The sequence below is a fragment of the Mauremys mutica genome, unplaced genomic scaffold, assembly GCF_020497125.1.
Source record: "Mauremys mutica isolate MM-2020 ecotype Southern unplaced genomic scaffold, ASM2049712v1 Super-Scaffold_100101, whole genome shotgun sequence".
Lineage (NCBI taxonomy): Eukaryota > Metazoa > Chordata > Testudines > Geoemydidae > Mauremys > Mauremys mutica.
In genome coordinates, this window is record NW_025423268.1 from 1,641,463 (window position 1) to 1,712,238 (window position 70,776).

Consider the following 70,776-nt stretch of genomic DNA (forward strand, 5'->3'; position numbering starts at 1 on the left):
AGGTAACAGGCTGCTCTGTGTGTGGGGTTATGGAGTGAGGTAGCAAAGGTTGGTTGTGGAGGTGGTGCATGTGCCACAAAAGTCGTGACACCCCCCCCCCCATTTTCCCCAACCCAGCTCGTATCTCACAGTGCAAACTGCAAAATTTCCTTGCTGTCTGAGTGGAAAAGAGCATTTTACCCAACTATGAAGTTGTTTACAACTTCCACATTGTAACAGAAATAAGAGCCCACCATCTCAAATATGTTTAAAATGTATACCTGTGTCAGTGATTTTAGGTCTGTTATATAAAACTAAATTTACAGTAGAAACATAAATAGCTATTTTTAAACTAAAGAGAGAAAAAATATAATCTGCATTTAAAGGCTTCAAAAGATACCTGTAATGCTAACTATAGTCACTTTCAATCTCTCTTAATTCACTATGCTTTGGAACCCATGTCCCTTGCCTAACGAGATTTATGTAGGTTTGGGTGAGTCCCGAAATCATGACCTGCTAAGTACTGTTCTACTGTCCTTGATTCATATCACCAGGATAACTACACTTTATTACTCCTGCCCTAATAACAAAGAGATTCGGGAGCCCACAGCAGCCGAAATGACCATTTGGACAAGCACCCCCATCATGCAATGCAGGGTGGGTGTGACCATGCACATCAGCAACAAAAGGCGTTTATAACACATCACCAACAGATGTCAGGATAGAGTTCATTCTGACCCTGCTTACATCCTCCCACCAGCCAAGAATTGGTGGTCCTGATAAATCACACTCTCTATTATACCAACTCATTGGTATTGAATGCTGAAGTTATGGCTAGCAAAAGTAGCCACCCATCTCTGCCCTGTAGCATCCAGCTTAGCCCTTGTTAACACATAAATCAGTGGATTGTTCTCTGTGCATACCTGAAACTGAGCACCAGACAAGTAGTCTCGAAATTTCTCAGTGATGGCCCATTTCAAGGCCAGGAACTGCAGCTGGTGGATGGGATAGCGAGTTTCGCTATGAGACAATCCTCAGCTGGGAAAGGCTACAGATTTACATTTACCTTCCACTTCCTGGTACGAGAGTGCTCCCAGACCCTCCAAACTGGCATCAGCATGCAGGATAAATGGTTTGTTTGGGTCAACAAGGACTAGGACTGGCACATGAATCAGGCAAATAATGATTTCCCGTAAAGCCCTGTCATATCTCTCTTCCCGCCATGTCCCAAATGGAGAGGAGAGGAGTCCCGCCCCTGTCCCAGGCCAGGCACATCAGAGTGGTGGGGGGAGATGTTTGTGGGTTAGTCCAACCCAGTCTTGTTGGAGCTGCTGAGAAGACAAGTTTCTTACTGAGCCCAAGCGCACCAGAGTTGATGTTGTAACGAGGGAGAGGTATTTCTCATCTGGTTCTTAGATACTCTGCTAACAGCAAGCAGAAGAAAGATTTTTCTTCTTCTTATAGCTCAAACTCTTCACACACCCCCAACCATTTTCTGCTCTAGCCTGATTTTTCTCTTATGCCTTATTTCTCTTGTTCCAGAGCCCTCACAGCCCAATTCTCTGCCCTAACGTTGAGCTTTCTACTGCACCCGGAACTTCTCGTTCCAACCCCACCCCAGAGCCTGCACTCCCTAGCCAGTGCTCTCATCCCCCTGCACTCCAACTCTCTGTCCCATGTAGCCTGATTTAGGATGTACTAATAATATTAATTTGGAAAATATGATGAAAATTTAATTTATTAGCTTACATTTTATTTAATTTAATTGAGTTGTGAAGTTACAGTTGCATTACTGCTATTCAAAAGATACATATGGCATTATATGCAACAAAGTTTTGGTTAATATACTCACACCCTTCCTTGATAACCTGGTGGTAAGAGACACAGGACCAGCCTTGTAGTTCAGGTTTCTCAATTCTTGAGTGAAAGATGCAGTGCTTAGAAAAATCTAATGTTACTTTGGGTTTACTTGAATAAGTTAAAATCAAAACCTAATCAACAAAGAATAAAAACATAGGGAAACCGAGCTTAGCCTAGTTCCTTTGAAACTTAAAGTTTAAGAACAAGTACAGCCTACTGATAGTAGATAGAGAGAGAGTGGAGGAAGTAAGTCAGAATGATAGAGCGATGTGCTCTAGCGAGGTGAGTTACCTCTTTTATAGGGCATAAGTGCCGGAAATCCTTCCTCCTATGCCCAAATTTCCTTCTTTACCCACAAAACGTTAGGGTATGCTTACTTTATAGGCTAGTATGTTTGTGCGTGTTGATGATATGTACATATGCAGATAAGTTCCCTTGTGGTGTACCTGTTAATTATGTGGGTACAACACTGAAAAAACCCCTATGCAATTCTCCATTGTTGATTGGTCTAGGTAAAGGCCTTAAACAGGTGTGGGTTCTTCTCTCTTTAAGTAACAAGATAAAGGTCATTTTTCCTTTCTGAGTAAAAGGTCACACTATAGAGATGCTCAATTTGCCTTAACTTAACATACAGGATATGGCCTGTAGGTGCTCGTAAGTCATGTGCCCCAGCCCCCTAATCATTTTTATTGCCCTCTGCTGGACTCTCTCCAGTTTGTCCACATCCCTTCTCATGTGGGTCCCAACCCCAAAAGTACTCACATTTCACCCCAATGGCTCCAAAATGTGCTGCCATGGTCAAGTCACTCTTGAGCCTGCTGGTGGAGAACAAGGTGAAAATTAGCCAGGACGTGACTCAGTCAATTCCCTCTGCTCCCAGCAGGTGGTGTCAGAAAGCTCCAAGATGGCTCATTTCCCTTTCTCTCATCAGCTTCAGGCCCCAGGGTTACAAATGCACAAACCAGTTGGGAGTTTCCCCTGGGCTCAGGGTGTGGGGCTGCTCTGAGGGGATACACCTACACACTTGGGATATTAGTGCAAAGATTCAGTTTCGCATAGAGAAATCTGAGGGCAATTTATATTTAATAAAAATCTTATTTAGTGAAAGGAAAGCTGCAATGACAATCTGGTTACTGGGAAGCAAAACACTTTCCACCTGGGAGAAACAAGAAGTTAGAATTAGAAATTTACATCGTTTGTTCCAATGTTGGCACAGGTTTAATTTTGCTTCTGTGTATGTTTGTTTCAGGCTGTGACTGTTTTGGTTTATTGGGTTGTTTTGATTTTTTTAGTTGGAATGGAGCTTTTAAATGACATTTGCTGGATTCGAATGGCTGACCTGCAACACCAGTTTTGACATAGTTCTGCATTTTTTTATACAGATTTGGCCAGTATTCAAGGATTCGATTCCTTTATAGGAGGTTTTAGGGGTCAGGCTTATTTATTTTATGTTATTTAATCATCCTGCTGTAGCACACCTTTTCGATAAAATGTTGAAATTATTAATTTATGGCATTTGTTAGTTTTTATTTTTAAAAACAAAGTTTTTCTTAATGTTTGGGTTTTAAATTAAGTATTGTTGTTGGTTTCAATTTTTCATTTAGGTTTTGGTTATTGATGGGATCTTTAAGAACTTTGGATTTAATACTAAAATTTGGACAGATTTAAACTATTTAAAGTAAACCCTGTCTACTATTTTATTTTAATAAAGGTTGTATTGCTCTAAACCCTGGCCGGGGGGAGAGGAGATGAGACTGGGCTTTAACTGAGAAGGAGCAGAGGCATGGGAGGCATAGCCTCATGAAGGGTGGGGCCAGGTGTGCCCCCCAATTTTTTTTGTCTAGCCCACTTCAGTCCCCTACCAAACGAGAAGAGTCTGATACCACCTGCTGGTCACTGGGTGTCACTGCTGCTCCACGGGAAACATGGTCTGTGTGTTACCCTGATTAGCCACTGGGTGTCACTGCTGCGCCAAGGAAAACACTTTCTGTGCATTACTCTGACTGCCCACTGGATGTCACTGCTGCGCCAAGGGAGACACAAGAACGGCCAGACTGGGTCAGACGCAAAGTCCATCTAGCCCCGTATCCTCCTGTCTTCTGCCAGCCGCCAGTGTCAGGTGCCCCAGAGGGAATGAACAGAGCAGGGAATCATCCAGTGATCCATCCCCTGCTGCCCATTCCCAGCTTCTGGCAAACAGAGGCTACAGGCACCATCCCGGCCCACCCTGGCTAATAGCCACTGATGGACCTGTCCTCTGTTAATTTATCTAGTTCTTTTTTGAACCCTGTTATAGTCTTGGCCTTCACAACATCCTCTGGCAAGGAGTTCCGCAGGTTGACTAGAGCAGAGGCAGCACAGCTCTGTCTGATGGACACCTCGGCAGAGTAGGTGAGTTCATGTAAATACAGTCTGGTCCCAAAGCCTCCCCCAACCCTGGCTCATCACTAGCTGTCAGAGGAGAGCTCATTCACACCTTGCTTCCAAATCATCATTTGAAATTCTGAGGTTGGCCAACATTGCCGAAGCCAATGCACCGACATTGTCAGCAAACATAACAGCTGGGTGAGGAAACCCGGCTTTGTCCAGTCTTTTCAAACCTATTTTACTTTCTCAGGTACAAGTATTTTTCATATGTTGGATCTGCTTTTAAAGTGTGTGTTAACGTTGCAATTTCAATTCAGATTTGCAACCAGTGACAACATTGGCAGCGCTGCATGTAACTACCTGACCACTGGGGGTGTTGGGGAAATTCGGGGGAGGGGGTGCACAGCCCCCTGGCTGGGGGGCGTATAGGGAATGCCCGGTCTTACTGAATTGAGTCTCCTATTGCAGCACCTCAGTAGGTTACATCAGAGAGGAGCTGCAGTGTCTAGGCAGTGGGATGCCTGTGCCTTTAAGAGCCCAGCCCTGGGAAGCCCATGCTGAGAGGTGCTGCCTGTGGGAGGGGAAATAGAAAAGCCCCTCTGCTCCCCCCACCCTGTTTTTGCAAACACTGGAGTCTCAGCCCCCCGGGGTAACTGTTACCCCTCTGACCCTGCCTGTGCCGGGGTTTAACCCTCTGGCAGCACCTCCCCCTGGGCTTAAGTCCAGCTCCTTCCCCCCTCCCTGACTTTGCCCTTCAGCCCCTCTCCTAATGCTGCCTCCAGCTGCTTGACCCCCCGACCAGTCAATTTCCACCCCCTGCTCAGACCCTGGCCACCCCCCTCCTCTGATTTGCCCCCCTTTGCCCCTCTTTAATCCCTGTAAAAAGTAGGGGGGGCTGGGTCCAATTCTGTGGGGGGGGGGGCCCTGGCCCCTGCCTGCCCAATGCTCAAAGCGCCCCCCATGATCTTGCGGATGTTTACCAAGTGCTGCAGGGTCACCTGCAGGGGGAGAGAGATGCGGTTAGGAGGTGATGCAGCCAAGGATGCCTCACCCAACACTGAGATGCAGCCACCTCTGGGGTGAGTTGCACAAGTCAGCAAATGAATTTGGAACAGGAAACGCACTGAAAGGACCGAGGCAGCTGCAGGAGGCGGAGAAAACCAGAAAAAGCAGGAGCCCTGGACCCCAGCCCTTCCCCTCCCTCACTCTACCCACTAACCCTCCTCCACTCCCAGAGTTGGGGGGAGAACCAAAGAGTCCTGGTCCCCAGCCTTGCCCACCCCCATATTCCATCCAACAGCTCCCCCCCCAATTGCAGGGCAGCTCCGTGGGGCACACCAGGGGCTGCCTGTTTGCACAGGACGGGCGACGCCAGTGCCCCAGGGTGGGGAGAGATGATGCTAAGAGACAAGCAGGCAGCAGAGACCTCCCATGACAGAGAAAGACGTGCTAGGGGGCGCCGTGCTGCAAGGAGTGAGGGGGGTTGGCAGGGAATGGGAGGATCTCCCCTCACAGCAGGTGCATCTGTCTCCCCCGCAATTCCTCCCCAGCCCTACCCTGGCCCAGGCTAATCCCAGCCCAGCTACCAGGGTTAAATTTGGCCTGGATTCCCCAGCTGCTGGGGGAGGGGCATGGGGCTGGGGACCATGAGCCTCTACTCCCCCTTCCCGCGACACAGCTGCATGGGAACTGACCAAAGGAGCCTGCAGCACTGCTGCCTAGAGGAAACTGAGGCACCAGCCAGTGACAGACACATCATGGCTCTCCTCATCCTCATCCTCTTTTCCATATGCAACACGGGGTGTGTGTGTGGGGGGGTAAACTCAGGGCAGTTGCATAGTCAACCTGTGGAACTCCTTGCCAGAGGATGTTGTGAAGGCCAAGACTGTAACAGGGTTCAAAAAAAGAACTAGATAAATGAACAGAGGACAAGTCCATCTCGGGCTATTAGCCAGGGTGGGCAGGGATGGTGCCTGTAGCCTCTGTTTGCCAGAAGCTGGGAATGGGCGGCAGGGGATGGATCACTTGATGATTCCCTGCTCTGTTCATTCCCGCTGGGGCCCCTGGCACTGGCTGCGGTCACAAGACAGGAGGATACTGGTCTAGATGGACTTTGCGTCTGAACCAGTCTGGCCGTTCTTATGTCTCCCTTGGCGCAGCAGTGACACCCAGTGGGCAGTCAGAGTAATGCACAGAGCATGTTTCCCTTGGAGCAGCAGTGACACCTCTTGGTCATACAGTGTAATGCACAGAAGGTGTTTCCCTTGATACAGCAGTGACACCCAGTGGCCAGGTGGCGTAATGCACAGCGTGTGTCTGCCTTCTAGGAGCAGTGGCACCCACGGACCAGTCACAGTAATGCACAGAGTGTTTCCCACCAATCTGGGTAATGCACAGAGGTATGAATCAAGGACAGTAGAACGGTACTTAGCAGCTCATGATTTCGGGACTCACCCGAACCTACATAAAAATCGTTAGACAAGGGACATGGGTTCCAAACAATAGCAAATTAAGAGAGATTGAAAGTCATTTTTTAGTTTACCATGGGATTTTTTTTGAAATCTGTAAATACAGATTTTATGGTTTTCCTCTCTCTTTAATTTAAAAATAGAATAATTTATTATCCTGTTACAAATAATGTGTGATACTACACCCTTAGAATCTTTGAGGCATAAGTAGAAATTTTAGTTACACTTAAACAGGTCATCTCTGATCTCACTTAAAAGTTGAAAATCGTGGGAATATACTGCTGAATGAGAACCTGGCAGAAAAGTTTTGCTGGAAGAGTTAGCAGAGCAAGATTGTTAGTCACAGATCAATGGGTGGGTTTATGCAAATTATGGACTCTAAGACCGGGGCAGGGCAGGGGGCAGTGCATGACTTTTGCAGCACATGCACCACCTCTGCAACTAATGTTTGCTATCTCAATCCATAACACCACACACAGAGCAGCCTTTTACCTCTCAGGGCTTGGCTACACTTGAAAATTGCAGCGCTGGGAGTTACAGCGCTGGTCGTGCAGCCGTGTAGGGACAGCGCTGGTGTGTGGCCACACTGACAGCTACCAGCGCTGCAGTGTGGCCACACTTGCAGCATTCGCAGCGCTGTATTGAGAGGTGCATTGTGGGCAGCTATCCCACAGAGCACCTCGTCCCATTTTGTCACTGTGGGTTGTGGGAAGGTGACGGAAGGGTGCGGGTCATTCCGCTTCCTGTCCCAAAGCCCCGTGGTGCATCGCTTCACATCCCAGCATTCACAGTTTTTCCGGCCACGTTTGGAGCCATTGTGAGTCTCTTTCTGTTTTTTACTCTCTGTCTGTGAATCGCGATTTCTGTGGGAAATGGAGCCCGAGCTGCTGAGGACTGTGCTGATGAGTGTCGCCAGCACAACACGTTTGGCAGTTGAGCTATTCCTTCAGCTCCAAAGTGACAGTGAGGAGTCCGACGATGATATCGATATCGAGTCACCTGCCGCATGTGACACTACATTGCTTGTGGCATTCACGGAAATGCTCAGCACCGTTGAACGCCGCTTTTGGGCTCGGGAAACAAGCACTGAGTGGTGGGATCACATCGTCATGGAAGTATGGGATGACGAGCAGTGGCTGCAGAACTTTCGTATGAGAAAAGCCACTTTCATGGGACTGTGTGCTGAGCTCGCCCCCACCCTGTGGCGCAAGGACACAAGACTGAGAGCTGCCCTGATGGTGGAAAAGCGGGTGGCTATTGCAATCTGGAAGCTAGCAACTCCAGACAGCTACCGGTCGGTCGGGAACCAGTTTGGAGTGGGAAAGTCGACCGTTGGAATCGTGTTAACGCAAGTTTGCAGGGCAATTAATCGCATCCTGCTAAGAAGGACCGTGACTCTGGGGAACGTGCAGGACATTGTGGATGGCTTTGCACAAATGGGTTTCCCTAACTGTGGAGGGGCGATAGATGGGACGCATATTCCTATTCTGGCACCCCCCCACCTAGCATCAGAGTATGTTAATCGGAAGGGGTATTTCTCTATGGTTCTCCAGGTGCTTGTGGATCACCGTGGGTGTTTCATTGACATTTACACAGGCTGGCCTGGAAAGGTGCATGATGCACGCATCTTTCGGAACAGTGGCCTGTTCAGGAAGATGCAGGCAGGGACTTATTTCCCAGACAGGAAGATCACAGTAGGGGACGTCGAAATGCCCATTGTGATCCTTGGAGACCCCGCTTACCCGTTACTGCCTTGGCTCATGAAACCCTATACAGGGAAGCTTGACAGGAGCAAGGACCGGTTCAACTACAGGCTGAGCCGGTGCCGAATGACTGTGGAGTGTGCTTTTGGGCGTTTAAAAGCCCGCTGGTGGTCCCTGTATGGGAAGCTAGACTTGGGGGAAAGCAGCATCCCCGCGGTTATATCCGCATGCTGTACCCTCCATAATATTTGTGAAGGGAAGGGTGAAACATTCAGTCAGGCATGGACCACCGAGGTTCAAGTCCTGGAGGCTGAATTTGCACAGCCAGAGAGCAGGGCTATTAGAGAGGCCCAGCACAGGGCTACAAGGATTAGGGATGCCTTGAGGGAAGAATTTGAGGCTGAAAGTTAACAGTAATGTTTGCTGCCTTGCATGGGAGTGAAGTGCAGTGGTTACACTGTTAGGATTCTATTATCCCTAACATGATTTCCAGTGACTGTTTCTTTACTGGGATAAGGTATCTTTCACTATCTGCAATAATAAAGACTGTTTTCAAAGCCAAGATTTATTTTATTGAAAAGAAAAATACTTCATTGACAGACACACAACATTTCAGGAAGCTAGGGCAGCGGGGTGGGTTGGTGAACTGTACAGTCACAAGTTTGCATATGTCCTGTCTGCAGTGCTGTGCAATGGCTGCTGCACTTCAGGGTGCATATACTGCATGGTGATGGGGGTTGAATGCAGAGAGTAAGGGTCTTAGTTCTCAGGGTTGGTTGGTGAACATACAGGTGTTGGAGGCAGCTGGTGGTGGTAAGAACCTGGATGCTGTGGAAGGGGGTTTGGAGCTAACATTGGGGCAGAAAAGAATAAAATTTGGGACGGGGGGGGGGCTGTGGGGCAGCACGGGACTGCTCTGCCTGCATGGCTACAAGTGCCTGGAGAGAGTCCGCTTGGCGCGCCAGGATGCCTAGCAGCTGGTCTGTGCTTTTCCTCTTTGCCACAGCGTTTCTCCGCCAATGTCTCTGGTGGATCCTGCTGTCCCTCTGGCGGATCCTGCTTTCCCTTTCTCTCCACTCCTGCAGCTATTTACTCTCTCGAGCAGAGTGATCAATAACTGTTTTCAGCATGTCTTCCCTGGTTTTTCGAGGCTTTTTCCTCAGATTCTGTAGTCTCTGTGCTGTGGTAGATCTGGGCAGTCCAGCAGTCAAGGTCACTTCTTGAAGGCAAAAATGGCAACATTTAACAGGGTAGCATTGTTAATTATCTCATCCAAACAGTAATTCCCACACACTGTAGGAGTTTTCAGTGTTCACTTTAGCATTCTTTTCCCATACCAAATAAGACCACACATAACACAACAGGAGACAGGAAATGGTGAGTAAGGGGTACTGAGATTGCTTCAGGGCTGTGCAGGGGTTTCTGTGCGTTGGGGACAGCAAACAGCTGCATGGGGGATCTGCACTAAACAGTCTCCCAACATTTTCCACAGGAGTTACTCCTGTAAGATATCTCCCTGCTGCGGGTCACTAGGGAAGAGCGGGAAGGTCTTCTACAGCAATGCGGATTCCGCCCTGGCCCCTATGCAGCTTGCCTGTGTGCAGCAATGGTCCCCCCACCCCTGGCGGCACAGTGGCATGGACGCGTTAGCCTGACTGGGACAAGGACCACAGTGGCTCTCCCTATAAACCTGCACAGGCACATTGCCCACGCTCTGGCTGAAACTTTTGAGGAGATTACTGCAGCCGATTACCACGACATGATAGACCACATCAATGGGCTATTCCACATCTAGGCATGCATGTATGCAGCCCTAACCCCCTCTCCTCTCCCGAAACATTTCCACCCTGAAAATAAAAGACGCTTACCGGTAACTCGCTCCTCTGTTTCTCCTTCAGCAACTGCTGGCTGCTGCGATTGGCTTCCTTCCTCCTGGCTTGAGAAGAGCTCCTGGCTGCATGCCTCCTGGGACTCTGGGGTGTCTTCCCCCATCCCAGTAGCTTCACTCGTGGTTTCCACCCCCCCCCCCCGCCTCCTCCTCCTCCTGCTGCTCCTGTCCCCCACCCTGCTCAGAAGTGTCCATCGTGGTCCTCGGATTGGCAGTGGGGTCACCCCCAAGTATCGCGTCCATCTCCCTGTAAAAATGGCAGGTCGTGGGGGCAGCGCCGGATCGGCGGTTCCCCTCACGGGCTTTGTAATAGGCACTCCGCAGCTCCTTTACTTTAACCCTGCATTGCAGCGCGTCCCGATCATGGCCCCTATCCAGCATGGACCTTGATACCTGCTCAAAGATATCATAATTCCTACCGTTGGAGCGCAGCTGGGACTGCACAGCTTCCTCCCCCCAAACACTAATGAGGTCCAGCAACTCGCCATTGCTCCATGCTGGGGCTCGTTTGCCGCGTGGAGGCATGGTCACCTGGAAAGATTAACTGATTGCACTCCACACCTGGCTGCAGCAAACAGGAAGTGAATTTTTAAAATTCCCAGGGCACTTAAAGGGCGGGTCACCTGAGGCCAGAGCAGTAGAGTGCAAACTGATGAGCAGAGTGGCTGAACAGGAATTCTGGGATATCTCCTTATTCCCTGGAGACCAATTAAAGCACTGGTGTGTGTCCACACATGATGAGCAGCACTGGATCACCAGCGTTGCATTCCTTATACCCCAACGGGTGCACAGCCAGCGCTGCAGCCAGGGAGTTGCAGCACTGGATGTGCCTTGCAAGTGTGGACAAAGAATAATTGCAGGTCTGGAAAACCACCACCAGCACTGCAACTTGCAAGTATAGCCAAGCCCTCAGAAACAAAATACACCATGAAAAAGATCTAAAGTCATAAGCTTAGGGTGAGCAATTACACCACTAACAACAATTTGAAGAACTTCAAAACCATCTCTTCTTCCACACCAGCAAAAATAGCAACAACACCAACTCAAAAATCAGCCAGCCAGATAAACAACCAATCCAAACTCCCCCATGTTTTGCCATTAGGAACCCATACCCCTTAATAGTGAGTACTTTCCAGGCCAGGGTGACGCTCTCAGGCCTCAAATGCCAGGTACAGTTTCTCTGTCCTTGATCCAAAATCAACAGGAAAATACACTGGATTACTCCTGGCCTAATAACAAAGAGACTGGGCATCGCACAGCAGCTGAAATGACCGTTTGGACAAGCACTCCCATCATGCAATCCGGGGTGGGTGTAACCATGCAAATGACATCAGCCCCAAAAGGCCTTGACAACTGATCACCAACATGTGGTAGGGTAGAATTCATACTGACCCTGCTTCAAATAGATTGTGGCAATTAGTGTTTGTCAATAGTACAGACACCATGGGCAGGACTCCAGACTCTGATTGGCAGGTCCCAGACACTCTCCCCTAGGTTGGGGTGCCGAGTATTAAGCCTTCCTCTGTGGCTTGGGCTGGGGAGCGTGATCCGGCGTCGGGTACATTTGGGTGGAGCTGGCGGCAGGCAAGAATTCGGGCCATCAGGTCAACCCTCTGTGGACAATGGGGGCGAGCCGGCAGGCCTGCGATTTTGGCTTCGCGGGCGGGCAGCTCAAGCCTGGCCTCCTATGAGCCTGGAAGGCAGCCGGCCGGGCTCACTCGTCTACAAGTTCCTTTCAGGGAGCAGGTGGAGCGAGGAGCCCAGGGAGGTGTCAGGAGCTTGGTTCTGCCAGGTGCCTGCGCCCAGCAGGGCTCTTGCCCGCTCCCGGCCCACCTGGTTTTGGCCTCTGCCACCCCTAGCAGTCAGCCAAAAGAGCAGAAGCCACCCTCTCCCTCTCTGAGTGGCCAGCATGGGGCTTGAACCCATGACCTTGGCATTATTAGCACCACGCTCTAGCCAACTGAGCTAGCCGGCCGAGGGCAAAGCAAGCCTTGCCTGACCCTTTTGGAAGGAGTCACTGGCTGGCGCGGGGAACGATGTGGCCTCCATTATCGAATGGATGGATCGAGACGCCACCTGCCAAGGTAGGGGAATTAGCTTACGTGGTAGAGCGCTTGCTTTGCATGCGAGAGGCAGTGGGATCAATGCCCGCATTCTCCAGCGGCAAGGCAGCCCCAGGACCTTCTCTTGCCCTTCTTTTAGAAGCCATGGACAGTCAGCCGGCTCAGCTCCTCCACTGGCCTCCATCCCTCTCTCCGCTTGGCCTCCCAAAAAGCCAGCCCTTGCGGAGCACAAAGCTCTTCCTCCCCGGCCCTTCTCCCCCTTGCGCTGACTGGGAGGCTGGAGACAGCTGGGGGAAGTTAGCTCAAATGGAAGAGCAGGGGAGAAGTAGTCAGACCCATACACACATTCTCCAGCCTGCTCTGCTCTGCTTTGCTCTGCTGTGCTGGGCTCTAGTGGGGGACCTGCACCTTTCTTTCTGAGCTCTCACTGGAGCACAATCCCTTTCGTCCTCCCTCCCTGCTAGTCCACGCCAAGCTCATTGGCCGGGAGGGAGAGCCACTCAAATACAGAATTACTCACATCCCAGGGGTCCATGAAGGGAATGAGGAGATGGGCGGGGTGGCACGCGATACCAGTTCAGCTGAGACCGTGAGACCTCGCAGCCTCCTGATCTCAGGCAGCATGGCAGCCGTGGAGCAGAGCAGAGCACGCAGACAGCTTGGAGACAGCCAAAGCGGGGAAGGGCTGCGTTCGTCTGGAAGAGGGAGTCGGTGGCTGTCTATCCTGGAGGAGGCAGGGTCGCTTTGCTGTATGCTGGGCCAGGGGCCAGGGAGTCTGCTAGAGTTGCTGAGCTGGGCCTGCTCCTGGCTTTGCTTGGGTTAGAGGAAAGTGGTGAAGATAGGAACGGCCCTCCTGGGTGAGACCGATGGTCCAGCTAGGCCACTATCCCGTCTTCTGACAGTAACCGATGCCAGGCGCTTCAGAGGCAATGGCCAGAGCAGGCAATCGTCAAGTGATCTATCCCTGCGTTGTCTTCTGAAGTTTGGTGTTTGTTTCAGGGGCTAACTCTCAGCCCAGACACATTCCAGGGAGGGAGCGTTGGTGTTTGTGCCGAGGAGCGTGGCTGGGACTCGGACCCCCTTCCCCAGCTCTGGGTAGCGTCCCCACCCCTTACCCCCATTTCAGGCTGTGTTCTGCTTAAGGCCACAGAGCCCTTGCCTTTTTTTGCCCGGTGCCTGAGATTCAGGCCAGCTGCGGGGAATTAGCTCAAGCGGCAGAGCGCTCGCTTTGCATGCGAGAGGTAGTGGGGGGCGATGCCCGCATTCTCCGAGCCTGTCAACTAAGGGCTCCTGATGAGCGTGGTGGACAGGAGAGCCGGCCATCTGACTTTTGGCCTTGCTGCCCGTAGCGGTCAGGCCGAAAAATCAAAAGCCATCCTCCCCAGGTCCACAGCCACCCAGGGGCTCCTCTGCACCATTTTGCCTGAGCTGGTGGAAGTGGAGCCTGGAACTGAGCTGATGTGCTGAGGGTTATTTGCACTGTGCACTTCACATGGAGGTTAAAACACGGGGCACAGAACTTTGAGCACAACCCTCGTCCTGAGGAATCGCGGGGGGCTGCATAAAGAGAGACCGGTTCTCCCTGGCGGGGCTGCAGCGGCTCTTCACAGGGGCAGTCCCACTGCCAATTGGTACCAGAGTTTTGAAAGCCTCCTTTCCTGGGCTGGCTCCCCTCTCCCTAGGGGAAACTGGTGGCCCCAATCTTCCTAGAAACCATCATAGCGAGGCCAACCTGAGCACAGACACCTGCTCAGCACCCCGGGGTGCAGCCCTGAACTCCGGCAATCAGCTACGCTCAGCTGCCCACCCAACAAGCGTTACACGCAGGAGCCTTCGTGCCCCGTGTGTTCAGGTCCCTCCCAGCGCCAGCTTTAAACTCCGCTGCTCAGTTCTAAGCGTTGGCCACACGGGGGCAGCCCGGAGCTCAGCCAACGCCTCCCGTGGCTGGTTGCGTTTCACGCTCCTCGTGGCAGGTTCACACCCCGCAGGCAGATCTCTGAATCGGAGCCGAACAGTTCCCCAAATCCAGCGCTTTAGCAGCAGCTTTGCTAGGAAAGCGCTGACGTCCCCAAGTAACGTAAGAGCCAGAGCGCTGTGTCCAGGATCTTCTCTTGGGCCCCTCACCGTGGTGTCTGTCAGGCGCAAGGAGAAACCAGGGAAATGTTTTCATGGCGTTTAAGGGCAGAAGGGGCCATTAGCTCAGCTAGTCTGACCCCCAAATAACACAGAATTACACCATGACACGTATTGATCCCACAGACCTTAGACAGATCAAAGCGTTTCAGCCCTCAGGAAGGAGGCTAAACTGGGTGCCAGAGGCAGCGAACAAGGGGCCCCCAAGGCAATGGCAGGGAGCTGACGAGGTGAAATATGCCCAGATGATCCCAGCAGGCGACCCACCCCCATGCCGCAGAGGTGGGAGTCCCTGTTCCTCCTGCCCTTAAGAATCTCTGGTGGTAAGTGGGTCCCCCCAGTTCCCCAGATAAGAATCCTCCATGTGGTTTCCCTGGCTTCACCTCCAGATAAGAACATTGTGTGGAGGGAGTGGGAGGAAGGCTGTCTGGCAGATCTGTAAAGGGGGACTGTGTCTCCCTGTCTGGCCCAGGCTCCTGGGAGGAAGTGATCTCAGTGTGTCTGGCTGTCTCCATTCCTCCCACCCATAAGAATCCCTGGTGTGTGGGTGCACCCTAGACCATTAAGGATGTCTGGTGGGTGGGTGTCTCTCTCCCCCTAGTCAGGATCTCTGGGGCGTGGCTGTATAAAAAGAGACTTTGACTCACCCAGGCTGGGCTGCCATCATGGAACAGACCAGGTCCTTCTGTGGAGGGTTTGCATTCCTCCAAGGACGTGATCTCAGTGTGTGTGGGTTTCCCTGTCCCTTCAACCCTTAACAATCCCTGGTGCGTGGGTGCGCTGGCCCCATTACAATCCCCTCTGTCTTACCTCCCATGAGGGATCCAGTGGATGTGGGTGTTCTCCAAGCTACTGGGGGTGTCTGGTGCCCCTGTCCCTCCGGGTTAACAGTGGAGTGTGTGGGCGTCCCCCCAGCCCGTTAAGGATCCGTGTTGTGCGGATGCCCCCGTTCTTCTCATTAAGAATGGTGCAACGGAGCATATGGGTGTGTCCCCCACCGCATGAACTAGCTCCCGTGTTCCGCTGCCCCCATCCAGGCTCTGTGGTGTGTGGGTGTCGCTGTTCCTCTTTTCAAGATCCGTGTTGCAGGGGGGCGTCCCTCCCCCCACGTCAGAATCCCCCCCTCCAGGCTCTGCGGGGGGTGTCTGTCTAAAAAGAGACCGTGTCTCACTGTCTTGCCGAGGCTATGCGGCAGGGGCTATTCACAGGCGTGATCCAACTACTGACCTGCACAGGAGTTTTGACCTGCTCCGTTTTACCATTCCTTCGGCAACCTGGGGACCCCAAGCTTCCCCAGGATCACCATATTGATGATGAAGTTATTGTGGACACCCGATCGGCACAGCCCCCTGCAGCCCAGAACTCCTGAGCTCAAGCGATCCGCTAGCCTCAGCCTCCCCAGGAGCAGGGATCACAGGCACCAGCCATGGAGCCCGGCTTGTTTCACAACCTGGCAGCTGGAGCTTTAAACTCTGCTTGTGAGCTCTGTGCCTTGGCCAGATGGGGTCAGCCTGGAACTGGGAAATGCTCCTGCTGCCCCCACCCCCATCTCATGTCGAGCTGCAGGCACCGCTGTCCTCCCAGGTAAGATCCTGGATGTTTCAGTGCCCCCTTCCCCCGCCCAGGTGTCCGGGTACCTCTGCCCCCCATACAGAATCCTGGGTGTGTGGGTGTCCGTCCCTCTGCAGAGGATCCCAGAGTGTGGATGCCCTTGTCCCCCCCTACAAGATCCTGGGTGTGTGGGTGCCACTCTCCCCCCCAGTAGATCTCTGGTGGGTGGGTCCCCAGGGTGTGAGTGCTCCCATCCCCCGATACAGGCTGGGGGGGGGGGGGTATAACTGGCTCTCTCTGTCCTGCCCAGGCGGTGCTACAGCAGCTGTTCACAGGGGCAGCGACCCCACTGTCACCCTGCAGCTTTACCCTGCTCCAGGGGTGACCTGCTTCACCCTCCTGTGGGAGCCTGGGGACCCCGAACTGCCCAGAATCACCTGATTGATGCCAAGCTTAGCACAGACACCAGCTCAGCCTGGCAGGGAGCTGCCCTGAGCCCTGACAATCAGCTTCCCTCCGCCTCCTGCTGCACAGCGAGGGTCCCACGCGAGAGGCTTCGTGCCCAGTTTGTTCAGGAGCGTCCCAGGCTCCAGCTGTAAACTCTGCTGGTCAGTTCTAGTCTTTGGCCACACGGGGGCGGCACTAACGGTCCCATCTAAACGCTGTTTGCGTTCGGCCCTTCGGATCGCAGATTGTAACCCGCGGGCAGATCTCTGAGTGCAGCCAAATCCTTCCCCAAACTGAACATTGAAGCAGCAGCTCCCATTGGAAAGATCAGGATTTTTGCCTTTAAAAATAAGGGAAATGTCTCCAGCGAGAGACTGAAGAAGCTCAATTGATTTCATTGACTCCATGAATGTTCCTCTGTGTCCCCCTAGGAGTCATGCCCCACATTTTGGGGACCACTGAACCATCCTCGCTAAGCAGGGGCTAGTGATGCCAAAGCCCAGGGAAAGGGAGAACAAGTGCGGGGCCCCCAGCACTGGAGCCATGTGAAGGGGCTGCAGGAGAGGGGCAATGGCTGGTGGCTCAGGGAGTTAAGGGCAAAGGGGGCACAGGAGGGGGCAGGAGTTAGGGATGAAGGAGGTGCAAGGGCTGGGAGTGCAGGAGCTAGCGGTAAAGGGGGAGTGGGGATCGTCCAGGGGCAATGGGGAAGTGCCAAAGTACAAGCTTTGCCCAGGGCACCATTTCCCCTAATGCTGGTCTGAGCAAACAATTGGAAATGACCCTTCAGTGAGACCAGAACCATCGTGTAGAAAAGCCCCTTTGTTAAGTGGTGGTGGCTGAGGGCTGAGGGAGATGGGTTAGAAAGCAACGGGCATTTGTCTGTGGAGGTTTGATTCTTGCCTGCTAGGCAAGGCTGGTGTGTGGTGTCTCCATGGCTGCACTTTCAGTGTCTGATCTGCCACAGGGAGCCAAGTCTAGACTTACTCAGAGGCTCTATGCCAGGGTTTCTGAAACTTCCTTTCACTGTAACCCCCTTCTGCCAAAAAAACTTACTACATGGCCCTGGAAAGAGGGACCAAGCCCCCCCACACTGAGCAGAGGCAGGGGAGACAAAGCCTGAGCCCTGCCCCAGTTAGGGGAGGTCAAAACCAGAGCTTGAGAGATTCAACCCTGGGTGGTGGGGATCAGACTTTTGGCTTCAGCCCCAGGCACCAACAAGTCTAATGCCAGCCCTGGCAACCCCATTAAAACAGGGTTATGACCCACTTTGGGGTCCTGACCCACAGTTTGAGAACCACTGCTCTATGCTGAGGGGAGAGAGTTCTCCTGTGGGTGTAGTTAATCCACTTCCCCAAGAGGTGGCAGCTATGTCAGTGGGAGAAGCTATATCGGTGGGTGTGCAAGCTGTGGTGTTTGCCACATTTAAGAAGTTTAATCAAACCCCATTTTTAAAACCACCTGTGGTCTGGGAATGGCAAAGGAGCTCGATGAATCAGGGTTTGTCCTTTAAAGTCCTGGAGATCACGATTCCGTACTCTTAGTGTCATGGGGGTATTGCTCAGTGGGAGAGTGCTTAACTGCAGATCAAGTGGTCCTCCGATCAAACCCCTGTGTTCTCTTATAACCTTCTTTCTTTTTTTTAAAAAAAGGAAAACATTTTCATTTCCATTCTCCATTATGTTCAGGGGCTCCTCTATACAGGAGTGCTTGATATCAATGAAAACACTCAGCATTTCGCTGTCCAAATGCATAAAAACTTAGCAAAGCTGTCCATCAGCTGAAATCAGTTCCAATCCTCTAAGTGTCTAGTTTATGTTTTCATCAGTTAAACAAAGGTATCATACGAATGTACATTTGCAGATCCCTCTTCTCCAGGAGCTGTGTTGTGCAGAAGAACAAGAACCACATCCAGCTGCAGTTCAGGAATCTGATGACCAAAGAGCCACGAAGTGTTCTGAGGGCTGGAGAAAAATGCCTTCTAGTGAGCTATTGAACGAGCTCAACCTGTTTAGCTTATCAAAAGAAGATTGAAAGGTGACTTCATTGAAGTGTTGAAGGGCCTTAATGGAGACAAAAGATTGGGTATTAAAGGGCTTTTTAATCAAGGAGAGAAAGGCATAACAAGACCCAGTGGCTGGAAGGTGAAAAGAGACAAATTCATATTAGAAATAAGACACAAATATTCAACAGCAAGGATGATTCGCCACAGGAACAAGCTACCAAGGAAAGTGATGGATTTGCCATCTCCTGATGTCATTTAATGAAGACTAGATGCCTTTCTGGAATGTGTTTGCCCCAAAAGTAGCTCTGGTGTCATACAGGAGGCCTGTGATATGCAGGGGGTCAGATTAGATGCTCTAATGGTCTCTTCTGGCCATAAAGTCGACTAATTTCTGAAAAACTGAGTGTAGCATTGGGAGCAGCGTCTGATGTTTTCCTGTCTAGCCGGCTTGCTGCCTAGAACAAACGCTCCTTGAGTGGGGTGATCCACAGGGAGTAGCTCAAACCTCCAAAGTGCCTGGCCAGGGGCAGGACATTAGCACAGCAAGGGAGGGGTGTGGCAGTGACATCACAAAGGCTTTTTTCAGGACCTCAGACTATTGGTCAAAGATGGTGGGGAGGTGGTGACCTCACAGAGAGATGCTGACATCAGCCAGGCAGGACAGGGGCGAGGGGCCAGGGAAACCTCAGAGACCCCTGTGGCTTTGCTTCAGCAAGTCTCCTTCTCCAGGTCTCTCTTTGAGGACTGAGAGAGTATTCGGGTTCACGGACGTGAGCGCCAGGAGGAACCTCTTTCGAGTTTTCTCCTTCCCTTTTCCTGATTTTACTAGAAAACAGCCGTCCCTGTTTAGAAGGTAAGAGCCTCCTCGAGGTTTGAAATCCGTTCAGTCTGATCCATCTGGTGACTGTTGAATTCTAGGCATGGAAAACACGAGCTTAAGGAGGCAGAATTGTATTGCACACCTGGGATTTTGTCCCTTAGAATCACTGGGGATATTAGGGTTTGTCCTTTTTGTTTCACCTTTTCCTCCATCCATCCCTTCCACCTTTCTCTTTGTCTCTTGCTTCTTTTGTCTTTTCACCTGTTCCCCTCCCAACAGCAGGAGCGAGGGGTGTGTGTGCGTGTGTGTGTTGCGACGGAGTGGTCTGCAGCTCCCACTCTGGGAGGTCCACCCAAAAATGTGGGGCTGAAATAGTGCTCGGGCAGTGATCCCCACCGGTGACCTGGGCCATCCTTTGGGCTCTCTGGTGAGAACCCTCAGCTTCTCATCCTCAGTCTCTACCCTGATTGGCTGAGCAGGGGTTTATTGACAGGGAGGAGACTCAGGTCCTTGTTGTTCTCTTTTAACATCGAGTAAATAAGTCAGAACCAGTCATATGTTTGATGAATTTTGCTGCTTCTCTGCATTAATGGTCTCTGAGCAGTTCATGATGCTCTTTAACATTGCAGTTCTCCTCAAATACTTGCTGAACAATTACTGTGCACTGTTGTTGGTGTGGAGCTCATCTGAGAGCACTTTATTCAGGTCATTCAATGTCTGCAATTCAAGATCCGATGGTTAGTCTGAAAATCAGGGCTCTTGGGTCCTATTCCCAACCCTGCCACTGACTGGCCGTGTGACCTAAGACAAGTCAATTCTTCTTTCTCAGCCTTAGCTTCTTCCTCTTTCAAGGATGGATAATAATGATCTACTCCTACCTACCTCAACACACTCACTGTCTCTCCCCACACACAAACAGTCTCCACATTGCAGTTGAAAAGCAGCTGGCAATCTAGTAGGATGCCCATGGAACATTACACCATGGGACCAGCTCATGCTGCTGTATCTGTGCATCAGTGACCCTCACGGGGCCGGCTGAAGTAAGGGACTGTTGGCCCCTTACTAAAACTTCATGGGGGGTTTGGTTGGCTAGTTCCCAGCACCAATAGAAGGGGGAAGGGTCAATGGGAAATCAGGACCCTGAGACTGACAGTCCCCTGGGGCAATGGGGAGAGGCCAAAGCTCCAAGTTAGCTGCACTGACAGGCCAGGCAGTGTAATGAGGGAGTCACCAGGCCAGGGGGTCCCATCCTCCGTGGGAGCTGGAACTGCCTGGGCCAGAGTGGGGCGGAACTAAGGAGAGAGCAGGAGCCCGAGAAGAGCCGGGGAGCAGAGCTGTGCAGGTGTAGTGCCAGAACCTGCTCCCTGTAGGACTTTGCTACCTGCAGCAGTTACTGAGACCTGAGGTTGTTCTTATTTGCTGCCTTGTCCTAATTGGCTAAAACTTGACAGTGGTTTCTCTAGCAAAGGTCCAGACATCCTCATTCACATCAGGCTTCAAGTTGAGAATCATTTCCCCTTCCCGCTCTGTGGGAGGGGAGACTTTTAAACGCGCTCTCTGGGCGACTGCACATGGCTAAGCAAAGAGAACAACCCCCCAATCCCGCCTGTGCTTTGGGAGCCAGGTTTGCGGTGGGAATTCTGTAGCTCAGATGACTTCACACCTGGGCATTGTGATTCTTTACCAGTTTCTCTGGCATTGGGGCAGTTTCTTGCTCACCGCTGTGATGGCCGAGTGGTTAAGGTGTTGGCTTTGAAATCTAATAGGGTTCCCCTGCGCAGGTTCGAATCCTGCTCACAGCAAGGCCTGTGTTTTAGCCAGTCTCTCACCTGGGCAACACCTCTGTACAACCCCCTGAGACACTCTCAATTCTCTCCCCACCCCAAGTAAATCCTGTTCTGCTCCTTTCATAGAGATCCCTGGGACACCCCCTCACACTGTGTCCCTGAGGGGTCTGGCAAACTCTCAGCACCTGAAGCCTCTGCCACCCGCCTAGTGCCCCATAGATTAGCCATGTCGACGTGCTCTCCTTCAGGTAAATCCGGTCAGTGCGACTCCTGGCCTGTCCCCCAGAAAGGTGTATCCCCTCTGCAGATAAGGCAGTATGAGCTGGTCCCATGGTGTAATGGGCAGCACTCAGGACTCTGAATCCTGCAATCTGAGTTCAAATCTCAGTGGGACCTTGTGGTAAAGCCCTGGAGCTCCCAGTGCTCAACTTCCCTGTCTCCAGCTGTGCAAGAGCAAATCTTTCCCCTCCTGCTGGGTGACTCACACCTCCTAAAGCCAGGTCTCTGGCTGGGGTGGCCACAATGGGTTGGGGCTCTAGAACTTGCTACCCTGATGGGTGGGATTCTTGCTGCTTCACCTGATGCCCACAAGTTTGGCCCTGGTGCTTCCAGCCTCACTTTTCCTGGGGCCCACATGGCACTTGAAGAAAGGAGGGTCAGGGCAGGGATTGATAGTCAGGGCTTGGCAGGAGGGAGGGAGGAAGAGCCCCAGGCTGGAGCCCGTCCCTCCTCTGGGCACCTAGAGCAGAGGCAGCACAGCTCTGTCTGCTGGACACCTCCGCAGAGTAGGTGAGTTCATGTAAATACAGTCTGGTCCCAAAGCCTCCCCCAACCCTGGCTCGTCACTAGCTGTCAGGGGAGAGTCATCCACACCTTGCTTCCAAATCATCATTTGAAATTCTGAGGCTGGCCAACATTGCCGAAGCCAATGCACCGACATTGTCAGAAAAAACAACAGCTGGGTGAGGAACCCGGCTTTGTCCAGACTTTTCAAACCTATTTTACTTTCTCAGGTACAAGTATTTTTCATATGTTGGATCTGCTTTTAAAGTGTGTGTTAACATTGCAATTTCCATTCAGATTTGCAACCAGTGACAACATTGGCAATGCTGCAAGTAACTAGCTGACCACTGGGGGGGTGTTGTGGAAATTCGGGGAAGGGGTGCACAGCCCCCTGGCTGGGGGGCGTATAGGGAATTCCCGGTTTCACTGAATTGAGTCTCCTACTGCAGCACCTCAGTAGGTTACATCAGAGAGGAGCTGCAGTGTCTAGGCAGTGGGATGCCTGTGCCTTTAAGAGCCCAGCCCTGGGAAGCCCATGCTGAGAGGTGCTGCCTGTGGGAGGGGAAATAGAAAAGCCCCTCTGCTCCCCCCACCCTGTTTTTGCAAACACTGGAGTCTCAGCCCCCCAGGGTAACTGTTACCCCTCTGCCCCTGCCTGTGCCGGGGTTTAACCCTCTGGCAGCGCCTCCCCCTGGGCTGAACTCCGGCTCCTTCCCCCCTCCCTGACTTTGCCCTTCAGCCCCTCTCCTAATGCTGCCTCCAGCTGCTTGACCCCCCGACCAGTCAATTTCCAACCCTGCTCAGACCCTGGCCACCCCCCTCCTCTGATTTGCCCCCCTTTGCCCCTCTTTAATCCCTGTAAAAAGTAGGGGGGGATGGGTCCCATTCTCTGGGGGCAGGGGGCTGGGCACCTGGACCCTGCGTGCCCAATGCTCAAAGCGCCCCCCACGATCTTGCGGATGTTTGCCGAGTGCTGCAGGGTCACCTGCAGGGGGAAGAGAGACGCGGTTAGGGGGTGATGCAGCCAAGGGTGCCTCACCCAACACTGAGATGCAGCCACCTCTGGGGTGGGTTGCACAAGTCAGCAAATGAATTTGGAACAGGAAATGCACTGAAAGGACCAAGGCAGCTGCAGGAGGTGGAGAAAACCAGAAGAAGCAGGAGCCCTGGATCCCAGCCCTGCCCCTAAGAAAGGCCGTACCGGGTCAGACCAAAGGTACATCTAGCCCAGTATCTGTCTACCGACAGTGGCCAATGCCAGGTGCCCCTGAGGGAGTGAACCTAACAGGCAATGATCAAGTGATCTCTCTCCTGCCATCCATCTCCATCCTCTGACAAACAGAGGCTAGGGACACCATTCTTACCCATCCTGGCTAATAGCCATTTATGGACTTAGCCACCATGAATTTATCCAGTCCCCTTTTAAACATTGTTATAGTCCTAGCCTTCACAACCTCCTCAGGTAAAGAGTTGCACAAGTTGACTGTGTGCTGCGTGAAGAAGAACTTCCTTTTATTTGTTTTAAACCTGCTGCCTATTAATTTCATTTGGTGACCCCTAGTTCTTGTATTATGGGAATAAGTAAATAACTTTTCCTTATCCACTTTCTCAACATCACTCATGATTTTATATACCTCTATCATGTCCCCCCTTAGTCTTCTCTTTTCCAAGCTGAAGAGTTCTAGCCTCTTTAATCTTTCATCATATGGGACCCTCTCTAAACCCCTAATCATTTTAGTTGCTCTTTTCTGAACCTTTTCTAGTGCTAGAATATCTTTTTTGAGGTGAGGAGACCACATCTGTACACAGTATTCGAGATGTGGGCGTACCATGGATTTATATAATGGCAATAATATATTCTCAGTCTTATTCTCTATACCCTTTTTAATGATTCCTAACATCCTGTTTGCTTTTTTGACCGCCTCTGCACACTGCGTGGACATCTTCAGAGAACTATCCACGATAACTCCAAGATCTTTTTCCTGACTCATTGTAGCTAAATTAGCCCCCATCATGTTGTATGTATAGTTGGGGTTATTTTTTCCAATGTGCATTACTTTACATTTATCCACATTAAATTTCATTTGCCATTTTGTTGCCCAATCACTTAGTTTTGTGAGATCTTTTTGAAGTTCTTCACAATCTGCTTTGGTCTTAACTATCTTGAGTAGTTTAGTATCATCTGCAAACTTTGCCACCTCACTGTTTACCCCTTTCTCCAGATCATTTATGAATAAATTGAATAGGATTGGTCCTAGGACTGACCCTTGGGGAACACCACTAGTTACCCCTCTCCATTCTGAGAATTTACCATTAATTCCTACCCTTTGTTCCCTGTCCATTAACCAGTTCTCAATCCATGAAAGGACCTTCCCTTTTATCCCATGACAGCTTAATTTACATAAGAGCCTTTGGTGAGGGACCTTGTCAAAGGCTTTCTGGAAATCTAAGTACACTATGTCCACCGGATCCCCCTTGTCCACATGTTTGTTGACCCCTTCAAAGAACTCTAATAGATTAGTAAGACACGATTTCCCTTTACAGAAACCATGTTGACTATTGCTCAAGAGTTTATGTTTTTCTATGTGTCTGACAATTTTATTCTTTACTATTGTTTCAACTAATTTGCCCGGTACCGACGTTAGACTTACCGGTCTGTAATTGCCGGGATCACCCCTAGAGCCCTTTTTAAATATTGGCGTTACATTAGCTAACTTCCAGTCATTGGGTACCGAAGCCGATTTAAAGGACAGGTTACAAACCTTAGTTAATAGTTCCGCAACTTCACATTTGAGTTCTTTCAGAACTCTTGGGTGAATGCCATCTGGTCCCGGTGACTTGTTAATGTTGAGTTTATCAATTAATTCCAAAACCTCCTCTAGTGACACTTCAATCTGTGACAGTTCCTCAGATTTGTCACCTACAAAAGCCAGCTCAGGTTTGGGAATCTCCCTAACATCCTCAGCCGTGAAGACTGAAGCAAAGAATCCATTTAGTTTCTCCGCAATGACTTTATCATCTTTAAGCGCTCCTTTTGAATTTTGATCATCAAGGGGCCCCACTGGTTGTTTAGCAGGCTTCCTGCTTCTGATGTACTTAAAAAACATTTTGTTATTACCTTTGGAGTTTTTGGCTAGCCGTTCTTCAAACTCCTCTTTGGCTTTTCTTATTACACTCTTGCACTTAAGTTGGCAGTGTTTGTGCTCCTTTCTATTTGCCTCACTAGGATTTGACTTCCACTTTTTAAAGGAAGTCTTTTTATCTCTCACTGCTTCTTTTACATGGTTGTTAAGCCACGGTGGCTCTTTTTTAGTTCTTTTACTGTTTTTCTTAATTTGGGGTATACATTGAAGTTGGGCCTCTATTATGGTGTCTTTAAAAAGGGCCCACGCAACTTGCAGGGATTTCACTTTAGTCACTGTACCTTTTAACTTTTGTCTAACTAACCCCCTCATTTTTGTATAGTTCCCCCTTTTGAAATTAAAGGCCACAGTGTTGGGCAGTTGAGATGTTCTTCCCATCACAGGGATGTTGAATGCTATTGTATTATGGTCACTATTTCCAAGCGGTCCTGCTATAGTTACCTCTTGGACCAGCTCCTGCGCTCCACTCAGGATTAAATCTAGAGTCGCCTCTCCCCTTGTGGGTTCCCGTACCAGCTGCTCCATGAAGCAGTCATTTAAAGTATCGAGAAATTTTATCTCTGCATTTCGTCCTGAAGTGAAATGTTCCCAGTCAATATGGGGATAATTGAAATCCCCCACTATTATTGATTTCTTAATTTTGATAGCCTCTCTAATTTCCCTTAGCATTTCATCATCACTATTACTGTCCTGGTCAGGTGGTCGATTATAGATCCCTACTGTTATATTTTTACTAGAGCATGAAATTTCTATCCATAGAGACTCTATGGAACCTGTGGATTTGCTTAAGATTTTTACTTCATTTGAATCTACACTTTCTTTAACATATAGTGCCACTCCTCCCCCTGCATGGCCTGTTCTGTCCTTCCGATATATTTTGTACCCCGGAATGATTGTGTCCCATTGATTGCTCTCAGTCCACCAGGTTTCTGTGATGCCTATTATATCTATATCCTCCTTTATCACAAGACACTCTAGTTCACCCATCTTAAAAAACAGCACTTTAAAAACTTGTCCCTGTTTATTAGCCTACCTTTTCTGATGTGTCAGATTCTTTTTTATGTGACTGTTTATCATCTGATCCGGCCCTTACATTATACTTCTCATTCCTCTGCTCCTGACTATAACCTGGAGATTCTCTATCATCAGACTCTCCCCTAAGAGAAGTCTGTGTCCGATCCACACGCTCCTCTGCAGCCTCTCTACGGAAAGTAGTTTTAGAATGTAGTTTGGTATATCGGTTTTAGGATTTTAGGGGGGGGGCCACGGGGAAGGGGTTAGGGCTGGCGAGGGGCTCCCACTCCATTCCCACTCCCCTTCCAAACTCCCTTGCGAAACTCCCTGTTAGCAGCCCCTGGTCGCTTGTGCGCGGCTTTATAAAGCCCTGGCCTGAGTGAATGCCCCGCCCACTGATTAAGGCTCAGCCAATTACCAGAGGCTTCGAGCTTTCAAACCTGCCTCCAACTGCCAGCCAGAGCACACGGTCCCTCAAACAACCAAACAAACAGACTGACAAACACAAGCTCAGCACACAGCAAGTAACCCCCAAACACAAACAAACACACACTACAGACAGTCACTTACCCCACAGATGCTGTATTAGCTCCTCCTTCACCTGGAGAACTCCCTTGCGAAACTCCCTGTTAGCAGCCCCTGTTCCCTGTTAGCAGCCTCCCTCACTCTACCCACTAACCCTCCTCCAATCCCAGAGTTGGGGGGAGAACCCAAGAGTCCTGGTCCCCAGCCTTGCCCACCCCCATATTCCATCCAACAGCTGCCCCCCCAATTGCAGGGCAGTGCCACGGGGCACACCGGGGCCTGCCTGTTTGCACAGGATGGGTGACGCCAGTGCCCCAGGGTGAGGAGAGATGATGCTAAGAGAGAAGCAGGCAGCAGAGACCTCCCATGACAGAGAAAGAAGTGCTAGGGGGCGCCGTGCTGCAAGGAGTGAGGGGGGTTGGCAGGGAATGGGAGGATCTCCCCTCACAGCGGGTGCATCTGTCTCCCTGGCAATTCCTCCCCAGCCCTATCCCGGCCCAGGCTAATCCCGGCCCAGCTACCAGGGTTAAATTTGGCCTGGATTCCCCAGCTGCTGGGGGAGGGGCGTGGGGCTAGGGAGCATGAGCCTCTACTCCCCCTTCCCCCGACACAGCTGCATGGGAACTGACCAAAGGAGCCTGCAGCACTGCTGCCTAGAGGAAACTGAGGCACCAGCCAGTGACAGACACATCATGGCTCTCCTCATCCTCATCCTCTTTTCCATATACAACATGGGGTGTGTGTGGGGGGGGTAAACTCAGGGCAGTTGCATAGTCAACCTGTGGAACTCCTTGCCAGAGGATGTTGTGAAGGCCAAGACTATAACAGGGTTCAAAAAAAAGAACTAGATAAATGAACAGAGGACAGGTCCATCAAGGGCTATTAGCCAGGGTGGGCAGGGATGGTGCTTGTAGCCTCTGTTTGCCAGAAGCTGGCAGGGGATGGATCACTTGATGATTCCCTGCTCTGTTCATTCCCTCTGGGGCCCCTGGCACTGGCCGCTGTCAGAAGACAGGAGGATACTGGTCTAGATGGACTTTGCGTCTGAACCAGTCTGGCCGTTCTTACGTCTCCCTTGGCGCAGCAGTGACACCCAGTGGCCAATCAGGGTAACACACAGAGCATGTTTCCCTTGGAGCAGCAGTGACACCTCTTGGTCATACAGAGTAATGCACAGAAGGTGTTTCCCTTGATACAGCAGTGACACCCAGTGGCCAGGTGGCGTAATGCACAGCGTGTGTCTGCCTTCGAGGAGCAGTGACACCCACGGACCAGTCACGGTAATGCACAGAGTGTGTTTCCCACCAATCTGGGTAATGCACAGAGGTATGAATCAAGGACAGTAGAATGGTACTTAGCAGCTCATGATTTTGGGATTCACCCGAACCTACATAAAAATCGTTAGACAAGGGACATGGGTTCCAAACAATAGCAAATTAAGAGAGATTGAAAGTCATTTTTTAGTTTACCATGGGATTTTTTTTGAAATCTGTAAATAAAGATTTAATGGTTTTCCTCTCTCTTTAATTTAAAAATAGAATTATTTATTATCCTGTTACAAATAATGTGTTATACTACACCCTTAGAATCTTTGAGGCATAAGTAGAAATTTTAGTTACACTTAAACAGGTCATCTCTGATCTCACTTAAAAGTTGAAAATCGTGGGAATATACTGCTGAATGAGAACCTGGCAGAAAAGTTTTGCTGGAAGAGTTAGCAGAGCAAGATTGTTAGTCACAGATCAGTGGGTGGGTTTATGCAAATTATGGACTCTAAGACCGAGGCAGGGCAGGGGGCAGTGCATGGCTTTTGCAGCACATGCACCACCTCTGCAACTAACGTTTGCTATCTCACTCCATAACACCACACACAGAGCAGCCTTTTACTTCTCAGGGCTTGGCTACACTTGAAAATTGCAGCGCTGGGAGTTACAGCGCTGGTCGTGCAGCCGTGTAGGGACAGCGCTGGTGTGTGGCCACACTGACAGCTACCAGTGCTGCAGTGTGGCCACATTTACAGCATTTGCAGCGCTGTACTGAGAGGTGCATTGTGGGCAGCTATCCCACAGAGCACCTCGTCCCATTTTGTCACTGTGGGTTGTGGGAAGGGGACGGAAGGGTGCGGGTCATTCCACTTCCTGTCCCAACGCCCCGTGGTGCATCGCTTCACATCCCAGCATTCACAGTTTTTCCAGCCACGTTTGGCGCCATTGTGAGTCTCTTTCTGTTTTTTACTCTCTGTCTGTGAATCGCGATTTCTGTGGGAAATGGAGCCCGAGCTGCTGAGGACTGTGCTGATGAGTGTCACCAGCACAACACGTTTGGCAATTGAGCTATTCCTTCAGCTCCAAAGTGACAGTGAGGAGTCCGACGATGATATCGATATCGAGTCGCCTGTCACGTGTGACACTACATTGCTTGTCGCATTCACGGAAATGCTCAGCACCGTTGAACGCCGCTTTTGGGCTCGGGAAACAAGCACTGAGTGGTGGGATCACATCGTCATGGAAGTATGGGATGACGAGCAGTGGCTGCAGAACTTTTATATGAGAAAAGCCACTTTCATGGGACTGTGTGCTGAGCTCGCCCCAACCCTGCGGCGCAAGGACACAAGATTGAGAGCTGCCCTGACGGTGGAAAAGCGGGTGGCTATTGCAATCTGGAAGCTGGCAACTCCAGACAGCTACCGGTCGGTCGGGAACCAGTTTGGAGTGGGAAAGTCGACTGTTGGAATCGTGTTGATGCAAGTTTGCAGGGCAATTAATCGCATCCTGCTAAGAAGGACCGTGACTCTGGGGAACGTGCAGGACATTGTGGATGGCTTTGCACAAATGGGTTTCCCTAACTGTGGAGGGGCGATAGATGGGACGCATATTCCTATTCTGGCACGCCCCCACCTAGCATCAGAGTACGTTAATCGGAAGGGGTATTTCTCTATGGTTCTCCAGGCGCTTGTGGATCACCGTGAGCGTTTCATTGACATTTACACAGGCTGGCCTGGAAAAGTGCATGATGCAAGCATCTTTCGGAACAGTGGCCTGTTCAGGAAGATGCAGGCAGGAACTTATTTCCCAGACAGGAAGATCACAGTAGGGGACGTCGAAATGCCCATTGTGATCCTTGGAGACCCCGCTTACCCGTTACTGCCTTGGCTCATGAAACCCTATACAGGGAAGCTTGACAGGAGCAAGGACCGGTTCAACTACAGGTTGAGCCGGTGCCGAATGACTGTGGAGTGTGCTTTTGGGCGTTTAAAAGCCTGCTGGCGGTCCCTGTATGGGAAGCTAGACTTGGGGGAAAGCAGCATCCCCGCGGTTATATCCGCATGCTGTACCCTCCATAATATTTGTGAAGGGAAGGGAGAAACATTCAGTCAGGCATGGACCACCGAGGTTCCAGTCCTGGAGGCTGAATTTGCACAGCCAGAGAGCAGGGCTATTAGAGAGGCCCATCACAGGGCTACAAGGATTAGGGATGCCTTGAGGGAAGAATTTGAGGCTGAAAGCCAACAGTAATGTTTGCTGCCTTGCATGGGAGTGAAGTGCAGTGGTTACACTGTTCGGATTCTATTATCCCTAACATGATTTCCAGTGACTGTTTCTTTACTGGGATAAGGTATCTTTCACTATCTGCAATAATAAAGACTGTTTTCAAAGCCAAGATTTATTTTATTTAAATGAAAAATACTTCATTGACAGACACACAACATTTCAGGAACCTAGGGCAGGGGGGTGGGTTGGTGAACTGTACAGTCACAAGTTTGCATATGTCCTGTCTGCAGTGCTGTGCAATGGCTGCTGCACTTCAGGGTGCATATACTGCATGGTGATGGGGGTTGAGTGCAGAGGGTAAGGGTCGTAGTTCTCAGGGCTGGTTGGTGAACGTACAGGTGTTGGAGGCAGCTGGTGGTGGTAAGAACCTGGATGCTGTGGAAGGGTGTTTGGAGCTAACATTGGGGCAGAAAAGAATAAAATTTGGGACGGGGGGGCTGTGGGGCAGCACGGGACTGCTCTGCCTGCATGGCTACGAGTGCCTGGAGAGAGTCCGCTTGGCGCGCCAGGATGCCTAGCAGCTGGTCTGTGCTTTTCCTCTTTGCCACAGCATTTCTCCACCAATGTCTCTGGCGGATCCTGCTGTCCCTCTGGTGGATCCTGCTTTCCCTTTCTCTCCACTCCTGCAGCTGTTTACTCTCTCGAGCAGAGTGATCAATAACTGTTTTCAGCATGTCTTCCCTGGTTTTTCGAGGCTTTTTCCTCAGATTCTGTAGTCTCTGTGCTGAGGTAGATCTGGGCAGTCCAGCAGTCAAGGTCACTTCTTGAAGGCAAAAATGGCAACATTTAACAGGGTAGCATTGTTAATTATCTCATCCAAACAGTAATTCCCACACACTGAAGGAGTTTTCAGTGTTCACTTTAGCATTCTTTTCCCATACCAAATAAGACCACACATAACACAACAGGAGACAGGAAATGGTGAGTAAGGGGTTGTCATGGTCTCACCCTCACTTGAAACTGGGGGGTTTCAAGTTGAGGACCAGCATGTATCCCCCCCCCACCCTAAAATCCTAGGGTAGGTCTCCTTTTTGCTGCCACCACCCGGTCAATTTACGTGGGCCGGGACACCCCTGTTTTCCCCCTCCTCTTTCCAAAGACGTTCCCTGGGGAAACACAGATCAACTCACAGAGGGAGAAACCTCCCCATCTCCTCCCTCCCCTCTCTGCCCGGAGATAAGCTTGTCTCACCACTGAGAGAGAGTTTCTTAGCCCCCTCCCCCTGTATCCACAGTAGAAGGGATTTAATCAAATCTTTATAGAAAGAATTTATTAAAAGAAAAACAAGAAAATACACAATCTCTATGAATCCAATCTGGACATTCATAGGGTTTAACCTTACTAATTTCTGGAGAGAATCTTCTCTCCTTCTCAGTACAAACAATACAGGCAGAATTAAGAATAATCAATAACAAACACACAGAATTGCAAACATAGGATTATTAGATGAGGACACAAAGTACCTTTCTAATACTCACTATCTTGACTAGAAGAAATTAGTTCAGAAAGATGGAAACTTGCAGAAGACTTGATTAAACATCTGGACCCTTGTAACTCCAAACGGCTAAGAACAACACACACACGAACAGAGAGAAAAAGTTCCCTCCTAGGAATTTTAAATTCTCTTCCCTGATTGGTCCTCAGGTCAGGTGTTCACCAGGTACTATGTGTTAACCCTTTACAGGTGGAAACTTAACCCTTAACTAACTATTTATGACAGGGGTACTGAGATTGCTTCAGGGCTGTGCAGGGGTTTCTGTGCATTGGGGACAGCAAACAGCTGCATGGGGGATCTGCACTAAACAGTCTCCCAACATTTTCCACAGGAGTTACTCCTGGAAGATATCTCCCTGCTGCGGGTCACTAGGGAAGAGCGGGAAGGTCTTCTACAGCAATGCGGATTCCGCCCTGGCCCCTATGCAGCTTGCCTGTGTGCAGCAATGGTCCCCCCACCCCTCACGGCACAGTGGCACGGACGCGTTAGCCTGACTGGGACAAGGACCACCGTGGCTCTCCCTATAAACCTGCGCAGGCACATTGCCCACGCTCTGGCTGAAACTTTTGAGGACATTACTGCAGCCGATTACCGCGACGTGATAGACCACATCAATGGGCTATTCCACATCTAGGCATGCATGTATGCAGCCCTAACCCCCCCTCCTCTCCCGAAACATTTCCACCCTGAAAATAAAAGACGCTTACCGGTAACTCGCTCCTCTGTTTGTCCTTCAGCAACTGCTGGCTGCTGCGATTGGCTTCCATCCTCCTGGCTTGAGAAGAGCTCCTGGCTGCATGCCTCCTGGGACTCTGGGGTGTCTTCCCCCATCCCAGTAGCTTCACTCGCGGTTTCCACGCCCCCCGCCTCCTCCTCCTCCTTCTGCTCCTGTCCCCCACCCTGCTCAGAAGTGTCCATTGTGGTCCTCGGATTGGCAGTGGGGTCACCCCCAAGTATCGTGTCCATCTCCCTGTAAAAACAGCAGGTCGTGGGGGCAGCGCCGGATCGGTGGTTCCCCTCGCGGGCTTTGTAATAGGCACTCCGCAGCTCCTTTACTTTAACCCTGCATTGCAGCGCGTCCTGATCATGGCCCCTATCCAGCATGGACCTTGATACCTGCTCAAAGATATCATAATTCCTACAGCTGGGACTGCACAGCTTCCTCCCCCCAAACACTAATGAGGTCCAGCAACTCGCCATTGCTCCATGCTGGGGCTTGTTTGCCGCGTGGAGGCATGGTCACCTGGAAAGATTAACTGTTTGCACTCCACACCTGGCTGCAGCAAACAGGAAGGGGATTTTTAAAATTCCCGGGGCTCTTAAAGGGCGGGTCACCTGAGGCCAGAGAAGTACAGTGCAAACTGATGAGCAGAGTGGCTGAACAGGAATTCTGGGATATCTCCTTATTCCCTGGAGGACAATTAAAGCGCTGGTGTGTGTCCGCACCAGATGAGCAGTGCTGGATCACCAGCACTGCATTCCTTATACCCCAACGGGTGCACAGCCAGCGCTGCAGCTAGGGAGTTGCAGCGCTGGATGTGCCTTGCAAGTGTGGACAAAGAATAATTGCAGCGCTGGAAAGCCTCCACCAGCGCTGCAACTTGCAAATGTAGCCAAGCCCTCAGAAACAAAATAAACCATGAAAAAGATCTAATGGCATAAGCTTAGGGAGAGCAATTGCAACACTAACAACAATTTGAAGAACTTCAAAACCACCTCTGCCTTTCCACACCAGCAAGGATATCAACAACCCCAGCTCATGCAAGAGTAGGGCTGTACCTTTCCACAGCATCTCAATTTGGGCAGCTTTCCATTCCCCTTTTCTGTGTAATGTCCCTCCCACGGGTTTCACTTGCGGAGCTGTACGACTCTGGCAGTGTGGCCATTTAGAAATCTTTTCCTTGCTTCTATTTTTCGCCTGGCTCCAGCGCAAGGACCGTTTGGGTGTTTCAGTGTGTGTGTTTTCCCATTGGGAGGCATTTGGAAGTTTGGAAGGGGAGCCGAACGAGGAGTCTTTTTCACAAGCAAGTTGGCTTTCTGCACAGGTAGGGCCCTTGGCCGTAAAGCTTAGCTCCGTCAGTGCATCAGCATGGGGTTCCTCCAGTGCCTCAAGAGCCCGTGCTAAACTCTCGGTGTGGGCGTTTGGCTTGCGCCAGTCAGAGTGCGGTGCCTGCGTCTTCCCAGGGCCGGCTCCCGTGAGGCGCGCATAACTTGGGAGGAAAGGGGTAGAAGAGAAAGCAAGTGAAGCTGACTTTGAGTGGTGGTGCCCCTGGGCGGAGTGGTCCTCCTGCTCCTTCCTGTCGGAGGGGTGGGCTTGGTGGGTCTGGCTGTGGGCGGTGGGAGGATGGTGTCCAGGGAAGTCCCAAAGGTCACCCTGCGCCGGCGGAGTGTGAAGCCTCTTCCCTAGGTTGGGGTGCCGAGGATTAAGCCTTCCTCTGTGGCTTGGGCTGGGGAGCGTGATCCGGCGTCGGGTACATTTGGGTGGAGCTGGCGGCCGGCAAGAATTCGGGCCATCAGGTCAACCCTCTGTGGACAATGGGGGCGAGCCGGCAGGCCTGCGATTTTGGCTTTGCGGGCGGGCAGCTCAAGCCTGGCTTCCTATGATCCTGGAAGGTAGCCGGCTGGGCTCACCCATCTCCAAGTTCCTTTCAGGCAGCAGGTGGAGCGAGGAGCCCAGGGAGGGGAGCACCAGGAGGTGTCCCGAGCCTCGTCCTGCCCGGCGCCTGCACCCAGCAGGGCTCTTGCCCGCTCCCGGCCCACCTGGTTTTGGCCTCTGCCACCCCTAGCAGTCAGCCAAAAGAGCAGAAGCCACCCTCTCCCTCCTGCAACCGGAGTGGCCAGCATGGGGCTTGAACCCATGACCTTGGCGTTATTAGCACCACGCTCTAACCAACTGAGCTAGCTGGCCAACGGCAAGCCCTCCCTTGCCTGACCCTTTTGGAAGGAGTCACTAGCTGGCGCGGGGAACGATGTGGCTTCCGTTATCGAATGGATGGATCGAGACACCATGTGCCAAAGTAGGGGAATTAGCTCAAGTGGTAGAGCGCTTACTTTGCATGCGAGAGGCAGCGGGATCAATGTCCGCATTCTCCAGCTGCAAGGCAGCCCCGGGAGCTTCTTTTAGACGCCATTGACAGTCAGCCGGCTCAGCTCCTCCAGTGGCCTCCATCCCTCTCCCTGCTTGGCCTCCCAAAAAGCCAGCCCTTGCGGAGCACAAAGCTCTTCCTCCCCGGCCCTTCTCCCCCTTGCGCTGACTGGGAGGCTGGAGACAGCTGGGGGAAGTTAGCTCAAATGGAAGAGCATGGGAGAAGTAGTCAGACCCAGACACACATTCTCCAGCCTGCTCTGCTCTGCTGTGCTGGGCTCTAGTGGGGGACCTAAACCTTTCTTTCTGAGCTCTCACTGGAACACAATCCCTTTCCTCCTCCCTCCCTGCTAGTCTACCCCAAGCTCAATGGCCGGAGGGAGAGCCACTCAAAAACAGAATTACTCACATCCCAGGGGTCCATGAAGGGAATGAGGAGATGGGCGGGGTGGTATGCGATACCAGCTCAGCTGAGTCCGTGAGACCTCGCAGCCTCCTGATCTCAGGCAGCATGGCAGCCGTGTAGCAGAGCAGAGCACGCAGACAGCTTGGAGACAGCCAAAGCGGGGAAGGGCTGCGTTGGTCTGGAAGAGGGAGTCGGTCGCTGTCTATCCTGGTGGAGGCAGGGTCGTTTTGCTGTATGCTGGGCCAGGGGCCAGGGAGCCTGCTAGAGTTGCTGAGCTGGGCCTGCTCCTGGCTTTGCTTGGGTTAGAAGAAAGTGGTGAAGATGAGAACGGCCCTCCTGGGTGAGACCGATGGTCCAGCTAGGCCACTATCTGACAGTAACCGATGCCAGGCGCTTCAGAGGCAATGGCCAGAGCAGGCAATCGTCAAGTGATCTATCCCTGCGTTGTCTTCTGAAGCTTGGTGCTTGTTTCAGGGGCTAACTCTCAGCCCAGACACACTCCAGGGAGGGAGCGTTGGTGTTTGTGCCGGGGAGCGTGGCTGGGACTCGGACCCCCTTCCCCAGCTCTGGGTAGCGCCCCGCCCCCATTTCAGGCTGTGTTCTGCTTAAGGCCACAGAGCCCTTGCCTTTTTTTGCCCGGTGCCTGAGAGTCAGGCCAGCTGCAGGGAATTAGCTCAAGCGGCAGAGCGCTCGCTTTGCATGCGAGAGGTAGTGGGGGGGGCGATGCCCGCATTCTCCGAGCCTGTCGACTAAGGGCTCCTGATGAGCGTGGTGGACGGGAGAGCCGGCCATCTGACTTTTGGCCTTGCTGCCCATAGCGGTCAGGCCGAAAAATCAAAAGCCATCCTCCCTAGGCCCACAGTCACCCAGGGGCTCCTCTGCACCATCTTGCCTCCAAGAGTGCCGCACTCTGACCAGCTGAACCAGGCAAGCCACGGGAAACTTCTCAAGGTCTTCCCCTGCTGTGGGCTGGGATGTGAAAAGCACCTGGCCGTTCATCAGCTGTTGCAAGAAGTGTGCAGAGTAGGAGTAGCGATGGGGCTGTAGCTTTCCACAGCATCTCAAGTTGGGCAGCTTCCCATTCCCCTTTTCTGTGTAATGTCCCTCCCACGGGTTTCACTTGTGGAGCTGTACGACTCTGGCAGGGTGGCCATTTAGAAATCTTTTCCTTGCTTTTCTTTTTCGCCTGGCCCCAGCATTAGGACCGTTTGGGTGTTTCAGTGTGTGTGTTTTCCCATTTGGAGGCATTTGGAAGTTTGGAAGGGGAGCCGAAAGAGGAGTTTTTTTCACAAGCAAGTTGGCTTTCTGCACAGGTAGGGCCCTTGGCCGTAAAGCTTAGCTCCGTCAGTGCGTCTGTATGGGGTTCCTCCAGTGCCTCAAGAGCCCGTGCTAAACTCTCGGTGTGGGCGTTTGGCTTGCGCCAGTCAGAGTGCCATGCCTGCGTCTTCCCAGGGCCGGCTCCCGTGAGGCGCGCATAACTTGAGAGGAAAGGGGTAGAAGAGAAAGCAAGTGAAGCTGACTTGGAGTGGTGGTGCCCCTGGGCAGAGTGGTCCTCCTGCTCCTTCCTGTCGGAGGGGTGGGCTTGGGGGGTCTGGCTGTGGGCGGTGGGAGGATGGTGTCCAGGGAAGTCCCAAAGGTCACCCTGCGCCGGCGGAGTGTGAAGCCTCTCCCCTAGGTTGGGGTGCCGAGGATTAAGCCTTCCTCTGTGGCTTGGGCTGGGGAGCGTGATCCGGCGTCGGGTACATTTGGGTGGAGCTGGCGGCCGGCAAGAATTCGGGCCATCGGGTCAACCCTCTGTGGACAATGGGGGCGAGCCGGCAGGCCTGCGATTTTGGCTTCGCGGGCGGGCAGCTCAAGCCTGGCCTCCTATGAGCCTGGAAGGCAGCCGGCCGGGCTCACCCGTCTCCAAGTTCCTTTCAGGCAGCAGGTGGAGCGAGGAGCCCAGGGAGGGGAGCACCAGGAGGTGTCCCGAGCCTCGTCCTGCCCCGCGCCTGCGCCCAGCAGGGCTCTTGCCCGCTCCCGGCCCACCTGGTTTTGGCCTCTGCCACCCCTAGCAGTCAGCCAAAAGAGCAGAAGCCACCCTCTCCCTCCCAGAGAGGCCAGCCTGGGGCTTGAACCTATGACCTTGGCATTATTAGCACCACGCTCTAACCAGCTGAGCTAGCCGGCCGACAGCAAAGCCTGCCTTGCCTGACCCTTTTGGAAGGAGTCACTGGCTGGCGCGGGGAACGATGTGGCCTCCGTTATCGAATGGATGGATCGAGACGCCACCTGCCAAGGTAGGGGAATTAGCTCAAGTGGTAGAGCGGTCAGGCTGAAAAATCAGAAGCCATCCTCCCCAGGCCCACAGCCACCCAGGGGCTCCTCTGCACCATCTTGCCTGAGCGGGTGGAAGTGGAGCCTGGAACTGAGCTGATGCGCTGAGGGTTATTTGCACTGCGTGCTTCACATGGAGGTGAAAACACGGGGCACAGATCTTTGAGCACAACCCTTCTCCTGAGGAATGGGGGAGGGGGGCTGCATAAAGAGAGACCGGCACTCCCTGGCGGGGCTACAGCGGCTCTTCACAGGGGCAGTCCCACTGTCTATTGGTACCAGAGTTTTGCCGGCCTCCTTTCCTGGGCGGGCTCCTCTCTCCCTAGGGGGAACTGGCAGCCCCAAACTTCCCAGAAACCATCAGAGCGAGGCCAACCTGAGCACAGACACCTGCTCAGCACCCCGGGGTGCAGCCCTGAACTCTGGCAATCAGCTACACTCAGCTGCCCACCCAACAAGCGTTACACGCAGGAGCCTTCGTGCCCCACGTGTTCAGGTCCCTCCCAGCGTCAGCTTTAAACTCCGCTGCTCAGTTCTAAGCTTTGGCCACACGGGGGCAGCCTGGAGCTCAGCCAACGCCTCCCGTTGCTGGTTGCGTTTCCCGCTCCTCGTGGCAGGTTCACACCCCGCAGGCAGATCTCTGAATCGGAGCCGAACCGTTCCCCAAATCCAGCGCTTTAGCAGCAGCTTTGCTAGGAAAGCGCTGACGTCCCCAAGTAAAGTAAGAGCCAGAGCGCTGTGTCCAGGATCTTCTCTTGGGCCCCTCACCGTGGTGTCTGTCAGGCGCAAGGAGAAATCAGGGAAATGTTTTCATGGTGTTTAAGGGCAGAAGGGGCCATTAGCTCAGCTAGTCTGACCCCCGAATAACACAGAATTACACCATGACACGTATTGATCCCACAGACCTTAGATAGATCAAAGCGTTTCAGCCCTCAGGAAGGAGGCTAAACTGGGTACCAGAGGCAGCGAACAAGGGGCCCCAAAGGCAATGGCAGGGAACTGACGAGGTGAAATATGCCCAGATGATCCCAGCAGGCGACCCACCCCCATGCCACAGAGGTGGGAGTCCCTGTTCCTCCTGCCCTTAAGAAACTCTGGTGGTAAGTAGGTCCCCCCAGTTCCCCAGATAAGAATCCTCCATGTGGTTTCCCTGGCTTCACCTCCAGATAAGAACATTGTGTGGAGGGAGTGGGAGGAAGGTTGTCTGGCAGATCTGTAAAGGGGGACTGTGTCTCCCTGTCTGGCCCAGGCTCCTTGGAGGAAGTGATCTCAGTGTGTCTGGCTGTCTCCATTCCTCCCACCCATAAGAATCCCTGGTGTGTGGGTGCACCTAGACCATTAAGGATCTCTGGTGGGTGGGTGTCTCTCTCCAGCTAGTCAGGATCTCTGGGGCGTGGCTGTATAAAAAGAGACTTTGACTCACACAGGCTGGGCTGCCATCATGGAACAGGCCAGGTCCTTCTGTGGAGGGTTTGCGTTCCTTCAAGGACGTGATCTCAGTGTGTGTGGGTGTCCCTGTCCCTTCAACCCTTAACAATCCCTGGTGCGTGGGTGCGCTGGGCCCCATTACAATCCCCTCTGTCTTACCCCCCATGAGGGATCCGGTGGATGTGGGGGTTCTCCATGCTACGGGGGGTGTCTGGTGCCCCTGTCCCTGCTGGTTAATAGTGGAGTGTGTGGGTGTCTCCCCGCCTGTTAAGGATCCGTGTTGTGCCCCCGTTCTTCTCATTAAGAATGGTGCAATGGAGCATATGGGTGTGTCCCCCACCCCATGAACTAGCTCCCATGTGTGGTTCCCCTGCCCCCGTCCAGGCTCTGTGGTGTGTGGGTGTCGCTGTTCCTCTTTTCAAGATCCGTGTTGCTTGGGTGCGTCCCTCCCCCCACGTCAGATTCCCCAGCGTGTGGGTGCTCCCATCCCCCCCTCCAGGCTCTGCGGGGGGGGAGGGGGGTGTACAAAAAGAGACCGTGTCTCACTGTCTTGCCCAGGCTACACTGCAGGGGCTATTCACAGGTGCGATCCCACTACTGATCAGCACAGGAGTTTTGACCTGCTCCGTTTCCGACCTGGGCCGGTTCACCCCTCCTTAGGCAACCTGGGGACCCCAAGCTTCCCTGGGATCACCATATTGATGCCGAACTTAGTGCAGACACCCGATCAGCACAGCCCCGAACTCCTGAGCTCAAGTGATCGGCCGGCCTCAGCCTCCTCAGGTGCTGGGATCACAGGGACCAGCCACAGGGTCTGGCTTGTTTTGCTGCCTGGCAGCTGGAGCTTTAAACTCTGCTTGTGAGCTCTGTGCCTGGGCCAGACGGGGACAGCCTGGAACTGGGAAATGCTTTTTCACCCCCCGCCCCCGTCTCATGTCGAGCTGCAGGCGCCGCTGTCCTGCCAGGTAAGATCCCGGATGTTTCGGTGCCCCCTTCCCCCGCCCAGGTGTCCGGGTACCTCTGCCCCCCATACAGAATCCTGGATGTGTGGGTGTCCGTCCCTCTGCAGAGGATCCCGGAGTGTGGATGCCCTTGTCCCCCCCTACAAGATCCTGGGTGTGTGGGTGCCACTCTCCCCCCCAGTAGATCTCTGGTGGGTGGGTCCCCAGGGTGTGAGTGCTCCCATCCCCCGATACAGGCTGGGGTGGGGTATGACTGGCTCTCCCTGTCCTGCCCAGGCAGTGCTACAGCAGCTGTTCACAGGGGCAGCAACCCCACTGTCACCCTGCAGCTTTACCCTGCTCCAGGGGTGACCTGCTTCACCCTCCTGTGGGAGCCTGGGACCCTGAACTTCCCAGAATCACCTGATTGATGCCGAGCTTAGCACAGACACCGGCTCAGCCTGGCAGGGTGCAGCCCTGAGCCCTGACAACCAGCTTCCCTCCGCCTCCTGCTGCACAGCGAGGATCCCACGCGAGAGGCTTCGTGCCCAGTTTGTTCAGGAGCGTCCCAGGCTCCAGCTGTAAACTCTGCTCGTCAGTTCTGATCTTTGGCCACACGGGGGCGGCACTAACGGTCCCATCTAAACGCTGTTTGCGTTCGACCCTTCGGATCGCAGATTGTAACCCGCGGGCAGATCTCTGAGTGCAGCCAAATCCCTCCACAAACTGAACATTGAAGCAGCAGCTCCCCTTGGAAAGATCAGGATTTTTGCCTTTAAAAACAAGGAAAATGTCTACAGCGAGAGACTGAAGACACTCAATTGATTTCATTGACTGGAGGTTAAGAGGGGATTTAATCACTGGTTTAAATACGTTTTACAAATTCCCAGAGTGGGGATATGTGATTTTAAAGGGTTCTTTAATTCACCAGACAAAGACTGAACAAGGCCCCATTGGCTTGCAGTCGATGTCAGAAAAACCCAACTGGAAATGACCATTTTTAAACCGTGAGGCTAATTATCTAGTGGAACAAGCTCCACAAGGGAGGTGGTAAATTCCCCATCACTTGCAGTTTGTAAATCAAGACTGCAGCTCTTGCTGCAAGACACCTGGTGTGTGGGTGTCCCTGTTCTGTGTTTCGGGATCCCTGGTACATGGTGCCTCCCTCCCACCAGTTCAGGATCCCCACAATGGGTGCTCCCATCCCCCCATACAGTCTCTGCGGGGGAGGGGGGTGTCTAAAAAGAGACCGTGTCTCACTGTCTTGCCCAGGCTATGCTGCAGGGGCTACTCACAGGCACGACCCCACTACTGATCCGCACGGGAGTTTTGACATGCTCCGTTTCTGACCTGGGCCGGTTCACCCCTCCTTAGGCAACCTGGGGACCCCAAGGTTCCCATGGATCACCATATTGATGCTGAACTTAGTGCGGACACCTGATCGGCACAGCCCCCTGACCAGGCCAGAGAGAGCAGCAGGTTTCCCGCTCTTGTTTTCTTGACTAGTTTCTCCTCTGCACCAAGTTGCTCTTTCACTTTGTGAGCCTGGCTAGCTCAGTTGGCAGAGCATCAGACTTTTAATCTGAGGGTTCAAGTCCCTGGTTAGGTGATAAACTACTCACCAAGATATTAAACTGCCTTGCTGGTGTCCTCTTTGATGTTACTTTTTCTCTTCAGGATATTCCCTTTCCTCAGAAGGGCCTTTTTGTGTGTGGGTTTGAAGGGGCAACTTCCTGACAGCCCCTCTGTCCTTGCAGCCTGGAGGAATAAAGGCCTCTGGGCATAGAGCATGTTCCTCCCCTGCACGCGCACACACACACACACACACAGAAACAAACACACAGAATATCCCTAAGGAATTAGAATCACCTGCTGCCTTCCCCGGTCCTGCTGGATCCCCAAATGAAGATGCTCTTCAGCCTAAACCCATGTCCCCTCTTTTCCCAGTGCCCCTCAGACCCAACCCTCAGTCCCTCCTATGCTCACTGCTCCTCACTCCCAGCCAGAGCCTGCTCCTCTTCACCCTTCTCCTCTGTCGCAACCCAGAGCCCCCTCCTATTCCCAGTGCCCCTCAATCCCAACCCACGGCTCCCTCCTTCCCTCCAGCAGCAGGTGCTTCAGACCCCCTCAGGAAGATTTTCTTGCAAGGTTTTGTGTATGAGGCTGCATGTGGATTTTACAGTATGTTGGAAATAGGTTGGGTTGTTTGCCGAAATGATCACGTTTGGCTGGTGTTGGGTTCCCAGTCTCCTTGTTATAGGGGCAGGAGAAATAAAGGGTTGTTATCCTTGTTGTGTAAATTGAGGGCAGCACAACTGTGCTTGGCAGACCCTGATTGAGGGACTCACCCTCAGTTCAATAGCACTTGCTAGGCGGGGGACAGGGGTTCCAAAGCCAAGTGGGCCAGGGTCTAGGTCCCAATACTAAAATTTAGGTGTTAGACCAACTTTAGGACAGGGTGGCTGTGGAGGGATGAGTGAGTCCCTAGACAACATAGGGAGTACGGAGCCTTCTTATTTTCCCCCTTTTCCACGCAGGATGGCAGGTGAACTCTACAGAGACACCTCTGGGCTTGCACTGACTAAGGACAACAGCTGTGAGTGGGGTGCAGAGAGGGGATAGATCATGTTAAAGGACTTTTGGTTGCTGGACTTATGAACCGTAGGGAGAAGGACACTGCCCAGACTATTTGGGGGTGGGTCTTTCCCTCATGGTTTATGTTTATGTGTTGGGGCTGCTGACATGACTTCTGCTAACCCTGGGCTTACATTGCAGTGTAGACATACCCTGAGAGGGCATCTATTCTGTGAGAAAATCCCGCTGGCCCGGCTGGCCTGGATGATCTGATTTGGGGTCCTAGGGCTCAGACTGGAGCCCAGGTTTGGAGCCCCTCACCCCTCGTGGGGTCTCGGAGGCTGGGCTCACGCCCAAGTGTCTACACTGTAATTTTATAACCCTGCAGCACAAGCTCCACAAACCTGAATCAACTGACCCAGGGTGTGAGAATAGTGACTTGGGTGTGTTAATGGCAGTGTAGACATAATGCTGGGCTATGTCCACACTGCAATAAAACACCCACGGCTGTCCCGTGCCAGTGCAGGCTCCCAGGCTAGGGCCGTGGGGTGGTAAATTTGCACTGTAGACATCTCAGCTCAAGCTCAATACTGGGCTCTGGGAGCCCTCAAGGTTGGGAGGGAGTTTAGCAAGCAAACAAGGTAAAATGGCAGTGGAGTATTACCCTGGACTCAATGGCATTTCTCCATTGGTCTGTCTGCTTTGGGGCAGGGACAATAACACGTCCTGCTGCATTTGTTATTTCAAAGGGTGGTTTAGGATTTTCATTCTCACACACGGTGCACAAAGCAGGACTCAACCCTCGGTGCAAACTAAATGAGCTGCCCACAGGTTCTGGCAGCCACAATGAGCCATTTGGTGTGAGAGCCCAGACCTGCCCCTGTCCCATAGGGAGGTGGGAGTCTGTGAGTGGACTGGACCACTGACCTATCAGCTCTTAACTCCCAAACTTTCAGTATCTCTATTATCAGTGCCTGTGAGTGTAATTTAAACCATAAGAACAGCCACACCTAGGCCCATCTAGCTCTGTGTTTTGTCCTCCGACAATAGCCAATACCAGGTCCGCTAAGGGTTACTCAATAAGGCACTACTGGGAGTTGAACCTAGGATCCCCTGTTTACAAAACAGGTGCTTTAGCCAGATAAGCCATGATGCCTACCTATGACTAAAGCACCATGTCTCCTCACACATGACTCCCTGCCATCCCCGCCAGGGCTTGTGTTTGGATTCTGCAAAGCAGAGGAGCAGGTGAGGTTTTCCTTGCAACCTGTGTGTGTGCGCGTGAAGCTTTGGCCAGGTCTGCACTACAAAGTTATTTCAGTATCATTATATTGCTCAGGTGTGTGGAAAACACACAACGGTCCCTCGGTCAGCAGGTGCACATACTGCAATGCCACGTCTGGCGACAAAATTGCCCTGTTTTGGTGACAAAATAAAACCACCTCGACGAGAGGTCTAGAGCTTTGTGCAGCAAACTTAAAGTAACAAATTGTCAGTGTAAATGCTGCTGGTCATTATATCACCATAACTGGCCTCCACCAGTATCCCACCATGCCTGCCGTGAACTCGCCTGCCCTGCATTCCTGCTACAGAGGATGCACCCCTCCCCTTTCATAGCTCCAGAAAGTTCTGACAGCTGAGCTGCTCTCTACACCGGGATCAGGTTGATATAATGGCATTACCAGCCTAAGTAATGTAATTACACCAACCTAATTTTGTAGTGTAGACGTGTCCAAAGAATCACACACACACCTTGGGAGCAAAACTTCACATATTCCTCTGCTTTACAGAATCCAAACACGAACAACACTTGTCAGGGCCAGTGGGGATTAGCAGAGAGTCATGTGTGGGCAGACAGGAGGCTTTAAATAACAGCGGGCACAATGGCTTAGCTGGTTAAAATGCTTATTTTGTAAACAGGAGATTCTGGGTTCAACTCCCAGTGGTGCTGTCGGTAGTGGCTTTTGGGGCACCTGGTATTGGCTACTGTCAGAAGACAAGATTCAGAGCTAGATGGACCTACGGTTTAAATTACACTCGCAGGCACTTATAATAGAGTTATTGAAAGTTTGGGTGTTCAGAGCTGATAGGTAAGTGGTCCACTCCCCTCCATGCGGTTTTACCATTTCCACTTGCTAAACTCCCTCCCAACCTCTATAAAATTACAGTGCAGACATATGGGCTTGAGCCCAACCTCTGAGGCCCCATGAGGGGCGAGGGTTTCTGAACCCAGGCTTCAGCATGAACACAAATATATGCACCACAGTTTTTAGCCCCTCGGCTTTATGTCTAAGAGCCCAAGTCAGATGACCCAGACCAGCCCTGCTGCCATCTTTATCCCAGGAGAGATGGACTCTAAGGGTACGTCTCCATTGCAGTGTAAGCCCAGGTGTGGCACGCTATGCTCAAAGCAGCACCTGGAAGCCCCATATTCACCACTCTCATATAATGATGACATGGTTTGTACAAAGTCTGCCTGGTGAGGTTTCATTTCAAAAGTCTTGATCTGTTGAACATTAATATCGTGTTGGATTGTGTGTGCTCGCATTGGTTGGGAAGTTATGAAGTTTTGCTCTGTGTGTGTTACTGAGATATGTTATGAGGTTGGGAAATGCCCCCCACCAGCCTTTCGGGTGTGACAATGGAGGAGCCAGACTCGCTGCTGGCCCATTGAAGGGATCCACACTCCCAAGGACTATCCCAGGAACCGTGTAAAATGCAGACTTCTCCGAGATAGCACAGAGACAATGGGCACTGCTTGACTCACATTGTAGCAAAGGAGCTTCCTAGCAAGTTGGAAGAAACTATGAAAGAGAGGAAGAGACATCATGACTTGGCCTCTCTCCCCCACAACTCAGCAGCTGCAAACACACCTGGAGGAGAAAGACTGAACTGAACTGACTCAGAAATCAGAAGAGAATAATAACAATAATACTTTCAAACCAAAGTCCCCAAACAGACTAGTATTAGTTTTTCAGCAGAAAATTTTCAGTTTGGGGAATTTTGTTTTCTCAGTCAGACTTTTCCAAGGGAAGCAGGGAGAAAATGTTTGAGTTGCCTCCTTCAGAACAGCTTGGCCTAGACACTAGCTCTGGTTCACTGCTCTGGCCTTGCTCGGGTTGAGGGTATTTTAATAATTTGGGCAGGTCCCAGGGTGTTTGGGGGAGATGTTGAGGATGTTCCCTTTTGAGATAAAAAGTAAGAAATCCAGCACTAGAGAATTTCTTTTTTTAAGAAATCTGGGATTTAGACATTTTATTTAAAGCAAGGGAGGTTGGAGTTTCTGAGAAGGTTTTTGTTTGCAAGAAGCAACATTGTTCGATCTGTCATTGTACCAAAGGGGGAGATGGTTGTCTACAAAGGAGGGGTGAAAACTAAATGCATCCGATGAGGATAGGATTCAAACCCATGCATGCAGAACACAATGGATTAGCAGTCCATCACCTTAACCACTCAGCCACCTCATCTAAGTTGTTAAAAAAGGGACAGGAGGAGAAATCTAAGGCCAGCAGAGCTAGGGACAATAAGGAGTTTTTAAATACTAAGCGGAAGCAGGGGCTGAATGAGCTCCCCCCTCACATCTAGTGAGGAGCTGGGGGAAAGACATCAGAAACAGACCGTGTTTGCACAGACACACCTACTCTGTCTAGCTATGCAGCATGATGGGGCCACTTCCCCAAAATGACCAGTTTTGGCTGGTGGTGGGTTACAAATCACTTTAGGATTGAGTGGAATGAAATGTTGTTATCCTTCCTGCATGAGTGAAGGGCAGCAGGACATACCTAGTCCGTCCTGATGGAGGGGTGGGTGGCTGGGTGAGGAATTGCTTTTATTGGACTGCATAGAAGTGATTGAGAACATCACCCTAAACCAGTGGTCCCCAAACATTTCACACTGTGCCCTCTTAGCCATGGCTGTGGCCCCGCGGAAGCCGCGGTCAAGAACCAGGGCTGGGAGTGGGGCTGTTGCTTGCTTGGGAGAGGTGTGCAGAGAGGGTTAAGGGGGTCGAGTCCAAGCTGGGAGCCAGGGGCCCAGGCTGAGGGTGGGGTTGGGGAAGAGCTGGGGCAGAGTGGGGCTGAGTGGTGCTCCCTCCATGGGGGCTGGCTCAGGCCCTGAGGTGCCCCCATGAATGTTCCTGTGTCCCCCTAGGAGTCATGCCCCACATTTTGGAGACCACTGAACCCTACTCGCTAAGCAGGGGCTAGTGATGCCAAAGCCCAGGGAAAGGGAGAACAAGTGTTGGGGCCCCAGAACCAGAACCATGACCCCCCACTTCTGTCTGTGGCTCTGCCCCTTCCACAGCTTCCACCCACGGCCCCATCCACTGTCACCTCTGTTCCACCCCTTCCCCCACTGGCCCCGCCCTATCACTCCTTTGCCCCTGCCCCACTGCGGCTCCGAGACCAGAGAAGCTCTGTGCCCCTGCTGCAGCCCCCCGGCCGTAGCAGGGAGTGGGAGCTCCTCCAGCCCTGGGGCTGACATGGGGGAGACTTTTCCAGGGGGGCCCAATTTGGCGAGGGCCCCTAGTCATGGGCCCCACTGCCCCCTTGGCGACGCAAGGCTTGGGGAGGCTGAGCCCCCCAAGCCTCCATTACGAGCCGCCCAGGCTACCACTGCTCAGTGTGGGGCCAGTCTCCCTGTGTCTCTGCTGTTCGTGCTGGGGAGCCCGGCCGGCCTTAGGGGTGGGGCCCCCGGCAGCCGCCCAGGCCTCCAGGGGGTCAAAGGGCACCATGTGCCAGTGCAAAGGTGCTCACTGCTCTCCCCTGCCCCAATGATCCTCCGTGGCCCCACAGAGGGTTGTGGGGAGTGAGGAGGAACACTAAGTGCTCCATGCGTCCTGGTCACTGTCCCCACCTGGGCTGGGCTGTGAGGGGAGCATCAGAAGCTGCTGGTTTCTGCCCTCCCCTGATGCAGCCCGGCTGAGGAAAGTGACCTGGATGCAGGGAGCTCAGATGATGTTGCTTCTCTCCCCTCCCCCGCCCCGCAGGCCCTAGGGGTGCCCGGAGGAGCAGCATCCCAGGCAGGAGCGGGCAGCAATGCCAGCTGCTCCATGCACACAGGTCAGTGTCCCCACGTGGGTGCAGGATGGGGTGCAGGGGTTAGGGGTGAAGGGGGTGCAGGAGCGGGGCAGTGGCTGGTGGCATAGGAGGGGAGTGTGGGAGTTAAGGGCAAAGGGGACACAGTGTAGGGGTTAGGGCACAGGAGGGGGCAGGAGTTAGGGGTGAAGGAGGTGCAAGGGTTGGGAGTGCAGGAGCTAGCGGTAAAGGGGGAGTGGGGATCGTCCAGGGGCGATGGGGATGTGCCAAAGTACAAGTTTTTCCCCGGGCACCATTTCCCCTAACGCTGGTCCTTGGTCACATTTCTTGCTGGGAGAGGGAGAGGAGAGACGAGGCGTTTTCTCTCTGTTTCTTTCCTCTCCATTTTCTGCTCCTTCCTTCAATTCCAGAAACCTCCCTTGTGTTTCAGACTGTGCAGTGACGCCCTCCCCACCCCAGGCTTCTGGAGCATTTGGAGCAGAAAGATCCCAGGAGCTGAGGGTGAATCCAGGGGTGAGTAGCTGGCAGGAAGGAGTCCTAGCAGCTCTTCTGGGAGCGCAGGTGAGGAATGACTCCCCCTTCTCTAGATTCTCCCCATGGGGCTCTGGGGAGCAGGGAGGGTTGTGTGATAAATTCCATCCAACTCCCCCTTTGTTCCAAGCCGAGGGACGTCTCAGCTCTGCACAATCCCCTTGGCAGCACCAAACAAGGGATGTTTTCCACTGCCCAGGAGACCCAGCCAGGGACTGATGTGCTGGAAATATGTTGGGAAAGGGACTGTCTGAATTGCCAAGGCAGGGAATGAACAATCTACAGCAACGTCATTAACCACAAACACACTCTAACCATGCTCCAGCCAGTAGGGAAATGGACAGGAATTCTTGCTGCTCAGCCATGGCCACATGTACAGAGCTGCACAGCAGTGAGTGTGCTGGGGAAGCTGGTCTGAGCAAACAATTGGAAATGACCCTTCAGTGAGAACAGAACCAGAGTGTAGAAAGGCCCCTGTGTTAAGCGCTTGTGGCTGAGGGCTTAGGGAGCTGGGCTGACACCATAGGGGTCTTTCTGTGGAGGTTTGATTCTTGCCAGCTAGGCAAGGCTGGTGTGTGGTGTCTGCATGGCTGTACTTTCAGTGATGTGGGTTTCTCTCTCTTGTTGTTCCATGGGCATCCTACTAGATGGCCAGCTGCCTTTCAACTGCAGTGTGGAGACTGTTTGTGTGTGCGGAGAGACAGTGAGTGTGTTGGGGAAGAGTGAGTGTGTTGAGCTAGGTAGGAGTGGATCATTATTATCCCTACTGGAAAGAGGGAGAAGCTAAGGCTGAGAAAGGAGAATTGACTTGGCTTAGGTCACACAGCCAGTCAGTGGCAGAGTTGGGAATAGGACCCAAGAGCCCTGATTTTCAAACTAACCATTGGATCTTGAATTTCATACATTGAATGACCTGAATAAAGTGCCCTCAGATGAGCTCCACACCAACAACAGTGCACAGTAATTATTCAGCAAGTATTCTAGGAGAGCTGCAATGTTAGAGAGAATCATCAACTGCTCAGAGACAATTAATGCAGAGAAGCAGCAAAATTCATCAAACATAGAACTGATTCTGACTTATTTCCTTGGTCTTAAAAGAGAACAAGGACCTGAGTCTCCTCCCTGTCAATAACCCCCTGCTCAGCCAATCAGGGTAGAGACTGAGGACGGGAGGCTGAGGGTTCTCACCACAGAGCCCAAAGGATGGCCCAGGTCACCAGTGGGGATCACTGCCCGAGCACTATTTCAGCCCCACATTTTTGGGTGGACCTCCCAGAGTGGGAGCTGCAGAGCACTCCCCCGCAACACACACACAACTCAAAAGAGGTTCCTCCTGGCGCTCACGTACGTGAACCCGAATACTCTCTGTCCTCAAAGAGAGACCTGGAGAAGGAGACTTGCTGAAGCAAAGCCACAGGGGTCTCTGAGGTTTCCCTGGCCCCTCACCCCTGTCCTGCCTGGCTGATGTCAGCATCTCTCTGTGAGGTCACCACCTCCCCACCACCTTTGACCAATAGTCTGAGGTCCTGCAAAAGGCCTTTGTGATGTCACTGCCACACCCCTCCCTCGCTGTGCTAATGTCCTGCCCCTGGCCAGGCACTGTGGAGGTTTGAGCTACTCCCTGTAGATCACCCCACTCAAGGAGCGTTCGTTCTAGGCAGCAAGCCGGCTAGACAAGAAAACATCAGACGCTGCTCCCAATACAACACTCAGTTTTTCAGAAATTAGTCAACTTTATGGCCAGAAGAGACCATTAGAGCATCTAATCTGACCCTCTGCATATCACAGGCCTCCTGTATGACACAATAGCTACTTTTGGGGCAAACACATTCCAGAAAGGCATCTAGTCTTCATTAAATGACATCAGGAGATGGCGAATCCACCACTTCCCTTGGTAGCTGGTTCCTGTGGTGAATCATCCTCGCTGTTGACTATTTGTGCCTTATTTGTAGTATGAATCCTTGGTCTGGCTCCCAGCCCCTCTCCAAGGGTTGCAGCTGTCTGGAGGTGATGCCTTCCACGCCTTCCTCATTCACACCTCATTCATTCAATAGGGCAATTGATTACAAAGTGGGGGGAAGATCTTATTCTACTTCTAGCAAAAAGACATTTTTCTTTTACCTTAATTATACTACCTTAGGGGCCCGCTATAACGTATTACCAAGGTTCAATACAAAGTCATATACAAGTTATACAAAAATGCATAATGCAGAGATTTATCTACAACTGCATTGACTGCGGTGTGCAGTAATATAGTGATCCCTGGGTCTTTGAATGAGGGTTTATACTTCGGGGGGGGTGAGTCGGGGTGAGCGGCGAGTTGGAGGCGGGCGGGTGGGCAAAGAGGCGAGCAGTGAGGCAGCAGGGATTCTAGGGGCGGGCATGGGTGTTTCGGGCAGGGGAGGGAGGAGGTGAAAAGAGGTGAGTGGTGGGTGGGCGACTGACTAGGAGGGATGCAGCAAGCCAGCGGGGGGCTAGGGGTTGAAGAGGGGTGTGATGGTGGGGCCGAGCGGGGAGGAGGTGGGTCCTATTTTACCTCTGTGATCTGGTCACCCCATGTGCGCTGTTTCTTTCCCCCTCTACAGGCTTCCACATACCATCAGTGCCTTGCTAGTGGGCCATGCACCGTGAGAGATCTCTTCTCTTTGTGTGTGACTGGGAGTGTTTCCTTTGTGCGTGAATTTATTCAACAAAATCTTGAACTTCGTAATGGCTACCATGAGTGAAAAGAAAAAGAGAATCAGAGCACAGCGTTTTCAACACTGAATGGACGAATAAATACGTACATACTGAGAATGATACAGTTACTAAAATAAGCTTTCAAATTGCTAAGGGTAGGTCCATACTTACCCACCGGGTCGACGGGTGGCGTTCGACTTCTCGGAGTTCGAACTATCCCGTCTAATCTAGACGCGATAGTTCGAACTCCGGATGCGCTCCCGTCGACTCCGCAACTCCACCACTGCGAACGGGGGAGCTGCGGACTTCGACCCCACGGCGTCTGGACGGGTGAGTAGTTCGAACTAAGGTAGTTCGACTTCAGCTACGCTATTCGCTATTCGCGTAGCTGAAGTCGCGTACCTTAGTTTGACACACCCCCCCCCCGTAGTGTAGACCAGGGCTAAGGAAATTGCTGCTGCTGGGAAATGCTTCACAGAAGGTGAGTTTTTAAAAAAGTGTATCTTGATTGCTGTATCTGAGTTATGTCCAGAAAAGAGGGGAATATTTGAGAATGTCAGTCTATCACGCATGACTGTACAGAGAAGAATAGCTGACATTTCTACCAATCTAAGTAATCAGTTAAAGCAGAGAGTCAGTGAATTCTGCTTTTACTCCCTAGCTATGGATGAAAGCACCAATTTAAAAGACACCGCCCAACTTCTTATTTTTATTAGAGGTATTGATAATAACTTTGAAATTACTGAAGAACTTGTTGGCATGTGCTCCATGACGGGTCGCACAACCAGAAAAGAAATCTCCAGTGAAGTGATAAAGTCCATGAATGATAAGTCAGGATTAGATTTCACAAGCTTGGTGGCCATTTGTACTGAGGGTGCTCCAGCTATGTGTGGAAAAAATGTTGGTGCAGTTGTTATTCTTGAAGAATTTATTGGGAGACAAATAACCAAACATCACTGCATTTACATCAGCAGGTTTTGTGTAGCAAAGTCTTAAAATCTAAGCATGTCATGTCAGTGGTAGTTTCCATGTTAAACTACATCCGTTCTAGAGGACTAAAAACATAGGACATTTAGAGCCTTTCTGGAAGGGGTAGACGCCGAGTGCAGTGACTTGATCTACCATACGGAAGTGAGGTGGTTGAGTCGAGGAAAAGTGCTCCGCCGTATCATTGCTTTGAAAGAGGAGGTAGCAAAATTCCTAGAAAATGGGCCAGTAAAATTCCCAGAGCTTGAAAATGAGTCCTGGAATCAAGATCTCTTTTTCTTTTGTGATATTACAGCCACCTGAATGATCTCAACATTCACCTTCAGGGAAAAAATCAACTTCTATTTCAAATGTGCGCAGCAGTGATAGCTTTCAAAATGAAACAAACTTTTCAGAAGTCAGCTGTCAAAAGGTGAAAAGTGTCACTTTCCCACTTGTGCACAACGTATCCCTCAGCACAAACACGCTGAGTTAGGAGAAAAATACACAAAGCAAATCAATATTTTGATTGAAGAATTTGACAGAAGACTTACTCTGTATAAAGAAGAGGACATCCAGGTGGATGGACATCTGTGGATCCAGAGGAAGTGCCACTAGATTTGCAGTTGGAGGTTATTGAATTTCCATGTTCGGCAGTTTACTGAAATAAGCACAGAGAAAGCAGCCTGCGGGACTTCTACAAGAGTCTGGACAATGAAAAATACAATAATCTTATCGAAGTTGCACTGAAAACATTCAGTATTTTTGGAAGCACTTTCATACGTGAACTTTTTCCATCATGAACATGAATAAAAACAAGCAACGTTCTTCTCTGACTGATGACCATTTGGAAAACATTATGAAAATATCCACTTCAAATATGACCCCCGAATACGACAAGCTTGTTGCCGAAAAGATGTACTATCTCTCATTAAATTTGCAAGGGAATTATGAAAAGTACAAATGTTTTCTTTCAATGAAACAGGTGTTTTTCATTTTTACTTAATTCATAAAAAAATTAAAATAATTTTTAAAATTGTTTGCTTTAATTGAAAAATTCTTAATAAAGTATTACTCCCCGCCCCCAACCTTCCCTTTCGGCCCACAGCTGTTTCAGCAGGTTGGCGCTAGGGAAGGAGGGTTTGTTTCCGTGGGGCTGGGCAGTGCTAGGGGGGGAGTGTTTCCGTGGGCCGAGTGACACTGGGTGGGGTGTTTCTGTGGAGCCGGGGGGGGTTGGCCCTCAGCTGTTTTCTTTGGAGTAATATGGCCCTCGCCGCTTTATGAATTGTGCAGGCCTGATGTGTAGGGCGTTTCTCTTGTGTGGATTCTCTGATGTCTGATAAGGTCTGCGCTCCGACTGAAGCTTTTCCCGCACTCAGGGCATGGGTAGCGCGTCGCTCGTGTGTGGATTCTCTGATGTGCGTTAAGGGTAGAGCGCTGGCTGAAGCTTTTCCCACACTCAGAGCACGTGTAGGGCTTCTCCCTTGTGTGGATTCTCTGATGTCTGATCAGGTATGAGCTCCAGCGGAAGCTTTTCCTGCACTCAGAGCATGTGTGGGGCGTCTCTCCGTTGTGGATTCTCTGATGGGTGATCAGGGCAGAGATGTCACTGAAGCTTTTCCCACACTCAGAGCATATGTAGCGCGTCTCTCCCGTGTGGATTCTACGATGTGTAGTGAGGTGAGAGTGCCGATTGAAGCTTCTCCCACACTCAGCGCATGCGTAGGGCTTCTCCCCTGTGTGGATTCTCTGGTGTGTGATAAGGTTTGAGATTCTATTGAAGCTTTTCCCACACTCAGAGCACGTGTGGGGCATCTCACCGGTGTGGATTCTACAATGTCTGATAAGGTTTGAGCGCCGATCAAAGCTTTTCCCACACTCGACGCATGTGTGGGGCGTCTCCCCTGTGTGGGTTCTATGATGTCTGATAAGGTGTGGGCGGTCATTGAAGCTTTTCCCGCACTCAGCGCATGTGTGGGGCGTCTCTCCAGTGTGGATTTTCTGATGTCTGATAAGCTTTGAGCGCCTATTGAACCTTTTCCCACACTCAGCGCATGTGTGGGGCGTCTCCCCTGCGTGGATTCTCTGATGTGTGATAAGGGCTGAGCTCTCATTGAAGCTTTCCCCGCACTCATGGCACATGTAGCGTGTCTCTTCCAAGTTGATTCTGTTGCATGTTATAAGGTCTGAGTGGCTACTGAAGTTTTCCTTTGGCCTCTCTTGAGTCTCACAAGAATTGGCTTTTTCTTGGAGTGCACAACTCCCAGAAACGTTCCCTTTGGATCTTCCTGATAACGTTCCATGTGGTTCTCCTTGCTCAGCATCTTCCTGCTGGGGTTTCTGCTCCTCATTCTCATTCCCCATCACATCACCTGATGGGAGACAGAGAGAATCCAGACATAGGTCACTCCCGGAACTGGAAAGAAAGGAAATCTCAGAGAGAGAGACGGATAAAGGAGGAACCAAAATATGTGTGGGAGAGATCAAACCTATCAGGAGCTGATTTTCCCCACACCCTTCCCCAGAGGAGAGAGAAAGGGATCAGTTTTGGTCTGCATCTCACCAGAACACTCAGGGGAAAGTGAGATCGGGGAGGGACCTGCTGCCAGTTGTCAGTCAGAATAGGAGGGAAGCCATGAGTGACATCTGCCATAATGATTCCACATCTGCAGGGAACAATCATGAACTTGGAGAGCTCACAAGATCTTTGTAGGGCATCCCAAATGTTTCTTGCATTCCCAGACTGTGCGGCCAGCGGGCAAGAAGCGGGGTAGGGCTGCTGGGTTCAGACCCCTGCCTGGAGGGGGAGGGCACTGAGGCGGGAAGTGCTGGGCACGAGGCAGAGCCAGTAAGTGGCGAGTGAGGGGAGGGGCGCCTGGGCTTGAGCTGCAGCTGGGTGTGTGTGTGTGTGTGTGAGTGCGATCTGCCCTGCCCTGACTGCTGCCCCCTTCCCTGGTCCAGGGACCTCCCCCCTGCCCCCCGGCTCCCTGCAGCCCCTGTGTTTGTGTGTTGGACAGTCACATCCAATCCCTTCACACTGCCCCCCTTTTCCCCTCCCCTTAGTTCATGGGGGGATGAGTCATAAAAACATTAAAATAGTTTAAAAAATTGTTTGCTTTAATTGAAAAATTCTTAATAAAGTACCTCCCCCCCAACCCTTCCTTTTTGGCCCACAGCTTTTTTGACGGGGCAGTGCTGGGGAAGGAGGGTTTGTTTCCACTGGGCAGGTGGCGCGGGGGAGGGGGGATTATGTGTTTGGGGGGGGCCTGGGCAGCGCTATGGGGGGTTTCGGCAAGGCCGGGGGGGGGGGGTTGGCCCTCAGCTGTTTTCTTTGGAGTAATATGGCCCTCGCCGCTTTACAAGTTGTGCAGGCCTGCATAAGATTTCTCACCCGTGTGCATTCTCCGATGTCTGATAAGGCTTGAGCTCTGATTGAAGCGTTTCCCGCACTCAGAGCACGTGTAGGGTTTCTCTCCAGTGTGGATTCTCCTATGTCTGATAACGGAAGAGTGCAGACTAAAGCTTTTCCCGCACTCATGGCATCCATAAGGTTTCTCACCAATGTGGATTCTCCTATGTCTGATAAGGTTTGAGCTCCGACTGAAGTGTTTCCCACACTCATGGCATGTGTAGTGTGTCTCTTCCAAGTTGATTCGCTCACATGTAAGAAGGTCTGAGTGGCTACTGAAATCTTCCGATGGCCTGTGCTGACTCTCACAGGCTTTTGCTTTTTCTGGGAGTGCACAACTCCTGGACTCATTCCCTTTTGATCTTCCTGATAACGTCCCATGGGGTAATACTTGCTCAGTATCTTCCTGCTGGGGTTTCTCCTCATTCTCACTCACCATCCCAACACTTGATGGGAGACAGAGAGAATCCAGACTCAGGTCACTCCCTGCACCAGAGAGAAAGGAAATCTAAGAGTGGAGAATGGAAAAGGGATGAACAAACCAAAATACGTGCGGGAGAGATCAAAGCTAACAGGAGCTGATTATCCCCAAACCTTTCCCCAGAGAAGAGAGAGGAAGGGATCAGTTCTGGGTCCTCATTGCACCAGAATTCTCAGGGGAAAGCAAGATTGGGGAGGGACCTCCTGCCAGTTGTCAGTCAGGATAGGTGGGAAGCCATGAGTGACATCTGCCTAATGATTCCACATCTGCAGGGAACAATCTTGAACTTAGAGAGCTCACAAGGTCTTTGTAGGGCATCCCAAATGTTTCCTGTATTCACGGACAGTTTTTGACTTGGTTTAACCAATTCCTCACCTGTGCAGGCAGCTCTCGGGAGCACTTTTTTCTCAGAGCCCTGGAGGTCTGGGACCCACGGCTCTTCCCCTCGTTCCAGCTGCAAGATCACATCAGGTTTGGAAACTGGAAACCCTACTCCAGGCAAAGAAAACAAGGGAGGTCAGTGGAATTTGTGGGATACTTGTCACAAAGAATAGTCCATGGTTTTAACCCCAGCTCATTTTTAAGCAGTAACGTCCCAAGGCTGGCTTCCTTGGCTCAAAGTGGCAGGAGAGTTATTATTATTATAAATCATATGCATTACCTTAGTGCCTAAGGGCCAGCTAACAGTGGGTCCCCATTGTGATAGGCAAAGTACAAACAGAGAATAGTAGATGGCCCAGGCCCTGAAGAATTTACAGTTTAAATAGACTAGACAGACACAGAATGGGGGAAGAGGTGGAACCCGCCAGCAGAGTGAACTATGTGAAGGCAGAGGGACAGATCTGATGAACACAGGCATAGATCTTGAGACTATCGTATTTAATGTTATGACTAGGGCCAGTGTTTTCCGGAAATTGCCGCTATAAATGCATTTTTTTCCCAAAATTACTCTTCATTTCTGGAATCACCCTTCGTATCTGGAATTTCTGATCAGAGGGTGGGTGGGGCATGCAGGGTCACAACCCCCCAGATTTCTGCCCAGAGACACCAGACTCCTCCCCAAGGCGCAGGGCAGAGGCTGGCTGTGGTTGAGACTTGCTGCCAATTTCTTTCCTCCTCATACAAGTCTGGACTCAGCAAAACCACCATGGAGCTTCCCCTGGGTAGGGGGGGGGCCCTTGGCAATGGGACGTCGGGCTCCCTCATCAGGCTGCAGAGCGGATGGCGCTCGCACCTGCTCTCGGCTGCATCCACAGCACCTCTCCCCTGCTCCTATCCCCTGCACACAGCTGGTTCATGCCCTGTCTCCCCAGCACACAGCCGGCTCTAGGCTCTCAATGCCCAGGGTCTGGGCCCCACCTCCCCCACACAGCTGGCTCCTGTCCCCTCCCCCCAATGCATTTTCATGTTATAAAGGATTATATATTGCTCATGTTTGTCAATTACTCTGTTTTCATTGCCAGCAAACACTGGCCCTACTTATGACTGTTATCTGTATCTTTGAGCCATAGAATACTTCATAGACTATGATGCTGAGATGGGCCAGATGATATCAGGGAGGGCTGGGATGGGTTTCCTGTGCAATCTGGTGTCACTAAGGGGTGATGAATGCCAGATCCTAAAGCTGGTTATGCAGACCTCCATCTTTTGAAGCTTTGCCCTATGAAGAAAGGGGCAAGGACTGATTTTACCTCTTTCAGGAGACTGAAGAAGACAGACTTTTTGGGGAGAAACAGCTGAGTTTGAGCTGACTGAGTGGGGGTCTTTTGGGCTACAAACTGACATGACCTGATAACCAAGAGATCAGCTTTTAAGGAAGGCTTTAATACACTTCGGAAACAACCAGTGATTCCCAAGAGGACTGATGAGGGGGCAATGGTAAATATGCATTTAGATGCTTTTCTTGTTTTATATCTTTTCCCCAGAAGACACACTGACACTGTCATGGACCCATAGGATCAGTGCAATGCCCTGGCTTTGAAACAGTCCTTGGGAAGTGTCCCTGGAGTGCACTAGACCCCCAACGGGTCCCACTCTTTCACAAGGACAGGCCATGTAGCTTCAGCACCTGAGACTGAGCCTCTGGCTTCAACACTCCTATTTCAACCTGTGAGCTCTGCCAGCAGGTCCCAGCTGAACGACATTCCTGTACACAGACTGTTCCTCAGTTATTGCACAGAGCAAGTTTGTGCTGTGACACTGGGCAGACTATTAAAACAGAGCAGGGTTTATTAGTCAACTAAAACACAGCATTGGAAAGTCCTTAGGACAGGGAAGCGAAGACGACAATATAGTCCACACTGGCCAATGCCCTTGAGCCAGGCTGCTGTAGAGAACAGTTTGGTTTCCATTCACTTTGCCTGTGCATTTGTCTTCTCTCCGGCAGAGCTCCCTGCACCTGCAAGCCCAGTTCTTCCTGCTCCCAAAAACATAACGAGTCCATGTATGCTTCACTCAGCCAAGGGGAGGTCCTCCCATGGACAGGTGACAATTATTCCCTTGTCTGTCGGTTATTCCATTGATGTAGATTGGCCCCAGCCCGTCCTTAATGACCCATTCATATCACCCCATGACAGCTCCGTGACAAAACACCTCATGTCTCCTGCTCTTTATAATCATGGCAATACCAATCACAGAGGGAAACTGAGGTGTGTATTGGCATCATAGAAGTATCACCAAAATTCCCACTTCTATCACACACACACTGCTCACAGCCCTTGGAGAGAAAGCAAAGCACGGGAACTGGACGTTAGTCCAGTGAACACAGTGGAGGACAAGCTGCAATCCTCACACCCTGGTCAAACAGGAGAGGCATGTGGGTCCCCACCCATAGAGAGGGGCTGGCTAGAGGCCTGATACCCGAGAGGCCATTGCTTGAGCAGACCATGGAGGCAGGTCAGAGACTTCGCTACCCCAGAACTGTGACATCGCAAAAAAAGATTTTGGGGAATTAGGAAATCTAGTGACTCAGATGTAATGGGAGGGAGAATTAAACTCCCCCAGTGTGTGGAGAAGGCTGGAGAATTAAACACTGAAATTCAGAAGCAACAGCCCCTAATTCTTCTGGAAAAGGAGACTGTAAGAAACAAGAACTGGGCCACGCAAGCTCAGGAGGGACAGGCTCAGAGATCCAAGGAGCCTGGAGGGAAGACAGCTTGTGGCTGCTGCAGATAGGGAGAGGGGGGGACAAGACTCTCCAGACTTTCACTTCTGTTGACCATGTCTTGTGGGCAATTTTATACTCGCTAGAGGGAAAATGTCATGATCAGAGTATTGCTCGTTAGCTTGGAACATGCGTGGAGGGGCAAGGAGGCGATGCAGGTCTACACTACAGCCGGGATCGACGCTCTGAGATCGACCCACCCATGGTCGATTTAGCAGGTGTAGTAAACACTCGCTAAATCGACTGCAGATCGCTCTCCAGTCGACCCCTGTACTCTATCCAGATAAGAGGAGTAAAGTAAGTCGACCCCCTGCAGCGTACATCCTGTGGTAACGCGATCTAAGGTACGCTGACTCCAGCTACTTTATTCATGTAGCTGGAGTTGGCAGCGTAGGTCGACTGACTGCGGTAGTATAAACATAGCCAAAGCTTGCTACAGTTAAGGGCCGTATATTAGGTGGAGGCTTTGTGGGAGTAGCTATGCTGAAGTCTGGGATTTATCTGAATAGGCCTAAGGAGAGAATCCCAAGTCAGATATTTTGCACCCTGATTTTGAGAGACTAACGAGTAACCACAAACAGGTGCAACACGCCACAGGATTCTGAAAGCGGGGGTGGGCTTTAGCAATTAGGTTGCTATGCAGTATCTCAGCAGTTGGACGCATTCATATATTGGAATTATTAATAACTAAGTGATGTAAATCATGAGTATTAATGCTTGATGCTAAATTATGGACTTCCCAAAGGCTACATATGGGTTGGGGCAGCTATTGACATTATTGTAATCAGAGTAAAGGAGCAGATATGGTATATAGCCATCCTATTACCATAATAAAGTGGATAAATTACCTTTCCGAGTGACCATTTTTTCGTTTTGTTGGGTCCCTGAGATAGGGTCAACTGAAGCAGGGCCTCCCTTCTGATGGGCTCCCTTGCCCCTCGATCTTTGTTTCCAACGGTGTCCACAACTTGTAAGTATGCACAGGGCAAGACCCTCTTTACTATCTAGTCTAATTGTTACGTGTATTGAGCCTTGCCTATGATTTCCATTATAACTGTCTGTATTAAATCACGTTTCTGTGTGTTTCACCACATTTCATCCCCTCAATTAACTTTGAGTAGCCATGCACAAGGACAAGCTGTACCCCAATACGTCATCCTATAGGCATAAAAATTGTACAGGCTACACCACCACCCTGTGACATCATCAACAAAGTGCTCATTTGTGCCTGGGTAACGGCCCCGCGATGGGAGGGAGGATGCAGCAAGGACTCCGGATCGGTGGCCAGGGTCGCTGTGCATAGAGATGGGGAGGTTATATGGGGAGGGGGGTAATGAGCGGGAGAGGGAGGTCAAGAGTTAAAATAATAATATTTAGGAAAAAAATGTATAATGAAGCGAAACTGAACAGAAATCAAACCGGAGTGTAGGCTCTAAAGCTTGGGTAGGGATTCGGGGTTAAAGGTCTGGGATTCCCCACAGCTCCAGATCCCTAAACCTCTCCTCCCTCCCACTGACCCACCCAGCCCACGTCCTGGGTGCCCTTCCTCCACACTCCCCTCCTCTTCGTCCCATTACTCTCAGTCGGCACCACCTCCCGGCACCTTGGGAACTTCTTGCGTTTCCTCCTCGTCTCTCACAACCTCATCCCTCCCTGCTGCTTCTTAGCTCTAACCCTGCACACACCCTCCCCATGTCCTGGCACCCCAGAATTATCTACTCCCCCCTTTCCCTTCCCCTCCCCCAGCTCTGTTCACCCTTCACCCGTGGGGTCCTGAATGGCAACATTATACGCTCTCCTATCAAAAACAACAAGGAGTCCAGTGGTGGCACCTTAAAGACTAACGGATTTATTTGGGCATCAGCTTTCGTGGGTAAAAAACTTCACTTCTTCAGCTGCATCTCCTATCAAAAGAGGAGCTCATCCGCCTGTCACACAAGCCAGGCATGAGTCACACACCTATTTACTTTAGAATTCTACAGCCAGCATATTTTCCTATTGAAAAGGCATGAAAGCTACAGTTATTAACGTAGTTGCTAATGTAGCCAATAAGGATGCATTCAATGCAATTTTAAAAGGACTGACAGCACCAAAAAAGGCACATGTCCAAAAATGATACTTATGTGTGGGAGATAAGGCAAAAAAGGGGGGGCAAGGAAACTTGTCAAAACTTGTATGACAAATAAAGGTATAAAGTTATCACTACTCAGGTTCTTCAGAGACCCCTCAGCTTCTAATAACCCAAGGGACAGGACTCCTTACCCAGCGAGACCACCGTCTCATAGTTCTCCTGCATGACATCCATGTAGAGGGCTCTCTGAGCGGGGTCCAGCAGAGCCCATTCCTCTCTGGTGAAATACACAGCCACCTCCTCGAAGGTCACCGGCCCCTGAAAGAGAAAGAATCCAACACTCAGTACCTGCTGCCCCACTCACAGTCCCATTATTCACAGAACAGCAGCACCAGGTAAATGGAAGCTCCGTGAGGCACATGTTAACAGAGTCCCACCCCACCTTGTCTAGAGCATCCAGGAGGCATCAGAGAGTAGAAAGAGAGAACCTTTGTGTCTCCCAGCTGACAGACGGAGGCAGGGTCTTCACATTTATCACATACCTACTAGCCAGAGCTTGATATAGGAGATGGGGCTGTCTCTGGACCCTGCTGGTGTCTCCCTGGTAGGAATGCCAACACTCTCCAAATAAAATATATGGAAGAAAGGGGAAGTCAATAGTAAAGAATGAAGTGAGAAGGTCAGAATTGTAGAAAACTGGCTATAAGAAATTAATAGAAATACGAAGGAAGTTTTTAAACGTATATTAAGTACAAAATTAATCCTAACAATGGTAGTGGTAAATTACTAGATGGAAATGGCAGAATTACCAAAAATAATGCAGAAGAGGTAAAAGTCCTCAATCAATATTTCTCTCCTGGATTTGGAGAAAAACAGATGCTGTAACTCATATCATAAGATGTTGACGACGACACTCTTTCCATTCCAACAAGAACTCACAAGGACGTTAAACAGCAGCTATTAAAGTTAGACATGTTTAAATCAGCAGGTCCAGATAACTTGTATCCAAGAGTTTTAAAAGGCTTGGTGGAGCGGGTACCCATAGCAGTGCCTCTGTATGCCAACATCTTTATGGCTGACTTAGAACAACGCTTCCTTAGCTCTCGTTCCCTAACGCCCCTATTCTACTTACGTTACATTGATGACATCTTTATCATCTGGACCCATGGAAAGGCACCCCTTGAGGAATTCCAGCATGATTTCAATAATTTCCATCCCACCATCAACCTCAGCCTAAACCAATCCACACAAGCGGTCCATTTCCTAGACACTACTGTGCTAATACGCGATGGTCACATAAACACCACCCTATACCAGAAACCCACTGACCGCTATACTTACCTACATGCCTCCAGCTTCCATCCACGACACACCACACGATCCATTGCCTACAGCCAAGCTCTAAGGTACAACTGTATATGCTCCAAGCCCTCAGACAGAGATAAACACCTACAAGATCTCTATCAAGCATTCTTAAAACTACAATACCCATCTGCTGAAGTGAAAAAAAAAGATTGACAGAGCCAGAAGAGTACCCAGAAGTCACCTACTACAGGACAGGCTCAATAAAGAAAATAACAGAACGCCACTAGCCATCACCTACAGCCCCCAACTAAAACCTCTCCACCGCATCAAAGATCTACAAACTATCCTTAAAGATGATCCCTCATTCTCACAGATCTTGGGAGACAGGCCAGTCCTCGCTTACAGACAGCCCCCAAACCTGAAGCAAATACTCACCAGCAACCACACACCATACAACATAAACACTAACCCAGGAACCTATCCTTGCAACAAAGCCCGATGCCAGCTCTGTCCACATATCTATTCAAGTGACACCATCATAGAACCTAATCACATCAGCCATGCCATCAGGGGCTCGTTCACCTGCACATCTACCAACGGGATATATGCCATCATGTGCCAGCAATGCCCTTCTGCCATGTACATTGGCCAAACCGGACAGTCTCTATGCAAAAGAATAAATGGACACAAATCTGGCATCAGGAATTATAACATTCAAAAACCAGTGGGAGAACACTTCAATCTCTCTAACCACTCAGTGACAGACTTGAAGGTGGCAATTTTGCAACAAAAATACTTCAAAAACAGACTCCAAAGAGAGACTGCTGAACTCAAATTAATATGCAAATTAAATACAATTAACTTAGGTTTAAACAGAGACCGGGAATGGTTGAGTCATTACACTAATTGAATCTATTTCCCTATGTTAAGTTCTCCTCACACCTTCTATGGGCCATCTCAATTATCACTGCAAAAATTTTTGTTCTCCTGCTGATGATAGCTCATCTCAATTGATTAGACTCTTCCAGTTGGTATGCATACTTCCACCTTTTCATGTTCTCCTGTCTGTGTGTTCCATTCTATGCATCCGAAGAAGTGAGCTGTAGATCACGAAAGCTTATGATAAAATAAATTTGTTAGTCTCTAAGGTGCCACAAGTACTCCTGTTCTTTTTGCGGATACAGACTAACACGGCTGCTACTCTGAAACCTGTATGACATGTGTAATCCTGTGAATAATAGATAGGGGTGGGTATACTAACAGTATGGGTATTTCTATTACTTAATAAGGGTTTGGGGGGTGTTGTAATGGATGTAGGCATGTACATACTAACTGAGATAAAAGGAGAGTGACAACCCATCATACCCTACATTACACAAGTCTCAGCAGGTTTGTCACACCCTGTCCCCTCCCTTTCTCCACCCTCAATATTTCCTGCCTCCCACCACCTCCAGCAGCTCCCACCCTCCTATGCATTTACTGCTCCTCTCCCTCCAAGCAGAGCCCACCATCAGCTCCATGATAATCTCTTACCTGAGCCAGCTCCATGGCAGCCATTTCCTGCCCCCTGGGAGGACAGGATGATCTGGAGCAAACGTGGACGTTAGTCTGTAGCCTGTCAGGGCGAGAAGGGCAATGTGAGAGAATTCAGATGGGGTTTTCATCCATTCCACAAGCCGATTCCCCCCAGGATTTTCCCCTGCTAATGGACATTTTAGGTTCTGCCACACTGTGAAGCACAGAGTGACCTTATTCCAGTACAGGCCTAGCCCCCTCCCACCAGGGTGTAACCCTCTGAGAAATCGTGAAACCCTCCTAGTAACAGTCTCTTTTACACTTATCAAGTTTGTGGGCAATACCAAGCTGGGAGGGGTAGCAAGTGGTTTGGAGGATAGGATTAAAATTCAAAATGATCTGGACAAACTGGAGAAATGGTCTGAAGTAAATAGGATGAAATTCTATAGGGACACCTGCAAAGTACACCGCTTATGAAGGAACAATCAGTTGCACACATACAAAATGGGAAATGACTGCGTAGGAAGGAGTGCTGCAGAAAGGGATCTGGGGGTCATAGTGGAATACAAAGTAAATATGAGTCAACAGTGTAACTCTGTTGCAAAAAAAGAAAACATCATTCTGGGATGTATTAGCAGGAGCACTGTAAGCGAGACACGAGAAATAATTCTTCTGCTCTATTTCACACTGATTAGGCCACAACTGGAGTACTGTGTCCAGTTGTGGGTGCCACATTTCAGGAAAGATGTGGACAAATTGGAGAAAGTCCAGAGAAGAGCAAGAAAAATGATTAAAAGTCTAGAAAACATGACCTATGAGGGAAGATTGAAAACATTGGGTTTGTTTCGTCTGGAGACGAGAAGACTGAGATGGGGCATGGTAATAGTTTTCAAGTACATAAAGATTGTTACAAAGATGCGGGAGAAAAATTGTTCTTCTTAACCTCTGAGGGTAGGATTAGAAGCAATGGCTTTAAATTGCAGCAAGAGCTGTTTAGGATGGAGATTGGGGAAAAAACTTCCTAACTGACAGAGTGGTTAAACACTGGAATAAATTGCGTAGGGAGGTTGTGGAATCTCCATCATTGGGGATTTTTAAGAGCAGGCTGACAAACACCTCTCAGGCATGGTCTAGATAATACTTAGTCCTGCCTTGAGTGTAGGGGAACTGGACTGGTGACTTCTCGAGGTCCCTTCCAGTTCTATGATTCTATGAACCAAAGGCCAGAGAAGAGCAGAATCAAAGGAGTCACTTTGGGGGATTCTCCCTGTCATTGGCCCCAAGGCAGCTGTCTCGGGTTTACAAAGTTGTTGGATGCTCCAGCCTTTATACAGTCTCTCCTGGGAGTGCTTCTTTCATGGGCTGGGCTAGTTTTAGCTTTTGGCAAGTGTGACCCTGGGGGCTCTGAGACTGGGCCTTCTTGCCTCAGCACATCTTGTTTCTTTCTGTGCCTCCCAGCGAGTCCAAATGAGTAGATATTCCTCAGACAGACTGTGAACATAAAAATGGCCGACTGCATCAGAGCACTGGTCCATCTAGCTCAGTGGCCAATGCCAGGTGCTTCAGAGGGAAAGAACAGAAAAATCATCAAGTGATCCATCCCCTGCCACCCATTCCCAGCTTCTGGCAAAGAGGCTAGACACACCATCCCTGCCCATCCTGCCTCTGACACTGGCAGATGAGGTGTTAGCTCTTGCAAAAGCCCCCATGTCTTAATTGAACATGGACAAACACATAGCTGGAATCAGTCTGACTCACCTATGTTAGTATTGTTAAAAGAGGTATTACAATTGTAAGAATGTGTTTAGACTTTATTGAATGCTTGTGAGTTGGTGTCTGGGTTAGTATCTGACTAGTTGCAGGGGGCTGGACTAGATGACTTCCTGAGGTCCCTTCCAACCCTGATATTCTAGGATTCTATGATTGGCAGTAACCTGGAAGTGAAATAACCGAAGCAAGTTAAGAAGAGAGCGGCATCGGGCATCGCTGGGGGTAAAACATTAGATGGAAAGAACTGACTATGCAAAAAGGAACATCGCAAACTATCAGAGCCCCAGACCCCCGCCCAACTGAACCCACCCCAGCCAGGCATATCAAGCTGGGTCCCTGAAAAATCACCCAGCCCGTCTGGCAGTGAACGCTGCGTGTTCCAGGCGGAGCTATGGTGTGTGCGTCTGCTCTGCTGACGTGCTGCTTTGGTACGGAATGCGCCACGGCCACAGGGAGCAGAGACATGGACTCCTACAAAACACAATCCCAGATACACCTCCAATGCCGCCTCCCCCCTGCCTCCCATCTCCTCCCCCACCTCCACATGGCCATTCTCAGCCCATTGCTAACAGTTCCTCCCAGCCTTCAGCACTATAAATAAATAAAACATGGTGTTACAAAAGGTAGATTGTGCCAGAGAAACGTGATCTGGACGTCAATAAGGCTTTTGATACAGTTCCACATGGGAAACTATTCGTTAAATTGGAGACGATGGGGATTAATATGAGAACCGAAAGGTCAATAAAGAATTGGTTAAAGGGAGGTCTACAAGGGGGTCATATTGAATGGTGAGTTGTCAGGCTGGAGGGAGTTACTAGTGGAGTTCCTCAGATCAGTCTTGGGATCAAACTTACTCAACACTTTTATTAGTGATCTTGTCACAAGAAGTGGGAGTGGGACACAGAGCCGGGAGGGATTGCCACTATGGAGGATGACAGGAAAATCATAAAAGAAAATCTGCACATCCTTGAAAGCTGGAGTAATAGAAATGGGATAAAAATTAATAGTGCACAAATTCTAGTTGTTAGTCCCCAAGTGCAGAATTTTGCAATAAGCTGGGGATTTATCAACTGGAAGTGACAGAGGAGGAGAAAGACCTGGGTGTATTGGTTGATCCCAGGATAATTATGAGCTGTCAACGTGATGCGGCTGTGAAATCCTAGGCTAATGCAGTCCTAGGATACATCAGGTGAGGTATTTCCAGCAGACACATGAAAGGGTTAGTACTGTTGTACAAGGCACTGATGAGACCTCATCTGAAATACACCTCTACCTTCTGCCCTTAAAGTGTGTGAGCCTATCAACTGTGCCTTGCGTTGCACAGACACTGCTGGAGCTCAGGGCCCCATCGCGCTGCCCACGGCAGAGACCCTTACTGAGATCAGCACCCGCGTTGTGCTGGGCGCTGCAGAGAGAGGGACAGTCCTTGCCCCAAAGAGATCACAGCCCAAGCAGACAATGGGGAGGAGGAAAACAGAGGGGGCTGTGACTTCCCCAAGGCCACCAAGCAGTTCAGGGACAGAGCCAGGAACAGACCCCGGTAACGCCAGAGCCCCGTCACCCGCAGCTTGGAAAGGTCCCAGACCCCATTGCATTAGGCTGCAGGAAGAGGTGGTTTGTCCATGGATGCACAGGCTGTCTTGGCAGGGCACCTCAGCGGCAGTCCCTGCACACAGCTGGGTGTGTGGGTCATGGGTCAGGAGAAGTCAGTGTCCAGTGCTGTGGGGCTGTGCTCCTGGCTCATACTTCACTGCTGCCCCTCTCTTGCCAGCTGTACTGTTCAGCCAGCCCCAGGCCTCAGTGAGATACTGGCCCCCCCTACCCCTCCACACACCGCAAACCTTCAAACTGGGACATGGCGCACCAGTGCCAGAGTGCACTAGTGTAAATTCTGTCTGTACTAAGGGTTTGCACCAGTGCCTAAAACACCAGTGTGGCAGAGCCCTTCAGTGCCCAAAACAGCAGTACGGTGGCACTAGAACTGGGATCTAGTTTTAGCTCCATCACGGACAGCCTGGGTGACCTTGGACACATCAATGTTTCTCCTCCCAACTTTAATTTATTTACCCAGCTGCCCACTCACTGGGGTCTCCTCTCTCTCCAGAGCTGCTCACCACTCAAATCTGTGTGGATGTCCCCAGAGCTAAGGCAGTTCAGCTCGGGAATAGTCTTACAAGGGGGGCTGGGGAGTCTCTTTCCCTGGAAGTTTTTAAGAACAAGTAGGACCAAGCTCTGTCAGAGACAATCTACAGAGACTTGGTCCTGCCTCGGCAGAGAGAGCTGGACTTGATGACATCTTGAGGTCCTGTCCAGCTCTACATTTCTATGATGCTATGAAATAGATACGTATAAAACACACCATACAGAGTAAAACCCACCACAACATAATGTCAGGCAATTCAGGGGGGAAAAAAAAAACCCACACTCCACAGCATAAAATGACAATACAGAAGGGGAAAAAAGCAAAACAATGCAAACTAACACACCCTAGGAGAAAAGTACACAAGGGAAAAGAGCTCAGCTCAAACTAACACAACACAGGCACCAAACAAGCTAAGGCAAAACAATGCACCATAAAACTGCTACACAACATGGTGCATCACAGTTCCAAATGGCACCATGCAAAACAGCTCAGCGTAGAACAGGACACAACACAAAAGAGAATTATTTCAGTGTAGGCCTGGAAGGGATCTTGAGAAGGCGTCTACTCCAGCCCCCTGTGATGAGGCAGAACCAAGTATCCCTAGACATTCCCAGACTGGTGTATCTCTAACCTGGTCTTAGAAACCTCCAGTGAAGGAAATGCCACAGCCTCCCTTGGAAGCCAATGCAAGGCAGACACAGCTCAAAACAAGCTGTACACACACATTCTGGGCCTGGGGTTAAGGGGAAGAGGCAAGAATTCTAACAATCTGGGTTCAGTTCCCAGTTTTGCCCCAAATTCTCCATGGAAACTTGAGCAAATTACTTCAGCTCTTTGAGCTTCAGTTTCCCCATCTGTAAAATGGAGAGTCGCCTCCCACCATTGGCCTATTTAGCCTCTGAGCTTTTTGTGGCAAGGCCTCTCTGTCCCTGTGGGCACATCTACACTGCAGTCAGACACCGGCGGCTGGCCCGTGCCCGCTGACTTGGGCGCACACGGCTCAGGCAGTGGGGCTGTTTAACTGTGGTGTCCATGTTCCGGCTGGGGCTGCAGCCCAAGGTCTGGCACCCTCCCACCTCGCAGGGTCCTACTGCCTGGCTCCAGCCCAAGCCTAGACATCTACACTGCAATTAAACAGCCCCTTCGCCTGAGCCCTGTGACCCTGAGGCAGCTGCCATGGGCCAGCTGGGGGTTTTAATGGCAGAGTAGAGATACCCTGGGTGTCTGTTCAGCACCTGTCACAATGGGGACCCTGATCTCAGTCAGTGTCTGTGCAGAGCCCTGACCAACAGGGGGCTGGATCTCAGTTGGGGCTCTGCAAACCCTAGCATTACAGGATCCCGGGTTTTGTTTGGGGTACCTGGAGCATCTGGCAAAATGTAGGACTGGGATCTCTGTCATGGTCTGTGCAGTGCCCAGTACAGTGGTACAAAATGATCTGGGTTGGGATCACTGCAGTGCCAGACCCCAACGGGGGTCACAGATCTCAGTCGAGGTCTCTGAAGTGCCCAGCACAATGGATGCAGCAGTTTGGGTCGTAGTCATGCACTGCCTGGCACAAGGGGGCCCGTGATCTCGGTCCAGGGCTCAGTTTTACCTGGCACAACAGTGGGGTCTGATCTCACCTGGGGTCTCTGCAGCGCCTGGCAGAACAAGGCCATGCTCAGTATGATAAGAGCCCTGATCTCAGTCATACACCTGGAGAGAAAAGCGGGAAGATTTTCGAGAATTTGATATCTGTATTTCAGAACTGAGGAGAAAATGGGGCACAAACTAAATATTTGCCAACATAAGAGAGAAGCACCAACATCTGGGGAGATTTTATGTCACCATTCAACCATTTAAGAGAAAAGAGAGGAAATTTGAGGCGATTATACAGCGATATTGAATCAGCAACAGAATGGGATAGATTCTTCTTGCCTCACATTCCCATGGCCGGCAGGGAGCCCTGGGTGATATGGCTTTCACAGGGGAAAGGAGGGGGCTGGAGCCAGAAGGTCATTGGCTGTGGGGGGGGAGGGGCTGGCAGTGAGGTTTGGGAATGTGACTAGCAGGTGATGGAGAAGGGGGGGGGGGGGCTGCTGGGTTGGGCAGGGTGGGGGAGGGGAAGTAGCTGGGAGGGGAAACCTGGGGCTGGGCCATCTCCATGGGGGACGCTTGTTCCTCCCTCCCCTTCCTGGCCCTTCCCAGGCCCCGTTGCCAGCAGAGAGAGGCCCCCCCAGCCCAGCCCAGCCCAGAGGTGTCCCTGTCTCAGGGCCCCCCCAGCCTCTGCCCATTCACCCTCTGCCCAGCTCAGGAATCACTGGGGGGAACCATTTCCCACCCGCACAAGGACAAATCCCTGCAGGGGAAATGGGGGAAACCCCCCAAACCCGAGCTCTGAACTGGCCACTGGCGAAGGGGAGAGAAAATGGGGCACAATCGGGGGGGGGGGGCAGGGAACTTCTCAGGGGTTGGGGGAGGGGGGGTCACCCTGGGGGCTGCTCGTGGCTCTCTAGGGAGAAAGGGAGCAGGACGGGGGGGCGGGGGCTCCCCACGGGGGGGGGCAGCGGTAAATCCGAGGGGATCTCAGCCCCCCCCCCTTTCTCTCCCCACCCCTCGGGGGTCACCGGCTCCCCCCCACCCCGCCATGTCCGGGCTGCACCGACACTTCCGCCCCCCGCCTCTTTCCCGGGACCGCCCGGCCCCACGGGGGGGTTAATGAAGGTCTCTCCCGCCGCGATCTGCGCATGCCCAGAGCCCCAACGGCACAAACCTTCTCCGGCCGGGAGAGGCTCCAACGGCCCCGCACGAGCCAAGCAGAACCGCAGCGCCCCGCCTCCCGCGCTAACTTCACTTCCGGTCCAGGGAGAGCCCGGAACTACATCTCCCAGCCTGCCCCGGGGGCGCGTCCGCACTCTCCAGCCCGGGTAAGGGAGGGGTCAGCAGCTGAAACTGCGCATGCTCCGTGCGAGCCCTGCTGGGGGCGGGAGAACAAAGCTGCTGCTGCCGCCTCCGTGTGAGCCGGTGAGTGAGAGACCCCGGGGGGGGGGGGGCACGTGACTCTGCCCCGGGGAACCTGGGAGAAGCCTCGGAGCCGCCTCGGCCCCGGGAGCTGCAGCAGGATCCGCCCCGCTGGGATGGGGGGGCCGAGCCCGGGGGGGGGGAAGTGGCGGGGGGGGGCGGGGAGTGAATTGGCTCCTGTCCCTGTTGGCGCCTCTCACCCCCGGTACAGAGTCTCTCCGGTTCTGCCCCGTTTCTCTCTCGGGGTCTCGCTCGGGCTGTAACATCCGGGGTGTTTCCCCCCCCCCCCCCCCGTGATCCGCTCCCCTGTTCCCCCCCCTCAGTCTCTCCCCCCCCCCCCGCCGTTTTACCTGCAGCGATTTGTCCTTGTCCGGG

The 70,776-nt window shown here is 51.3% G+C and overlaps 1 protein-coding gene and 5 non-coding genes across 6 annotated transcripts; 2 read left to right on the forward strand and 4 right to left on the reverse strand.

Moving 5' to 3' along the window:
* Window positions 1–12,166: 12,166 nt before the first annotated feature.
* TRNAI-AAU lies at window positions 12,167–12,240 on the reverse strand. The gene has a single exon. It is a non-coding gene; the product is annotated as a tRNA-Ile (tRNA).
* Window positions 12,241–21,001: 8,761 nt separating this feature from the next.
* TRNAS-UGA lies at window positions 21,002–21,083 on the forward strand. The gene has a single exon. It is a non-coding gene; the product is annotated as a tRNA-Ser (tRNA).
* Window positions 21,084–21,392: 309 nt separating this feature from the next.
* On the forward strand, window positions 21,393–21,464 carry TRNAQ-CUG. Its single transcript has one exon. It is a non-coding gene; the product is annotated as a tRNA-Gln (tRNA).
* Window positions 21,465–22,832: 1,368 nt separating this feature from the next.
* LOC123359173 (zinc finger protein 135-like) lies at window positions 22,833–55,087 on the reverse strand. The gene is made up of 3 exons (XM_045001055.1): window positions 54,933–55,087; window positions 53,577–53,913; window positions 22,833–22,836 (listed from the first exon to the last, which is right to left on the reverse strand). Exons 1-3 carry the CDS (start codon window positions 54,940–54,942, stop codon window positions 22,833–22,835), a joined length of 351 nt encoding a protein of 116 aa, XP_044856990.1. The 5' UTR covers window positions 54,943–55,087.
* TRNAI-AAU lies at window positions 34,414–34,487 on the reverse strand. Its single transcript has one exon. It is a non-coding gene; the product is annotated as a tRNA-Ile (tRNA).
* Window positions 37,167–37,240, reverse strand: TRNAI-AAU. Its single transcript has one exon. It is a non-coding gene; the product is annotated as a tRNA-Ile (tRNA).
* Window positions 55,088–70,776: the final 15,689 nt, after the last annotated feature.